The sequence below is a fragment of the Salvelinus alpinus genome, chromosome 3 (genome assembly GCF_045679555.1).
Source record: "Salvelinus alpinus chromosome 3, SLU_Salpinus.1, whole genome shotgun sequence".
Classification (NCBI taxonomy): Eukaryota; Metazoa; Chordata; class Actinopteri; order Salmoniformes; family Salmonidae; genus Salvelinus; species Salvelinus alpinus.
In genome coordinates, this window is record NC_092088.1 from 63,150,995 (window position 1) to 63,223,083 (window position 72,089).

A 72,089-nucleotide genomic window follows, 5' to 3' on the forward strand; every position below is an offset into this window, starting at 1 on the left:
ATACGTTTTGAACGGTCATCCAATTTGGAATTGTAAATCCAGCCTCCAGTTGTTTTGAAAGCATCATAAATCCAGAGAATGCCAGACTTTGATAACAACATTTTCCCACCAAGGACTGCCGCGTCATCTTCCTGTTCAAGTGAGCACTGCACAACAAGGTCCAAAAATGTATTGTATGCTGCTGCATATATTATGTAATATGCCAGGGAGATATGTACACTGTAGATAAGAAAGTAATACTAAGTGTTGAGTTGAAGTCGGGAAGTTTACATACACTTTAGCCAAATACATTTAAACTCAGTTTTTCACAATTCCTGACATTTAATCCTAGTAACAATTCCCTGTTTTAGGTCAGTTAGGATCACCACTTTATTTTAAGAATGTGAAATGTCAGAATAATAGTACGGAGAATGATTGATTTATTTGAGCTTTTATTTATTTCATCACATTCCCAGTGGGTCAGAAGTTTACATACACTTAATTAGTATTTGGTAGCAATGCCTTTAAATTATTTAACTTGGGTCAAACGTTTTGGGTAGCCTTCCACAAGCTTCCCACAATAAGTTGGGTGAATTTTGGCCCATTCCTCCTGACAGAGCTGGTGTAACTGAGTCAGGTTTGTAGGCCTCCTTGCTTGCACACACTTTTTCTGTTCTGCCCACAAATTTTCTAAAGAATTGAGGTCAGGGCTTTGTGTTGGCCACTCCAATACCTTGACTTTGTTGTCCTTAAGCCATATTGCCACAACTTTGGAAGTATGCTTGGGGTCATTGTCCATTTGGAAGACCCATTTGCGATCAAGCTTTAACTTCCTGACTGATGTCTTGAGATGTTGCTTCAATATATCCACATAATTTTCCTGCCTCATGACGCCATCTATTTTGTGAAGTGCACCAGACCCTCCTGCAGCAAAGCACTCCCACAACATGATGCTGCCACCCCCGTGCTTCACGGTTGGGAAGGTGTTCTTTGGCTCCCCCTTTTTCCTCCAAACATAACGATGGTCATTATGGTCAAGCAGTTCTATTTTTGTTTCATCAGACCAGAGGACATTTCTCCAGAAAGTACAATCTTTGTCCCCATGTGCATTTGCAAACCGTAGTCTAGCTTTTTTATGGAGGTTTTGGAGCAGTGGTAAGCGGCCTTTCAGGTTATGTCGATATAGGACTCGTTTTACTGCGTATATAGATACTTTTGTACCTGTTTCCTCCAGCATCTTCATGAGGTCCTTTGCTGTTGTTCTGGGATTGATTTGCACTTTTTGCACCAAAGTATGCTCCTCTCTCTAGGAGACAGAACGCGTCTCCTTCCTGAGCGGGTTGATGGCTGCGTGCTCCCATAGTGTTTGTACTTGCGTACTATTGTTTGTACAGATGAACGTGGTACCTTTTTAGGCGTTTGGAAATTGCTCCCAAGGATGAACCAGACTTGTGGAGGTCTATAAGTTTGGCTGATTTCTTTTGATTTTCCCATGATGTCAAGCGAAGAGGCACTGAGTTTGAAGGTAGGCCTTGAAATACATCCACAGGTACACTGCCATTTGACTCAAATGATGTCAATTAGCCTATAAGAAGCTTATAAAGCCATGACATAATTTTCTGGAATTTTCCAAGCTGTTTAAAGGCAGTCAATTTAGTGTATGTAAACTTCTGACCCACTGGAATTGTGATTATTTCACTTAATCTGTCTAAACAATTGTTGGAATAATTACTTGTGTCATGCACAAAGTAAATGTCCTAACCGACTTGCCAAAACTATAGTTTGTTAACAAGAAATGTTTGGAGTGGGTAAAAAACTAGTTTTAATGACTCCAACTTAAGTGTATGTAAACTTCCGACTTCAACTGTATGTTGTGTAGTAAGATGTTAGTAGCCCATGTGCCTCACCCTAATAATTTGGTCTATTTACCCCTCTTCATTTTGCCTACCATTCTGAATGTTCTACTGTAGCCTATAACCTGTTTTAGAGAAATGAATATTGTAAGAGCTTTCATTTTCTGCTTATATGCCCCCTTTATTTATCCTACGGTTCTGACTTGGGGTACAGAGAGAACACTGTTAGAATGGCCCATGTTCTGAATCCTGTCGCTGTACATTTCAAAAATGCTAAACAAATAGTTATATTGACTAACGTTACTTCCGTCCTAGCACGCTCATTAATGTCTTAATTGAAATTAAGGATTGCCTCTTATCCGCTTATCGTCCCCTTATGCCATAGTTTGTACACCTCAATTGTCATTAGAAACCTCATTTGTTTAAGCAAGTCAGCCATATCAGCTATGTATTTTTAAAAGGCAGTAAATGAAACTGAATGAACTGTTTCGCTGCCAGACAAGGCTCCGCTGATAGCCAGGTGTAGCAGCGGTAAGATGTTGGGATTGCTGTTGGGACAGCTTTATGTAGGCCCTAACAGTTTGTGGGTACCGTTTGTCACCGTTAAAGTGCAATTAATGTATTGTTTAGTGTTGCGTTGTGTAGTGGCTTTTCTGGCATGCATCCCACCTCTTTTTTTTTTTGCCCCACCAAGATTTACATGCTAAAATCGCCACTGGTAAGAATACATTAAGAAGTAGAGATGCTGTTCTCACGAGAAAGGATAACGGTATTGGATCAATTTTGGACTGTGTACATGTACTCTTGCATGTGTGAACTAAAATATTGTTCTTTGATGGCTAAATAACAAATCATTCATTCTCTCTTCCTCCCCACCCTCATTGGTTGCACTGTTGCTATGTAGTGGAAATAGTTTTCATATCTTCACATCCCTATGTAAAGAAAAAGGAACTTGACCATGCCAGCTAGAGATGAGTGAAGAATACAGTAAAAAGTGCTGCCAACTAGAGATCGACCGATAATCGGTCGGGACGGTATTTTGGGGTGATATTAGCACTTTTCTATCGGCTATCGGTCCTTGACTATCTCTCCTGTACTCTGTGCTGCAACATCTTTCAGAATTCTATCATCCTGTTATGAAGCCATAACTTCTGGTGTGTGCGTGTCTTAGTTTGTTTTTTTTAAAGCATTTTTTATCCTTGCTTGCCATTTCATACTTTTCCACGTGGTGGTGCAGTTGTTACATAAAACCGACAATGTGTCCTCAACCGATATACAGACAGACCCCAATACAGAGGCATCTCGAGGGCTGCGTTTAGACAGGCAGCCCAATTCGGATATACTTCTTTCTCAGTAATTGGTCTTTTGACCAATCAGCTCTGAAAAAGATCTGATTTGAAAAGATCTGATGTGATTGTTCAAAATATCAATTAGTGGGAAAAAATTATCAGAATTAGGCTGCCTGTCTAAACGCAGTCATAGACTCATAAGCAAATGGGCAAAGTCCACACATGGAACACTACTGCAGGTGGAATGAATGAAGGCCAAATTCACATTATTCACTGAACTTTATCACGGTGTGGTTTTGATTTTAGCAGTGTATAACACTGACTCAAATTCCTGTAATTAATTTGGAATTAAATTTGGAATCAGCCAGTGACTAGACACACAATTAGACTGAGCAATATCAACTTTTAATACCAGTTAAAGACAGATGATTTCACAATGTTGAAAATAGGTATAAAATAAATACTGTGTATGGCATTGGTGGTGCAGCATGTTGATGCAGCAATGTTGAGGTGACATTTTTGTGGTAACTGAAGCCCCATCTCCCTTCTAACCATTGCTATTACAATAGCATATTTAAAGCACATTCAACAACATTGGTCAAATCCAGGGGCACAAAGTTATATCCACAGAAACTTCCAGTCAGGCACACATACATTTTACATATGGGTGGTCCCAGGAATCAAACACACAATCCTGGCATTGCAAGCACCATGCTCTACCAATTGAGCCATACAGAACCACATATCATGACAGAGCCCAGACAGATAGTTTCAATAACAGCACTAAGGAAATCTTAAGTGAAGGGCCCAACTTGAGAGTCTCCTTAACAGAAGATGGTTTCTTAGTGCTGCTATTGGCAGTGTCAGATTGGGCTCCATCAGCATCTTAAGTGGTCCAGCGCCTGTGTTTAATACAATAAGAGGCAATAGATCAGCTAGCAATGCAGCAGCCAGGGGAATACAGAGAGCCCACACGGAAGGGATCTGTTCTGTAACCCAAGGAAGAGCACTGAACGTGCAAAAACAACCAAACACAGCAGGACATAAACAGGTTATCGTCTAATTTTCAGTCGGTATAATGTGAACTTTCTCTCTTGTTTTGCTTATGCTGTGTAAAATAACTCCTGTCATCCCACAGGAGAGGGAATGAAGTAGTGTGTTATTAGTGATCTAGGATTTCTCTCCTTGTGCGTTTGTGTGTGTTCTGATGGTACTGTGTTATTAGTGATCTAAGGTTTCCCGCTAGCCTCCTGTAAAACATCTCTCCCAGGACATGTTAGAGTGTGTTAGAGAGACATTAGGGTCAAACAAGAAGGATGACCCTTCTCCTCCTCCTTCCTTGGCTTTCATTTAAGGAGTGCCTCTGGACAACACACAATCAACCCTAACCCGATCAGGACCAGGGCCTTTGCTCTTGTAAGCAGAAATTAACACTTCATTCACCTTGGTCGGCAGAAATTCAAAACGGCAATGCCTTGAAGATCCTCCCAGGGAGTAGAGGAGATAATAGTGTTAAAACAGCTCCAAACTGAAACACGATTAGCTTGTTTTCTGGACAGATTATCTAGTTGATGGCAGAGAGAAGTCTGGTGGATGAGATGATGTGTGGCCTGTAGCCATTGATCTAAGCGATCTCTGAGAGAGAAGCATTCCTAACTGTTGGGTCATCAGGATTCGTATAAGCAGGCTTTAGTCAATTCACAAGGTGTCATGACACGGAGTGAACATGGGGGCGACCTTCACTCTCATTCACACCAGAGTATGTGAGTGGAGCGGAGTGAGGAGTGGAGCGAGCACAATTTGAGTGCAGAGCGAGTTTCACAAAGGCTAAAAATCTGATCTCTTAAAAGTTTTGTTCATTTTTGTTCTATTATCTATATAATAGTCCCTGTGCCCAAGGAAGCGAAGGTAGCACTCACGTCTATAGCCATGAAGTGCTTTGAAAGGCTGGTCGTGGCTCACATCAACACCATCATCCCGGAAACCCGAGACCCACTCCAATTCGCATACTGCCCTTACAGATCCAAAGATGATGCAATCTCAATCACACTCCACACTGCCCTTTCCCACCTAGACAAAAGGAACACCTATGTGAGAATGCTGTTCATTGACTACAGCTCAGCGTTCAACACCATAGTGCCCACAAAGCTCATCACTAAGCTAAGGACCATGGGACTAAAAACCTCCCTCTGCAACTGGATCCTGGACTTCCTGATGGGCCGCCCCCAGGTGGTAAGGGTAGGCAACAACACATCTGCCACGCTGATCCTCAACACCGGGGCCCCTCAGTGGTGCGTGCTTAGTCCCCTCCTGTAATCCCTGTTCACCCACAACTGAGTAGCCAAACACGACTCAACACCATCATTAAGTTTGCTCAGGTAGGCCTGATCACCGACAATGATGAGACAGCCTATAAGGAGGAGGTCAGAGACCGGGCAGTGTGGTGCAAGGACAACAACCTCTCCCTCAATGTGAGCAAGACAAAGGAGCTGATTGTGGACTGCAGGAAAAGGCGGGCCGAACAGGCCCCCATTAACATCGCCGAGGCTGTAGTGGAGCGGGTCAAGAGTTTCAAGTTCTTTGGTGTCCAAATCACCAATGAACTATCATGGTCATAACACACCAAGACAGTCGTGTTACACATTTTTCCCCTCAGGAGACTGAAAATATTTGGCATGGGTCCCCAGATCCTCAAAGTTCTACAGCTGCACCATCGAGAGCATCCTGACCGGTTGCATCACCGCCTGGCATGGCAACTGCTCGGCATCTGACCGTAAGGCGCTATAGAGGGTAGTGCGAACAGCCCAGTACATCACTGGCGCCAAGCTTCCTACCATCCTGGACCTATATTCTAGGCGGTGTCAAACAAAAAATTGTCAAAGACTCCAGTCACCCAAGTCATAGACTGTTCTCTCTGCTACCGCACGGAAAGCGGTACCGGAGCGCCAAGTCTAGGACCAAAAGGCTCCTTAACAACTTCCACCCCCAAGCCATAAGACTGCTGAACAATTAATCAAATGGCCACCCGGACAATTTACATTGACACGTCCCCCCCCCTTTGTTTTTACACTGCTGCTACTCACTGTTTATTATCTATGCATAGTCACTTTACCCCTACTTCCATGTACAACATAACTCGACTAACCTGTACCCCTGAACATTGACTCGGTACCGGTACCTCTTGTATATTGCCTCGTTATTGTTATTTTTTGTCTTACTTTTTTTTAATTTTTTTTACTATTTTTGCTTCAGTTTATTTAGTAAATATTTTCTTAACTCTTTCTTGAACTGCATTGTTGGTTAAGGGCTTGTAAGTAAGCATTTCACGGTAAGGTCTACACCTGTTGTACTTGGAGCATTTGACAAATACAATTTGATTTGATCATAGATTTTTGCCCAATATGCCTGACATATTATCTCTTTCAATTAGTTTTCCCGTTTTGATAGGCCTAAAGGTTTTTAGGCAAAATAAGCCTATCTATGGAAAAAATCAATGATAGCCTATTGTATAAACTCCCGACGTCCTCAGACATGGATGGACATCGAATACTGACCTGTATCAAGGGTGACCTGGCTGAAATAATAAATGTTCTTTCCTTCGCCTGACCTATTTAGCGTTTATATGCTGTTTAATACTACATGTAGGTTATTTGAAGTGATGTGCTTGTTACAGTCACCTTTTCATATTGTTTATTAAAATACTTTTTCAATTCAAATCATATGGTTTGGTTTCAATACTTCAATACAAAACCAAATGGTAGGTCCAGGTAGTCAAAAAATAGATGGGTGTTGGCTAAATTGAGATTTTAATTAATGGAGCTAATTTGGAGTGGCAGTTTTTTTTCCTGAGAGTGAAGAGTGGTTTTTAGTGGAACTGTTGGAAAGGACATGGTGCCGGGAGCAGCAAGCATCACTCAGTGAGTGATGAGCGGGATTTCAGACGGCTCAGCTCCACTCACATACTCTGATTCACCTTGCCTCCATATTTTTTTATTTTAGTGACCTACCCTTTTCTAATCTCGATGTGGCATGTGGCCCACTAGATAACCAATTGAAAAGAAATGAAAGTAATACTCATCACTATGCAATTAAGAGGGTCTTCACACTGACTAGACTTTTCACAAAAATACCCTCGGCTACACATTATTACTGCAATGTAAACTTGCGAACTTCTCAAGTCTCGACCACTACCTCTGGAGGTAGCGCGTGCCACTAGCCCGACAGTTACCCCCCTCTAAGCAGCGCAGTGTATTATCTTGTTGAGCCAACACTGTTACAGTAAAAAATGTATTAGCTGAGCAATTTCACAGCTAAAATGTCTTCTTTATTATACTAGTTTTATAGAATTTTTACCAGAAATTTGAGTGTCAGTCTTGTTGTGAAGGGTCATGGCAGCCCTACAGGACTCCAATTGCTTCCAATTACCATAGGCCACGCCAAGCGGTTAAGAGCGTTGGGCCAGTAAACAAAAGGTTGCAGGTTTGAATCCCCAAGCTGGCAAGGTGGAAAAGTCTGCCGTTCTGCCCTTGAGCAAGGCAGTTAACCCCCAAAAACAACTGCCCCCTGGGTGCTGATGAAGTGGACATTGATTAAGGCAGCCCCCCACACCTCTGATTCAGAGGGGTTGGGTTAAATGCGGAAGACACATTTTTGTTGAATTAATTCAGTTGTGCAACTGACTAGGCATCCCCTTTCCATTCACACCTATTCCCACTCCCTTAATCACCTCTCTTGCCTTTTTCAAACCTCTGTTTCCCCATACAAGCAGCATGCTTCTCTCTGAGCACTAGTTCACTACTTTGTCACGTCTTCACCTTTATGTTGATGTGTTTCTAATGTTTTCCCTTTTGTATCTCCCTTCCAGACCACCACATCTTTCATATCACACCTAGAGGCCTTACTAGCCCAACTCCTAACCTCCATATTCAACTCCATCCAAACCTTCGCCCCATGTGCCTCTGTATTGTATAATACAGTGCCTTGCAAAAGTATTCATCCCCCTTGGAGTTTTTCCTATTTTGTTGCACTACAACCTGTAATTTAAATGGATTTTTATTTGGATTTCATGAAATGGATATACCTAAAATAGTCCAAATTGGCGAAGTGAAACAAAAAAATTACTTGTTTCAAAAAATTCTAAAAAATAAAAAACTGAAAAGTGGTGCGTGCATATGTATTCACCCTTTTGCTAAGAAGCCCCTAAATAAGATCTGGTGCAACCAATTACCTTCAGAAGTCACATAATTAGTTAAATAAAGTTCACCTCTGTGCAATCCAAGTGTCACATGATCTGTCAAATGATCTCAGTATATATACACCTGTTCTGAAAGGCCCCAGAGTCTGCAACACCACTAAGCAAGGGGCACCACCAAGCAAGTGGCACCATGAAGAACAAGGAGATCTCCAAACAGGTCAGGGAAAAAGTTGTGGAGAATTACAGATCGGGGTTGGGTTATAAAAAAATATCAGAAACTTTGAACATCCCACAGAGCACCATTAAATCCATTATTAAAAAATGGAAAGAATATAGCATCACAACAAACCTGCTAAGAGAGGACCGCCCACCAAAACTCACAGACCAGGCAAGGAGGGCATTAATCAGAGCGGCAACAAAGAGACCAAAGATAACCCTGAAGGAGCTGCAAAAGTCCACAGCGGAGATTGGCGTATCTGTCCATAGGACCACTTTTTAAGCCGTAAGCGCCACAGAGCTGGGCTTTAGGGAAGAGTGGCCAGAAAAAAAGCTATTGCTCAAAGAAAAATCAAGCAAACACGTTTGGTGGTTGCCAAAAGGCATGTGGGAGACTCCTCAAGCATATGGAAGAAGGTACTCTGGTCAGATGAGACTAAAATGTAGCTTTTTAGCCATCAAGGAAAATTATATGTCTGGCGCAAACCCAACACCTCTCATCACCCCGAGAACACATCCCTACAGTGAAGCATGGTGGTGGCAGCATCATGCTGTGGGGATGTTTTTCATCGGCAGGGACTGGGAAACTGGTCAGAATTGAAGGAATGATGGATGGCGCAAAATACAGGGAAATTCTTGAGGGAAACCTGTTTCAGTCTTCCAGAGATTTGTGACTGGGACGGAGGTTCGCCTTCCAGCAGGACAATGACCCTAAGCATACTGCTAAAGCAACACTTGAGTGGTTTAAGGGGAAACATTTAAATGTCTTGGAATGGCCTAGTCAAAGCCCAGACCTCAATCCAATTGAGAATCTGTGGTATGACTTAAAGATTGCTGTACACCAGCGGAACCCATTCAACCTGAAGGAGCTGGAGCAGTTTTGCCTTGAAGAATGGGCAAAAATCCCAGTGGCTAGATGGCCAAGCTTATAGAGACATACCCCAAGATACTTGCAGCTGTAATTGCTGCAAATGGTGGCTCTACAAAGTATTGACTTTGGGAGGGTGAATAGTTATGTACCTTCAAGTTCAATTTTTTGGGTCTTATTTCTTGTTTGTTTCACAAGAAAAAATATCTTCAAATTGGTAGGCATGTTGTGTAAATCAAATGATACCAACCCCCCAAAAATATATTTTAATTCCAGGTTGTAAGGCAACAAAATAGGAAAAATGCCAAGGGGATTTAATGCCACTGGCATTAAACATGGCTAAAAGATTACATTAGCTCTGTTGGAGTCACTTTTATAGATAACTTTGACACCTTTTGGAAACAGAAGATGCTCTACAGGAATGACAGAGTCCATCCAAATCATCTTGGATCCTGGACTCTGCCCACACATTTCAAGTCTGCGTTGAGACAATGACTTATCAATGACCCAAGCCCAGCTCAGTTAATCCTTACCATTGTGTGGCTGAGTTGTCATAATGCTGCAGAAAATGTACATTATCCTTGGAACGCTGCCAGACACAATGTAAGTAACCTAATTTATGTTCCTCTAACTGCCCTGAATACCTCTGTTGATCCTACAGATTTTGTATGCAGTAATCATGTGCCTATGAACCAGAGTTATAATGTTAGCACTGAGATGGTGTGCACTAGTAGGAAGTTCACTGTGTGCAGCTCACTCTGCACTATCAGCTCAAAAATAAATAACATGAGCATATCTACTTCTGATAAGCTTCAATGTAAACCAATAAAAACAATCAAGCATTCCAGAAAAGTGCAAAAATAGCCCACGTTAAACATATGTTGCATATGAAACAAGGTTCATGAAATAAATAACTTGCTAGTAACAGATAACTTGCTAGACATTCATATTCTGACTATCTCTGAAACTCACTTAGATAATACCTTTGATGATACAGTGGTATCAATACATGGTTATAACCAGAAAAGACAGAAATGTCAATGGGGCGGTGTTGCGGTCTATATTCAGAACCACATTCCTGTAAAGCTTAGAAAGGATGTCATGTTAAATACTCTTGAAGTAATATGGCTACAGGTTAATCTGCCTCACCTAAAGCCTATTCTGGTGGGAAGCTGCTATAAACCACCAAGTGCTAACAGTCAGTATATGGATAATATGTGTGAAATGATTGATAATGTATGAGATATCAACAGAGAGGAATATTTTCTGAGTGATTTAAATATTCAAACTGTAACCAGTGCCTGCAACCTGGTTCAGGTTATAAGTCAACCTACAGTACCAAGGTAGTTATAAACAGCACAGGAATGAAGGCAGTTACTTCCAAGGCAGTTACAGTCAATGAACTAATCACTGATCATAATCTTGATGTGATTGGCCTGACTGAAACATGAATTCACTGTGTTAAATGAGGCCTCATCTCCTGGTTACACTAGTGACCATATCCCCCGCGCATCCCGCAGAGGAGGAAATGTTGCTAACATTTACGATGGCAAATTTCAATTTCCAAACAAAAAACAACGTTTTCGTCTTTTGAGCTTCTAGTCATGAAATCTATGCAGCCTACTCAATCACTTTTTATAGCTACTGTTTTACAGGCCTCCTGGGCCATATACAGCATTCCTCACTGAGTTCCCTGAATTCCTATCAGACCTTGTAGTTATGGCAGATAATATTACCATTTTTGGTGACTTTAATATTCAAATGGAAAAGTCCACAGACCCACTCCAAAAGGCTTTCAGAGCCATCATCGACTCAATGGGTTTTGTCCAACATGTCTCCGGACCTACTCACTGCCACAGTCATACTCTGGACCTAGTTTTGTCCCGTGGAATAAATGTTGTGGATCTTAATGTTTTTCCTCTTAATCCTGAACTATCGGACCACCATTTTATTACGTTTGCAATCGCAACAAATAATCTGCTCAGACCCCAACCAAGGATCATCAAAAGACATGCTATAAATTCCTAGACAACCCAAACATTCCTAGATGCCCTTCCAGACTCCCTCCACCTACCCAAGGATGTCAGAGTACAACAATCAGTTAACCACCTAACTGAGGAACTCAATTTAACCTTGCGTAATACCCTAGATTCAGTCGCACACCTAAAAAAAAACAACATTTGTCATAAGAAACTAGTTCCCTTGTATACAGAAAATACCCGAGCTCCGAAGCAAGCTTCCAGAAAATTGGAACAGAAATGGCGCTACACCAAACTGGAAGTCTTCCGACTAGATTGGAAAGACAGTACCGTGCAGTATCGAAGAGCCCTCACTGCTGCTCGATCATCCTTTTTTCCCAACTTAATTGAGGGAAATAAGAACAATCCTGCATTTATTTTTGATACTGTCACAAAGCTAACTAAAAAGCAGCATTCCAAAAGAGAGGATGGCTTTCACTTCAGCAGTGATAAATTCATGCACTTCTTTGAGGAAAAGATCATGATCATTGGAAAGCAAATTACGGATTCCTCTTTAAATCTGCGTATTCCTCCAAAGCTCAGTTGTCCTGAGTCTGCACAACTCTGCCAGGACCTAGGATCAAGGGAGACACTCAAGTTAAAAAAAATACTATATCTCTTGACACATTAAATGAAAATAATCATGGCCTCTAAACCTAAAAGCTGCATACTGGACCCTATTCCAACTAAACTACTGAAAGAGCTGCTTCCTGTGCTTGGCCCTCCTATGTTGAACATAATAAATGGCTCTCTATCCACCGGATGTGTAACAAACTCACTAAAAGCGGCAGTAATAAAGCCTCTCTTGAAAAAGCCAAACCAGATAACACTGCTACTCCTACTGCTCTCTCCTCGTCTGCCCACGTGTTCTCGCACACCCCGAGAGCTTCTGGTCAGCGGGGTGGTGGCACTGGGATCCTCATCTCTCCCAAGTGGACATTCTCTCTTTCTCCCCTGACCCATCTGTCTATCGCCTCCTTTCAATTCCATGCTGTCACAGTTACCAGCCCTTTCAAGCTTAACATCCTTATCATTTATCGCCCTCCAGGTTCCCTTGGAGAGTTCATCAATGAGCTTGACGCCTTGATAAGTTCCTTTCCTGAGGATGGCTCACCTCTCACAGTTCTGGGTGACTTTAACCTCCCCACGTCTACCTTTGACTCATTCCTCTCTGCCTCCTTCTTTCCACTCCTCTCCTCTTTTGACCTCACCCTCTCACCTTCCCCCCCTACTCACAAGGCAGGCAATACGCTTGACCTCATCTTTACTAGATGCTGTTCTTCCACTAATCTCATTGCAACTCCCCTCCAAGTCTCCGACCACTACCTTGTATCCTTTTCCCTCTCGCTGTCATCCAACACTTCCCACACTGCCCCTACTCGGATGGTATCGCGCCGTCCCAACCTTCGCTCTCTCTCCCCCGCTACTCTCTCCTCTTCCATCCTATCATCTCTTCCCTCTGCTCAAACCTTCTCCAACCTATCTCCTGATTCTGCCTCCTCAACCCTCCTCTCCTCCCTTTCTGCATCCTTTGACTCTCTATGTCCCCTATCCTCCAGGCCGGCTCGGTCCTCCCCTCCTGCTCCGTGGCTCGACGACTCATTGCGAGCTCACAGAACAGGGCTCCGGGCAGCCGAGTGGAAATGGAGGAAAACTCGCCTCCCTGCGGACCTGGCATCCTTTCACTCCCTCCTCTCTACATTCTCCTCTTCTGTCTCTGCTGCTAAAGCCACTTTCTACCACTCTAAATTCCAAGCATCTGCCTCTAACCCTAGGAAGGTCTTTGCCACCTTCTCCTCCCTCCTGAATCCCCCCCCCCCCCCTCCTCCCTCTCTGCAGATGACTTCGTCAACCATTTTGAAAAGAAGGTCGACGACATCCGATCCTCGTTTGCTAAGTCAAACGACACCACTGGTTCTGCTCACACTGCCCTACCCTGTGCTTTGACCTCTTTTTCCCCTCTCTCTCCAGATGAAATCTCGCGTCTTGTGACGGCCGGCCGCCCAACAACCTGCCCGCTTGACCCTATCCCCTCCTCTCTTCTCCAGACCATTTCCGGAGACCTTCTCCCTTACCTCACCTCGCTCATCAACTCATCCTTGACCGCTGGCTACGTCCCTTCCGTCTTCAAGAGAGCGAGAGTTGCACCCCTTCTGAAAAAACCTACACTCGATCCCTCCGATGTCAACAACTACAGACCAGTATCCCTTCTTTCTTTTCTCTCCAAATCTCTTGAACGTGCCATCCTTGGCCAGCTCTCCTGCTATCTCTCTCAGAATGACCTTCTTGATCCAAATCAGTCAGATTTCAAGACTAGTCATTCAACTGAGACTGCTCTTCTCTGTGTCACGGAGGCGCTCCGCACTGCTAAAGCTAACTCTCTCTCCTCTGCTCTCATCCTTCTAGACCTATCGGCTGCCTTTGATACTGTGAACCATCAGATCCTCCTCTCCACCCTCTCCGAGTTGGGCATCTCCGGCGCGGCCCACGCTTGGATTGCGTCCTACCTGACAGGTCGCTCCTACCAGGTGGCGTGGCGAGAATCTGTCTCCGCACCACGTGCTCTCACCACTGGTGTCCCCCAGGGCTCTGTTCTAGGCCCTCTCCTATTCTCGCTATACACCAAGTCACTTGGCTCTGTCATATCCTCACATGGTCTCTCCTATCATTGCTATGCAGACGACACACAATTCATCTTCTCCTTTCCCCCTTCTGATAACCAGGTGGCGAATCGCATCTCTGCATGTCTGGCAGACATATCAGTGTGGATGACGGATCACCACCTCAAGCTGAACCTCGGCAAGACGGAGCTGCTCTTCCTCCCGGGGAAGGACTGCCCGTTCCATGATCTCGCCATCACGGTTGACAACTCCATTGTGTCCTCCTCCCAGAGTGCTAAGAACCTTGGCGTGATCCTGGACAACACCCTGTCGTTCTCAACTAACATCAAGGCGGTGACCCATTCCTGTAGGTTCATGCTCTACAACATTCGCAGAGTACGACCCTGCCTCACACAGGAAGCGGCGCAGGTCCTAATCCAGGCACTTGTCATCTCCCGTCTGGATTACTGCAACTCGCTGTTGGCTGGGCTCCCTGCCTGTGCCATTAAACCCCTACAACTCATCCAGAACGCCGCAGCCCGTCTGGTGTTCAACCTTCCCAAGTTCTCTCACGTCACCCCGCTCCTCCGCTCTCTCCACTGGCTTCCAGTTGAAGCTCGCATCCGCTACAAGACCATGGTGCTTGCCTACGGAGCTGTGAGGGGAACGGCACCTCCGTACCTTCAGGCTCTGATCAGGCCCTACACCCAAACAAGGGCACTGCGTTCATCCACCTCTGGCCTGCTCGCCTCCCTACCTCTGAGGAAGTACAGTTCCCGCTCAGCCCAGTCAAAACTGTTCGCTGCTCTGGCACCCCAATGGTGGAACAAACTCCCTCATGACGCCAGGTCAGCGGAGTCAATCACCACCTTCCGGAGACACCTGAAACCCCACCTCTTTAAGGAATACCTAGGATAGGATAAAGTAATCCTTCTAACCTCCCCCCCCCCCTTAAAAGAGCTAGATGCACTATTGTAAAGTGGTTGTTCCACTGGATATCATAAGGTGAATGCACCAATTTGTAAGTCGCTCTGGATAAGAGCGTCTGCTAAATGACTTAAATGTAAATGTAAATGTTAACCCAGAAAATATAAAAAAACTATGAGCCTAAATCGAATCTCCCATTCCGCTCAAAACAAATGTAGAAGGTGTTGTGCAGCAACTCACTGCCTTCCTGAAGACAAACAATGTATACGAAACGCTTCAGTCTGGTTTTAGACCCCATCATAGCACTGAGACTGCACTTGTGAAGGTGGTAAATGACCCTTTAATGGCGTCAGACCGAGGCTCTTCATCTGTCCTCGTGCTCCTAGATCTTCGTGCTGCTTTTGATACCATCGATCACCACATTCTTTTGGAGAGATTGGAAACTCATTGGTCTACACAGACAAGTTCTGGCCTCGTTTAGATCTTATCTGTCGGAAAGATATCAGTTTGTCTCTGTAGATGGTTTGTCCTCTGAGAAATCAACTGTAAATTTCAGTCTTCCTCAAGGCTCCGTTTTAGGACCACTATTGTTTTCTCTATATATTTTACCTCTAAGTGAAAACATTATGTTTCTGAATGACAACTTTCCCTGCTATGCGGAAGAAACACAGCTGTACATTTCGATGAAACATGGTGAAGCTCCAAAATTGCCCTACCTGGAAGCCTGTGTTTCAGACATAAGGAAGTGGATGGCGGCAAATGTTCTACTTTTAAACTCGGACAAAACAGAGATGCTAGTTCTAGGTCCCAAGAAACAAAGAGATCTTCTGTTGGATCTGACAATTCATCTTGATGGTTGTACAGTCGTCTCAAATAAAACTGTGAAGGACCTCAGCGTTTCTCTGGACCCTTCTCTCTCTTTTGACAAACATATATCAAGACTGTTTCAAGGACAGCTTTTTTCCATCTACATAACATTGCAAAAATCTGAAACTTTGTGTCCAAAAATTATGCAGAAAAATGTATCCATGCTTTTGTCACTTCTAAGTTAGACTACTGCAACCCTCTACTTCCCGGCTACCCGGATAAAGCAATAAATAATCTTCAGTTAGTGCTAAACACGGCTGCTAGAATCTTGACTAGAACCAAAGAATGTGATCATATTACTCCAATGCTAGCCTCTACACTGGCTTCCTTAAGGCAAGGGCTGATTTCAAGGTTTTACTGCTAACCTACAAAGCATTACATGGGCTTGCTCCTACCTATCTTTACGATTTGGTCCTGCCGTACATACGTACGCTACGGTCACAAGACACAGGCCTCCTTACTGTCCCTAGAACTTCTAAGCAAACAGCTGGAGGCAGGGCTTTCTCCTATAGAGCTCAATTTTTATGGAATGGTCTGCCTATCCATGTGAGAGACGCAGACTCGGTCTCAACCGTTAAGTCTTTATTGAAGACTCATCTCTTCAGTAGGTCCTATGATTGAGTGTAGTCTGGCCCAGGAGTGTGAAGGTGAACGGAAAGGCACTGGAGCAACGAACCACCTTGCGGTCTCTGCCTGGCCGTTTCCCATCTCTCCACTGGGATTCTCTGCCTCAAACCCTATTACAGGGGCTGAGACACTGGCGTACTGGTGCTCTTCCATGCCATCCCTAGGAGGGGTGCGTCACTTGAGTGGGTTGAGTCACTGACTTGATCTTCTTGTCCGGGTTGGCGCCCCCCCTTGGGTTGTGCCGTGGGGGAGATCTTCGTGGGCTATACCCTGCCTTGTCTCAGGATGGTAAGTTGATGGTTGGAGATATCCCTCTAGTCGTGTGGGGGCTGTGTTTTGGCAAAGTGGGTGGGGTTATATCCTGCCTGTTTGGCCCTGTCCGGGGGTATCGTTGAACGGGGCCACAGTGTCTCCCGACCCGTCCGGTCTCAGCCTCCAGTATTTATGCTGCAATAGTTTGTGTCGGGGGCTAGGGTCAGTCTGTTATATCTGGAGTATTTATCCTGTCTTATCAAGTGTTCTGTGTGAATTTAAGTATGCTCTCTCTCTTCTTTCTGTCTGTCTGTCTTTTTCTCTCTCGGAGGAGGACCTAAGCCCTAAGACCATGCCTCAGGGACTACCTGGCCTGATGACTTCTTGCTGTTCCCAGTCCACCTGGTCGTGCTGTTGCTCCAGTTTCAACTGTTCTACCTGCGGTTATGAAAACTTGACCTGTTCACCGGACGTGCTACCTGTCCCAGACCTGCTGTTTTCAACTTTCTAGAGACAGCAGGAGCGGTAGAGATACTCTGAATGATCGGCTATGAAAAGCCAACTGACATTTACTCCTGAGGTGCTGACCTGTTGCACCCTCTACAACCACGATGATTATTATTATTTGACCTTGCTGGTCATCTATGAACATTTGAACATCTTGGCCATGTTCTGTTATAATCTCCACCCGGCACAGCCAGAAGAGGACTGGCCACCCCTCATAGCCTGGTTCCTCTCTTGGTTTCTTCCTAGGTTCTGGCCTTTCTAGGGAGTTTTTCCTAGCCACCGTGCTTCTACACCTACATTGCTTGCTGTTTGGGGTTTTAGGCTGGGTTTCTGTACAGCACTTTGTGACATCAGCTGATGTAAGAAGGGCTTCATAAGTACATTTGATTGATTGAATGAACTCATCAACATGTATTGATCACATCTTTACTAATTCTGCAGAAAACCTGGGCCTAATATAGTGTATAAGAAGTCATAAAATAAGTTTTGTAGTGATTCCTATGTTGATGATGTAAATCATATTTTCTGGTATGTGGTGTGTAATGAGGAGGCATCAGGGCACACAATTAATGTGTTGTGAAATCTGTTGTGAATGTTTTGTAATGTTAAAAAAATTGTACAACTGCCTTAATTTTGCTGGACCCCAGGAAGAGTAGCTGCTACCTTGGCAGCATCTAATGGGCATCCATAATAAATACAAATAGGGAAGGACCTTCAACAAGCATGGCACTTACACAAATGACTGATGATTGGCTGAGAGAAATTGATGAGAAAATGTTTGTTGGAGCTGTTTTGTTAGACTTCAGTGTGGCTTTTGACATTATCGATCATAGTCTACTGCTGGAAAAAGGTATGTGTAATGGCTTTACACCCCCTGCTATATTGTGGATAAAGAGTTACCTGTCTAACAGAACACAGACGGTGTTCTTTAATGGAAGCCTCTCAAACATAATCCAGGTAGAATCAAGAATTCCCCAGGGCAGCTGTCTAGGCCCCTTACTTGTTTCAATCTTTGCTAATGACACGCCACTGGCTATGTACTGTATGCGGATGACTCAACACTATACACGTCAGCTACTACAGAGAGTGAAATCACTCCAACACTTAAACAAAGAGCTGCAGTTAGTTTCAGAATGGGTGGCAAGGAATAATTTAGTCCTAAATATTTCAAACACTAAAAGCATTGTATTTGGGACAAATCATTCACTGAACCCTAAACCTCAACTAAATATTGTATTGAATAATGTGGAAATTGAGCAAGTTGAGGAGACTAAACTGCTTGGAGTAACCCTGGATTGTAAATTGTCACGGTCAAAACATGTTGATACAACAGTAGCTAAGATGGGGAGAAGTCTGTCCATAATAAAGCGCTGCTCTGCCTTCTTAACAGTACTATCAACAAAGCAGGTCCTACAGGCCATAGTTTTCTCACACCTGGACTACTGTTCAGTTGTGGGGTCAGGTGCCACAAAGAGGGACTTAGGAAAATTACAATTGTCTCAGAACAGGGCAGCACGGCTGGCCCTTAAATGTACACAGAGAGCTGACATGAATAATATGCACGTCAATCTCTCATGCCTCAAGTTGGAGGAGAGATAGACTTCATCACCACTTGTTTTTGTAAGAAGTGTTGACACGCTGAATGCACAGAGCTGTGCGTTTAAACTGTGATCACACAGCTCGGACACCCATGCATAACCCACAAGACATACCATCAGATGTCTCTTCACAATCCCCAAGTCCAGAACAGACTATGGGAGGCACACAGTACTACATAGAGCCCTCACTACATGGAACTCTATTCCACATCAGGTAACTGATGCAAGCAGTAGAATCAGATTTTAAAAAACAAATAAAAATACACCCTATGAAACAGCGGGGACTGTGAAGAGACACACGCATAGGTACAGACACAGGCATACGCACACACGCTAGCACACGCACTTTACACACACGTACTGTACATTGTAATATTTTTGTATGGTGGTATTATACATTTTATATTGTAGATATGTAGTGGTGTAATAATGTTATATGACTGTTCTGTTTTATCTTTTGTTTTATGTGTGATGTAAGTGCATTAATGTGTTTGGACCCCAGGAAGAGTATCTGCTGCTTCGGCAGCAGCTAATGGGGATCCTCAATAAATCCAAATATAAAATCCTCATTGCATTCTGATCAATGTGCCATGATGGCAGCAAAAGTTCTGAACCTAACATAGCTCTTGTCCTTTCAAGCCTGTTACATTCTGAAATTGTCAGCGTAAATTTAAATCTCAACAGTTTTTTTTTTTGCTTGGCTGCATCGAGCCACTGACATCAGCGAATTATCAATGTTTTCAGTCTCAATTAGCATTTTACCTCATAATGACTTCTATGATATTAATCATATGAATCCTGGTTTGTTCTAAGAACTTTAATTTGCTAGTGTAGGCCTAAATGCTCCTTTCTAGCAATGGTTCAGCTAAACGCCAGCATATTGTGAGGATGCAGGACTTGTGTTTATCTAGCTAATGTTACCTAGCAGTGTAGCCTATTTTATATTATGTACAGTATGATAACGTTACATTAAATTCATATAGTGGCTTGCGAAAGTATTCCTCCCCTTTCGCATTTTTCCTATTTTGTTGCTTTAGAACCTGGAATTAAAATTGATTTTTGGGGGGTTTGTATCATTTGATTTACACAACATGCCTACCACTTATTTTTATAAAAAATATTTTTTCTTGTGAAACAAACAAGAAATAACACCCACCAAAATCAATACATTGTAGAGCCACCTTTTGCAGCAATTACAGCTATAAGTCTATTTTTTTATTTCACTTCACCAATTTGGACAAAATAGGAAAAACTCCAAGGGGATGAATACTTTTGCAAGGCACTGTATTTGTAACAGAGGGGTAAATGTTCATTGATATGCTAACGTTACTTGATCATGAAGCATGCTAGCTAGCTGGAGTTAGATGTGGATTGTCAGCTAATTTAATATGTACGGACGAGAAAATAAACCCTTTAATTATCTGCCCATGCTTGTGAATTGTTGCATTATTCAAGAGTAATATGGTTTGGTTGCATTCAATAGTGTAATAAGTTTTAGAAGAAAAGTTGCTCTGATTGTTAAATAGTTTGTGCTTACAGGCTAGTGTGGCTACTGTGATATTTACGGTCAATTTGAGCTGCGGACCAAGACTGTTGCGTTGCCAGCCACAACAAAAGGTAAGACAAGGCTGTAATTTGAATTGAAATGTAGAAATCTCTGGCCTTATTCCCAATACGAGATATGAAGGAATCTGAGGAGTGGGGTGTCGAAAGCGATTTCTACATTTCAATTCACATTACATCTTTGCCTTACCTTTTGTTGTGCCTGGTAACGCAACATTCTTAATCCGCAGCTCAAACTGGCCATAAATATTACAATAGCCACTAGCCAATAAGCACAAACTATTCAACAATGAAACGTTTCTTCTAAAACATATTACACTATTAAATAATGCCACCAAACCATATTACTCTTGAATAATGCAACAATTCAGAAGCATGTACAGTGCCTTCAGAAAGTATTCACACCCCTAGACTTTTTCCACATTTTGTCGTTTGTCACTGGCCTATAATGTCAAAGTGGAAGGATGTTTTTAGAATTTTTTACAAATCAGGTTCAAATGTAAATCTGAAATGTCTTGAGTCAAGTATTCAACCCCTTTGTTATGGCAAACCTAAATAAGTTAAGGAGTAAACATTTGCTTAGCAAGTCAGAGATGACTACCTCATCTCTGTACCCCACACATACAATTATCTGTAAGGTCCCTCGGTTGAGCAGTGAATTTAAAACGCAGATTCAACTACAAAGACCAGGTTTTTTTTCCAATGCCTTGCAAAGAAGGGCACCTATTGGTAGATGGAAAAAAACAGACATTGAATATCCCTTTGAGCATTGTGAAGTTATTAATTACACTTTTGATAGTGTATCAATACACCCAGTCACTACAAAGATAGAGGCATCTGTTTACGAAATCTAGTTGATAGGTAATCGACTAGCTGGGCTGTTCCCCGGACCCCGTATGTAGGGACTTTTACAATGTTTCAACATAGCTATTGAACTTGACATTTGTGTCTGTCAACATCCAGTCAACATCCTCTCTTCTCAGGCTCTACATGTGAACGCCTGGTACTGATGCAGTGCACTGTACCAAATTACCTGCAAATCGTGGAGCATGTCCAGCATGGGCCCCTGTCCAAAGAACAACTACTCAGCAGATATGACGATGTATTCAACGGGTCTGTTGAATCAGTACCTGGGGAGGTACACGTTGAATTGGATGAGAGCGTCACTGCATTCCAGTGTGCTCCTCGCAATGTGCCCATTGCAATGAAGGCCCAGCTGTGAAGGCCCAACGGGACAAGTATGAGGCTGATGGCCACATGACATCTGTGACTGAACCGACTGACTGGATCAAAAATATGGTCATAGTGAAAAAGCCAGAGAAGATGAGGGTCTGCATCGACCCAAAGCATCTGAACCAAGCACTGAAATACTCCCACAACATCATACCGACACTGGAGGATGTCATCTACAAGCTTCCCAAGACCAGGATTTTCCCATTGATGGACACCCGAAATGCATTCCTGCAATGCAAGCTGGACGAAGAAAGCAGCTTCATGACTACCTTCTGGACACCCTGGGGTCGGAAACGCTGGCTCAAACTCCCGTTTGGTGTGTCTGAGGCGCCTGAGGTATACCAACGCCAGCAGCATGAGTTACTCGCTAGACTTAAGGGCATTGAACCTATAGCTGATGTCCTGATCGTAGGCTGTGGTGACACAGACAAAGAAGCAGAACGTGACCACGATGTCAAGCTCCTAGCACTGATGGAGCACTGCCGATGAGTTCAAGATGAAAGATGCCCACTTCTATGGCCACATTCTCTTGGCCAAAGGCCTAAAGCCGGACCCAGATCAGAGTGATCCTCGACATGCCAAATCCGTCTGATGCAAAAGGAGTGCAGCGTCTCATCGGCTTTGCAAACTATCTTGCAAAGTTCATGCCACACCTATCAGCAGTCTATGAGCCTCTGCGCTGGCTGCTGGAAAAAAGACACACCATGGCACTGGCTACCCAAACACGAGGCAGTGGTGCAGGAGATGAATTCTATGGCTTCATCCATGCCAGTGTTGCACTACTACAACGTTACGAATCCTGTCACAATCCAGAGCGACTTCAGCCAAAGTGGACTTGGATGCTGCCTTACGCAGGAAGGCCAGCCCGTTGCGTTTGCCTCGAGAGCGCTCACCCCCACCGAACAAACCTATGCACAAATTGAGAAAGAGTGCCTCAGCATCGTCTTCTCCTGCCAGCACTTCCATCACTACTTATATTGTCGAGAGCTGGTCACCGCTGAAACTGACCACAAACCACTCATTGCCATATTCAGTAAACCTCGCCTCAACGTGCCCAATAGGCTTCAAAGTGTGCTCCTGACTCTACAAAACTACAGCCTGAAGGTCGTCTACAAGCCAGGACCAGAAATGTACATCAGCAACACACTAAGCAGGGCAACAGCACAATGTACAGGCAGAAGCACTGCCTATCAGCGGCATGCCATCTGTTCGCTACAGCAGGAACCACAAGATGTTCAACAGATCAATCAGGTGGACTATTTAAAAGTCACAGATCACCGCCTAGCTTAGATCAGGCAACACACTGACAAGGACAAACACCTACAGTCACTGAAGTCCATGGTTCTCAGGCTGGCCGTACCTGAAAGAGGAGACACCTTTCACATTGAGAGAATACTGGACCTTTCAAGATGAGATCAGTGAACAAAATGACATCTTGTTCAGAGGTCAGAAGGTCATGATCCCCAAATCACTACGTCCAGAGATGCTTACCCGCATACACTCCAGTCACGTTGGATGTGATGCATGCTACCGCCAGGCACGCAAAACATTATACTGACCAAACATGCAAGCAGAAATTAAAGACTTTGTCAGCAGCTGTACCACATGCAACAAGTACACTCATGAACAGCAAAAGAAAACCATGATGTCGCACAAACTTCTCACAAGGGCCTGGCAAATCGTCAGCATGGATTAATGCAGCCACAGACAAAAGGACTAACTTCTCATCATTGAACACTACTCTGAGTTTTGGGAAATTGAACTGCTCCCTGACTTGTCTGCAGAGACGGTCATAAAGCGCTGCAAGGTGCAGTTTGCAAGGTGCAGTTTGCAAGGCAAGGCCACCCTGACAAGGTCATCACGGACAATTGCCCACAATTCACTGCACAGTTCAAGTGTTTCGCCTCAGAATGGGAGTTTGGCCACATGAACTCCTCTTCAAGGCACCCAAAGGCAAATGGCAAGGTAGAGTCAGTTGTCAAGATTGCAAAAAAACTGTTACGCAAGGCTTACGCAACAACCCCTGGAAAGCCATCTTACAGTGGAGGAACACACCCACCGAAAACACACCCACCGAAAACAGCAGCCCAGCGCAACGCCTTCTGTCCAGACGTCTGAAGACCACCATCCCTGTAGCTAACAAGCTACTTGAGCCCTGCGTCATGGTTGGCGTCACTGAAGTATATTGTACAGTCCAGGTGTGCATAGCTCTTAGAGACTTACCCAGAAAGGCTCCCAGCTGATTGATAAACAAAAGGTTAATCATGGTCATGAAAATGACTTAGGTAATAAGTATTTTATAGCAGGAGCCTTATTCTAACAAACTAACCTGGGGAGTGTTCAGAGCTTATCCAGAACAGTGACTATAGAAATACCCTGTTAAGCCTAGAAAGGACATTGGTACCTAGGCCAGCTCCCCATGAAAAGAGCATCATGCATTTTCTAATATACAGTTAACAAAATATCTGCAACACGCAGCCTGTTTTTAACCGCCTGAAGAATCTGCTGATGTTGCTGCTGCGATGAACCTGATAACATAGATGCACATCCTTCTCTAGGGGGTATCCATGATATACTTAAAGGGCCAAGGGCCAAAGTAGGCCTATTGTCTCCCTGATGGAAGATCAGTTGCTCATGGGTCATGGCCTGAGACTGGAAGAATGGCAAATATTGTTTGGTTCATTTAGTGGAGTTAAGGAATGTTGTGCACGCAATGTGGGGTACTTCTGACTAGACGAAATCTAAATGTATTAGGCCCTATTCCCACTACGAGAGATGGAGAGTCTGAGAAGCGGAGTGGCGAAAGAGAGCCTCTTTACACTTAGTACACTTTTCGTAAAAATACCTTGGCTACACATACAGTGCATTCAGAAAGCATTCAGACTTTTTCCACATTTTGTTACGTTAAAGCCTTATTCTAAAATGTATTAAATAAATAGTTCCGTCATCAATCTACACACTACCCCATAATGACAAAGCAAAAAACAGGTCATTTTGTTTTGCAAATGTATAAAATAAAATAAACTGAAATATCAAATTTTCATAACTATTCAGACCCTTTACTCAGTACTTTGTTGAAGCACCTTTGGCAGCGATTACAGCCTTGAGTCGTCTTGGGTATGACGCTACAAGCTTGGCACACCTGTATTTGGGGAGTTTCTCCCATTCTTCTCTACAGATCGTCTCAAGCTCTGTCAGGTTGGATGGGGAGTGTCGCTGCATAGCTATTTTCAGGTCTCTCCAAAGATGATTGATTGGGTTCAAGTCCGGGCCATTCAAGGACATTCAGAGACTTGTCCCAAAGCCACTCCTGCATTGTCTTGGCTGTGTGCTTAGAGTTGTTGTCCTGTTGGAAGGTGAACCTTTGCCAAAGTCCCCACAGCGTGATGATGCTGCCACCACCATGCTTCACCGTAGGGATGGTATTGGCCAGGTGATGAGCGGTGTCTGGTTTCCTCTAGATGTGACGCCTGGCATTCAGAACAGAGATTTCAATCTTGGTGTCATCAGATCAGAGAATCTTGTTTCTCATGGTCTGACAGTCCTTTAGGTGCCTTTTGGCAAACTCTGTCGTGTGGCTTTTACTGAGGAGTGGCTTCTGTCTGGCAACTCTACCATAAAGGCCTGATTGGTGGAGTGCTGCAGAGATGGTTGTCCTTCTGGTAGGTTCTCCCGTCTCCACAGAGGAACTCTGGAGCGCTGTCAGAGTGACCATCGGGTTCTTGGTTACCTCCCTGACCAAGACCCTTCTCCCCCTTTTGCTCAGTTTGGCCGGGCGGCCAGCTCTAGGAAGAGTATTGGTGGTTCCAGACTTCTTCCATTTAAAAATGATAGAGGCCACTGTTCTTCGGGACCTTCAATGCTGGTGAAATCTTTTGGTACCCTTCCACAGATCTGTGCCTCGACACAATCCTGTCTCGGAGCTCTACGGACAATTCCTTCATCCTCATGGCCTGGATTTTGCTCTGACATGCATTGTCAACTGTGGGACCTTATATAGACAGGTGTGTGCTTTCCAAATCATGTCCAATCAATTGAATTTACCACAGGTGGACTCCAATCAAGTTGTAGAAACATTTTTATTTATTTATTTTATTATTTATTTAACCTTTATTTAACTCAAGGATGATCAATGGAAACAGGATGCAGCTGAGCTCAATTTCGAGTCTTATAGCAAAGGGTCTGAATACTTGTGTAAGTAAGGTATTTCTGCCAGATAAATTTGCCCCCAAAAACTTTAAACCTGTTTTGCTTTGTCATTATGGGGTATTGTGTGCATATTAAGGAGACATTATTTTTTTTAAATCAGTTCTAGAATAAAGCTCTAACATAACAAAATGTGGAAAAAGTGAAGGGGTCTGAATGGTCTCTGAATGCACTGTATATGTGCTGTACGCAATAGCCTGGGGACGAGGTTACCCAAACATATGTTTAACACGTTTGGACAGCACAGTACAGTACATTACAGTACATTACAGAAAATAGAGTGTAGTTCAGTATAGTAAAGAAAATAATAGTTCAGTACAATCCTGTACAGTAGAGTAGAATATAGTAGAGTTATGTACAGTACACAATAGAGCACACTAGATATGAGTACACTACAATGTAGTGTACCTATTTAGGATACATCACCGTGAAGAGAATGAAATTCATATCATTATTGATGCATTTCTGTGTAGTATAGATCAGGGCTCCATGTTGATATTCCATTACGGCAATTCTGTTACCGGGTGTAAACACACTTCACATATTGTAGTTCAATACCCAAAATAGATTTGGTAATGTCCTAGCTGATGACCCATTATTTTTGCAGATATCTTTCAATCTTAATTCGGAGAGGATATTTAATTACTGTGGAATTTCCCTCATGTGAAATGTGGTAGTAAGCCTTGGTTGGTCTTCAGGGATCAAGCTATAATGAAAAATGTGGACGTTAGTATACTGAACAAAAATATAACCTCAACATGTAAAGTGTTGGTCCCATGTTTCATGAGCTGAAATAAAAGATCACCAAATTTTTCCATACGCACAAAAAGCGTATTTCTGACAAATTATGTTCACAAATTTGTTTACATCCCTGTTAGTGAACATTTCTCCGTTGCCAAGATAATCCATCCACCTGACATGTGTGGCATATCAAGAAGCTGATTAAATAGCATTTTCATTACACAGGTGCACCTTTGTGCTGGGGACAATAAAAAGCCACTCTAAAATGTGCAGTTTTGTCACACAACACAATGCCTCAGATGTCTCAAGTTTTGAGGGTGTGTGCAATTGGCATGCTAACTGCAGAAATGTCCACCAGAGCTGTTGCCAGATAATTTCATGTTCATTTCTCTACCATAAGCCGCCTCCAACTTAATTTTAGAGAATTTGGCAGTACGTCCAACCGGCCTCAAACCGCAGACGACGTGCCAACATCCGACTTCTTCACCTGCGGGATCATCTGAGACCAGCTACCCAGACAGCTGATGAAATTGAGGAGTATTTCTGTATGTAATAAAGCCCGTTGGTGAGGTAAAACTCATTCTGATTGGCTGGGTCTGGCTCCCACCCATGGCTACGCCCCTGCCCAGTCATGTGAAATCCATAGATTAGGGTCTAATGAATTCATTTCAATTAACTGATATCTTATTATGAACTGTAACTCAGTCAAATCGTTGAAATTGTTGCATGTTGCATTTATATAACAGTATATAAATAAACTAAACTACATCCTTGAAAAGAAAGGTAAGTGGAAATACATACAATTACGCTAGCACTATTGAATGAATAATAAGAAACGTTGCCATCTGTTGCATCTCAATAAACCCAAGATATAGTCTTATATCACAAAGGAGACATGGGAAAAGAATAGAGTAAATAAGGTTGCCTTTGGTTGAGTTGACTACCGGTATTATACATTCCATCTGGCCGTATTTGTTTTTGAGCAGAAGTTGCGACCTAGTCATGACCTATTGTCCTTGACAAGCTTTCCCAGGCTAATACCATGGGTAGGCTACTACGCCTCAGAGGGGAGAAAAAAACAACGGCGTCAACCGAGTTATCCAATCATAACATCGTTTTTTTTATTCTGTTCCCGCCTTCTTTAGAGGTTGTTATCCAAGAACACAACTTTTGAAACCTGTCAACTTGTAATATACATTGATTAACAAAATAGCATGTATTAGAAAATATTTGTTATGAGCCATTTCAAATCACACACACATCATTTATATTTGAGAAAAATCTATAATAGGTCGAAATTCTGTCAATGGGCGGTTCCCATTTCCTCCAGCGTCAAACGGTCAGAGTGTGTCCCAAACACTGCGTGGTGTTGTCCGCCCTGGGGACTGAGGCCAGGAGTGGAAACTGTTCGACCGGTAAACATCTGGGACGGGAATGTAAAAAAAACTAACTACAAACGGGAACACGAAATCGCTTTAAACGGAGTGCCATTTGGGCATAAAGACTGTCCATCGTGTTTCCAATGGAAGCGGATGGTTTATTGAGAAGACGTCGGATGACAGCAGAGAGAGCAGGCGGGGACGCCGGGGTTGCTGGAGCCTCAGCCGGCGCAGAGGTCCGATGGCTCGGGGGAAGGATATGGGGAGTGTCGGAGAGCCTCGTTGGGAGTTTGTCTCCCAGGATCGGAGGCGAGGCCGAGATTAAGAGTGTAATTCAGTTCAGTGGCGGCCCCCCTGAAGTAACGTTAGCAGATACTTCAGAACCCGACTATGAAGGTTTGCCGCAGGGCGCTTCGACCAGCACCCACATGGTTGCAGGAGCAGTGGCTGGGATCATGGAGCATTGCCTGATGTTCCCCATCGACTGTGTCAAGGTAACGTGGTAGGCTATGCTGGGCTAGCGTTTAGACGTAAACTAGTTGTAACTAACTGATATTGGAAATTGGGCACATGAGGGTTGGACATTCCTTTGGCTCGTCATGACATGTGGCTTCAACTTGTCAATAAGTTTGGCAGGTCTCAACACAGACGAGGCAAGGTCGAACCGGACAGGCTTGCATTTCAGCTAGGAAACTAATTTAACATGCCAATTAACTCTCATCCACTGCGAATTATTTAGTCGGCATAATTTCGGTAGTCGGTTAATAACTTTGGCGTACAGGATGTAATTGGAGTTAATATGAAAACTTTTAGCGAACAGTGTATGTTGCAGTTGTTAGCATCACCTGCTTAGTTAAAAAGCCATTTCAGCTAACGTTAGCTAACTAACCAAACCAACAAGGTCGGCCTGTGCATCAGCTCGAGCCTGGGGGTCAATGTTGATTAGCTAGTAGCAAGCGAGCTAGCCCCTACTAGATAATAGGTTAGGCTTATCAGTTTGACAATGAATGTTAGCTAGCTACTTTATTCCGTATTTTCATGGGCAAATTTTGGAAGCTATTTTGATACTTCTAAAATGAAACGAGAAGTTGTGTTATTTGCTTTGAGGAAGGAGCCAGTTGGCACGAAGCAGCACGTGTGCCCCTCCTGTACATACAAGTCAAGGCATAACGTTACCAATGTACAGCGCATTGATAGCCGGGACAGCGCTATTTACATACTAGTACATACTACTATTAACTACTTCCCTGTATTTCGGAACGTTCACCCTATTCAAGAAGAGAACCCATAGGTGGGTGAAACTATCTTCTGTCAAAATAGTCTACACTTTGCAGCACCAAAAACATAGCCGAGCTTTTAACTAGGCAGAGAATGCATTAACGCTGGTGTGGTCTTCTAAGGCAATGTTAACTGCTGCCTGGCTAGCAGGATTTAGGTGGGGTGGAACTGTTCATTGTTTACGGAAAATACAGGACTAGATGTTCTGGGATTAAGAGTACAATGCTACTATGTTGTGCTAATTCTGGCTGACAAGTTTGCTCTACCACTGCACACATTTAAGAAAAGTTATGTTATCATAAGACTATAAATTAGTTTAGGATTATGTACTTAGCTGGGATGACTCGGGTGTTATGTAAACAAGAGATGATAAATTACATTGGTCTGTGCAGTTTTGACAAGCCCACTCAATGATTTAGATATACTCTGTAAAGGGCTGTAGCCCATGAGCCATGCCAATGTCTGGTTTCTTCCCATCTTGTGGTCCCTGTTGAGCAGGGGTCTCCAACCCTGTTCCTGGAGAGCTACCCTCGTGTATTGTTTCGCTCCAACCCCAGTTGTAACTAACCTGTTTCACCTTATCAACCAGCTAATTATTAGAATCGGGTGTGCTTGAAGAGCCCTGCTGTAGAGATAGTCATGAGTTGGTCCTTGATTGAAATGATTGTTTACTGCTATGCAGAGACAGATCAACAGCGTGAGAGTGGTATGGTAGGTAGGGAGAGGAGTCAACTGTTTGTGGCAGGTGGGAGAGCAGGGCTCTCTCAGAACAAAGCAGAGATTCATCTTCTTTCCCAGCTGTAGTTCCCACCTCTGCTCCAAGTGCTGTGCAAACAACTTGGGCTGTGTCTCAATAGTCAGAAGTGGCTTCCTCTCCCTGTCTCCTCTCTTTTCAATGACATGAAAGGACAGTTGAAACAAAGGATGTTCCCAGTGTGCATCCAGTCATCATGTTCCTTTCACATATACTGTGTTTTCAGATCCGTACAAACGGTGGAGAGGAAGCAAGGATGTATCTTTAGAGTTTTGAGGTGCAGCCCAGACAGTGAAATTGTCTGCCTGCTGGGGAAGGGCAGCCTGAGCTAGATGCTACACAGACTTACAGATCTATAAATCATGTCACCTGTCAAACAACATGGCATTAACTGGCCCTACTTTTAAACACATTACCAGATCTGTACAGATGGAGGAGACCTAGCTCAAGCTGACAGCTGACCCCAGTGGACTAGCACTGACACAAACACAGTTAAAAATCCTTGTAAAATAGCTTGCAGGGGTTGTGACAGATTGCACAGTAGAGATAATGTCGTAACTTGTTGTTTACACTCAATCCAAAGGTTGAGATTAGACATGCTCTTTCCGGGCAAGCTCTCTGCAATACAAAACCATACCAAAGGCTACATTTTTTTATTTAAATGTTATATAACTAGGCAAGTCAGTTAAGAATAAATTCTTATTTACATTGACAGCCTACCAAAAGGCCTCCTGCTGGGATTAAAAATATTGGCCAAAACGCACATCACGACAATAGAGACTCTACATAAAGAGAGACATAAGACAACATAGAATGGTAGCAACACAACATGACAACCACATGGTAGAAACATAACATTGTAGCAGACAACAGCACAAAGGGCAAGAAGGTAGAGACAACAATACATCACGCGAAGCAGCCACAACTGTCAGTAAGAGTCCATATACAGTACCAGTCAAATGTTTGGACACTCATTCAAGGGTTTTCTTTATTTGTACTATTTTCTACATTGTAGAATAATAGTGAAGACAACACTATGAAATAACATATGGAATCATGTAGTAACCAAAAAAGTATTAAACAAATCATATCTTTGAGATTCTTCAAAGTATCCACACTTTGCCTTGATGACAGCTTAAAATTAAATGTTATTGGTCACATACACATGGTTAGCAAATGTTATTGGTCACATACACATGGTTAGCAAATGTTATTGTGAGTGTAGCAAAATGCTTGTGCTTCTAGTTCCGACAGTGCGGCAATATCTAACAAGTAATCTAACAATTCCACAACTGCCTTAATACACACAAATCTAAGTAAAGGGATGGATTAAGAATATGTACGTATAAATATATGGATGAGCAATGACTGACCGGCATAGGCAAAATACAATAGATGGTATAAAATACAGTATATACATATGGGATGACTAATGCAAGATATGTAAACATTATTATTAAAGTGTAATTAAAAAAGTGACAAGTGATCCATTTGTTAGTGGCCAATGATTTCAAGTCTGTATGTAGGCAGCAGCATCTCTGTGTTAGTGATGGCTGTTAATCAATCAAATGTATTTATGAAGGCCTTCTTACATCAACTGATGTCACAAAGTGCTGTACAGAAACCCAGCCTAAAACCCCAAACGGCAAGCAATGCAGGTGTAGAAGCACGGTGGCTAGGAAAAACTCCCTAGAAAGGCCAGAACCTAGGAAGAAACCTAGAGAGGAACCAGGCTATGAGGGGTGGCCAGTCCTCTTCTGGCTGTGCCGGGTGGAGATTATAACAGAACATGGCCAAGATGTTCAAATGTTCATAGATGACCAGCAGGGTCAAATAATAATAATCACAGTGGTTGTAGAGGGTGCAAAAGGTCAGCATCTCAGGAGTTTTAAACAACAGTTCTGGTAGCACGTCCGGTGAACGGGTCAGGGTTCCATAGCCGCAGGTAGAACAGTTGAAACTGAAGCAGCAGCACGACCAGGTGGACTGGGGACAGCAAGGAGTCATCAGGCCAGGTAATCCTGAGGCATGGTCCTAGTCCTCTGAGAGAGGGAAAGAAAGAGAGACATAGAGAATTAGAGAGAGCATACTCAAATTCAAACAGGACACTGGATAAGGCAAGAGAAATACTCCAGATATAGCAGACTGACCCTAGCCCCCCGAGGCACAAACTGTTGCATCATAAATACTGGCGGCTGAGAACGGAGGTGTCGGAGACACTGGCCCTGTCCGACGATACCCCCGGACGGGGCCAAACAGGCAGGATATAACCCCACCCACTTTTCCAAAGCACAGCCCCCACACGACTAGAGGGATATCTCCAACCATCAACTTACCATCCTGAGACAAGGCAGGGTATAGCCCATGAAGATCTCCCCCACGGCACAACCCAAGGGGGGGGCACCAACCCGGACAAGAAGATCACGTCAGTGACTCAACCCACTCAAGTGACGCACCCCTCCTAGGGATGGCATGGAAGAGCACCAGTACGCCAGTGACTCAGCCCCTGTAATAGGGTTTGAGGCAGAGAATCCCAGTGTAGAGATGGGAAACGGCCAGGCAGAGACCGCAAGGTGGTTCGTTGCTCCAGTGCCTTTCCGTTCACCTTCACACTCCTGGGCCAGACTACACTCAATCATAGGACCTACTGAAGAGATGAGTCTTCAATAAAGACTTAAAGGTTGAGACCGAGTCTGCGTCTCTCACATGGATAGGCAGACCATTCCATAAAAATTTAGCTCTATAGGAGAAAGCCCTGCCTCCAGCTGTTTGCTTAGAAGTTCTAGGGACAGTAAGGAGGCCTGTGTCTTGTGACCGTAGCGTACGTGTATGTATGTACGGCAGGACCAAATCGTAAAGATAGGTAGGAGCAAGCCCATGTAATGCTTTGTAGGTTAGCAGTAAAACCATGAAATCAGCCCTTGCCTTAAGGAAGCCAGTGTAGAGGCTAGCATTGGAGTAATATGATCACATTCTTTGGTTCTAGTCAAGATTCTAGCAGCCGTGTTTAGCACTAACTGAAGATTATTTATTGCTTTAGCCGGAAAGTAGAGGGTTGCAGTAGTCTAACTTAGAAGTGACAAAAGCATGGATACATTTTTCTGCATAATTTTTGGACACAAAGTTTCAGATTTTTGCGCTGTTATGCAGATGGAAAAAAGCTGTCCTTAAAACAGTCTTGATATATGTTTGTTAAAAGAGAGAGAAGGGTCCAGAGAAACGCTGAGGTCCTTCACAGTTTTATTTGAGACGACTGTACAACCATCAAGATGAATTGTCAGATCCAACAGAAGATCTCTTTGTTTCTTGGGACCTAGAACTAGCATCTCTGTTTTGTTCGAGTTTAAAAGTAGAACATTTGCCACCATCCACTTCCTTATGTCTGAAACACAGGCTTCCAGGTAGGGCAATTTTGGGGATTCACCATGTTTCATCGAAATGTACAGCTGTGTTTTGTCCGCACAGCAGGGAAAGTTATCATTCAGAAACATAATGTTTTCACTTAGAAGTAAAATATATAGAAAAAACAATAGTGGTCCTAAAACGGAGCCTTGAGGAAGATTGAAATTTACAGTTGATTTCTCAGAGGACAAACCATCTACAGAGACAAACTGATATCTTTCCGACAGATAAGATCTAAACGAGGCCAGAACTTGTCTGTGTAGACCAATTTGAGTTTCCAATCTCCAAAAGAATGTGGTGATCGATTGTATCAAAAGCATCACGAAGGTCTAGGAGCTTAGGACAGATGCAGAGCCTCGGTCTGACGCCATTAAAGGGTAATTTACCACCTTCACAAGTGCAGTCTGTGCTATGATGGGGTCTTAAACCAGACTGAAGCGTTTCGTATACATTGTTTGTCTTCAGGAAGGCAGTGATTTGCTGCACAACACGTTCTACATTTGTTTTGAGCGGAATGGGAGATTCGATATAGGCCCATCATTTTTAATATTTTCTGGGTTAAGGTTTGGCTTTTTCAAGAGGCTTTATTACTGCCACTTTTAGTGAGTTTGGTACACATCCGGTGGATAGAGAGCCGTTTATTATGTTCAACATAGGAGGGCCAAGCACAGGAAGCAGCTCTTTCAGTAGTTTAGTTGGAATAGGGTCCAGTATGCAGCTTGAAGGTTTAGAGGCTATGATTATTTTCATCAATGTGTCAAGAGATATAGTATTTTTTTTAAACTTGAGTGTCTCCCTTGATCCTAGGTCCTGGCAGAGTTGTGCAGACTCAAGACAACTGAGCTTTGGAGGAATACGCAGATTTAAAGAGGAGTCCATAATTTGCTTTCCAATGATCATGATCTTTTCCTCAAAGAAGTTCATGAATTTATCACTGCTGAAGTGAAAGCCATCCTCTCTTTTGGAATGCTGCTTTTTAGTTAGCTTTGTGACAGTATAAAAAATAAATGTAGGATTGTTCTTATTTTCCTCAATTAAGTTGGAAAAATAGGATGATCGAGCAGCAGTGAGGGCTCTTCGATACTGCATGGTAATGTCTTTCCAATCTAGTCGGAAGACTTCCAGTTTGGTGTAGCGCCATTTCAGTTCCAATTTTCTGGAAGCTTGCTTCGGAGCTCGGGTATTTTTTGTATACAAGGGAAGTAGTTTCTTATGACAAATGTTTTTTTTTTTAGGTGTGCGACTGAATCTAGGGTATTACGCAAGGTTAAATTGAGTTCCTCAGTTAGGTGGTTAACTGATTGTTGTACTCTGACGTCCTTGGGTAGGTGGAGGGAGTCTGGAAGGGCATCTAGGAATGTTTGGGTTGTCTGAGAATTTATAGCACGTCTTTTGATGATCCTTGGTTGGGGTCTGAGCAGATTATTTGTTGCGATTGCAAACGTAATAAAATGGTGGTCCGATAGTTCAGGATTATGAGGAAAAACATTCAGATCCACAAAATGTATTCCACGGGACAAAACTAGGTCCAGAGTATGACTGTGGCAGTGAGTAGGTCCGGAGACATGCTGGACAAAACCCACTGAGTCGATGATGGCTCTGAAAGCCTTTTGGAGTGGGTCTGTGGACTTTTCCATGTGAATATTAAAGTCACCCAAAAATTTTAATATTATCTGCCATGACTGCAAGGTCTGATAGGAATTCAGGGAACTCAATGAGGAATGCTGTTTATGGCCCAGGAGGCCTGTAAACAGTAGCTATAAAAAGTGATTGAGTAGGCTGCATAGATTTCATGACTAGAAGCTCAAAAGACGAAAACACTGTTTTTTTTGTAAATTAAAATTTGCCATCGTAAATGTTAGCAACACCTCCGCCTTTGCGGGATGCGTGTGGAATATGGTCACTAGTGTAACCAGGAGGTGAGGCCTCATTTAACACAGTAAATTCATCAGGCTTAAGCCATGTTTCAGTCAGGCCAATCACATCAAGATTATGATCAGTGATTAGTTAATTGACTATAACTGCCTTGGAAGTGAGTGATCTAACATTAAGTAGCCCTATTTTGAGATGTGGGATATCACTATCTCTTTCAATAATGACAGGAATGGAGGAGGTCTTTATTCCAGTGAGATTTGCTAAGGTGAACACCGCCATGTTTAGTTTTGCCCAACCTAGGTCGAGGCCCAGACACGGTCTCAATGGGGATAGCTGAGCTGACTACACTGACTGTGCTAGTGGCAGACTCTACTAAGCTGCCTGGCTGGCTAACAGCATGCTGCCTGGCTGGCTAACAGCATGCTGCCTGGCTGGCTAACAGCATGCTGCCTGGCTGGCTAACAGCATGCTGCCTGGCTGGCTAACAGCATGCTGCCTGCCTGGCTAACAGCCTGCTGCCTGGCCTGCACCCTATCTCATTGTGGAGCTAGAGGAGTCTCTATGTTCGTAGATAAGATGAGAGCACTCCTCCAGCTAGGATGGAGTCCGTCACTCCTCAGCAGGCCAGGCTTGGTCCTGTTTGTAGGTGAGTCCCAGAAAGAGGGCCAATTATCTACAAATTCTATCTTTTGGCAGGGGCAGAAAACTGCTTTCAACCAGCGATTGAGTTGTGAGACTTACGGGGAGTAATGAGCTCTACAGCTAACTGGGAGGGGGCCAGAGACAATTACTTGATGCCGACACATCTTTCTAGCTGATTCACACGCTGAAGCTATGTTGCGCTGATGGCCTTGAGATAGAAGTTATTTTTCAGTCTCTCAGTCCCAGCTTTGATGCACCTGTACTGACCTCGCCTTCTGGATGGTAGCAGGGTGAACAGGCAGTCGCTCGGGTGGTTGTTGTCCTTGATGATCTTTTTGGCCTTCCTGTGACATCGGGTGCTATAGGTGTCCTGGATAGCAGGTAGTATGCCCCCGGTGATGCGTTTTGCACACTCTTGGCATTCTCTCAACCAGCTTCATGAGGTAGTCACCTGGAATACATTTCAATTAACAGGTGTGCCTTGTTAAAAGTTAATTTGTGTCATTTCTTTCCTCCTTAATGCATTTGAGCCAATCAGTTGTGTTGTGACAAGGTAGTGGTGGTATACAGACAATAGCCCTATTTGGTAAAAGACCAAGTCCATATTATGGCAAGAACAGCTCAAATAAGCAAAGAGAAACAACAGTCCATCATTACTTCAAGACATGAAAGTCAGTCAATCTGGAAAATTTCAAGAACGTTCTTCAAGTGCAGTCGCAAAAAGCATCAAGCGCTATGATGAAACTGGCCTCATGAGGACCGCCACAGGAAAGGAAGATCCAGAGTTACCTCTGCTGCAGAGAATATGTTCATTAGAGTTTCCAGCCTCAGAAATTGAAGCCCAAATAAACTCAGCAAAACAAGAAACGTCCTCTCACTGTCAACTGCTTTTATTTATAACAAACTTAACGTGTAAATATTTGTATGGACATAACACGATTCAACAACTGAGACATAAACTGAACAAGTTCCACAGACATGTGACTAACAGAAATTGTATCTGTCCCTGAACAAAGGGGGGGTCAAAATCAAAAGTAACAGTCAGTATCTGGTGTGGCCACGAGCTGCATTAAGTACTGCAGTGCATCTCCTCCTCGTGGACTGCACCATATTTGCCAGTTATTGCTGTGAGATGTTACCCCACTCTTCCACCAAGGCACCCGCAAGTTCCCGGACATTTTTGGGGGGAATTGGTCTCACTGCACCGTCCGATCCAACAGGTCCCAGACGTGCTCAGTGAGATTGAGATCCGGGCTCTTCGTTGGCCATGGGAGAACACTGACATTCCTGTCTTGTGGGAAATCACACACAGAACGAGCAGTATGGCTGGTGGAATTGTCATGCTGGAGGGTGATGTCAAATGAGCCTGCAGGAAGGTTACCACATGAGGGAGGAGGATGTCTTCCCTGTAACGCACAGCGTTGAGATTGCCTGTAATGACAACAAGTTCAGTACGATGATGCTGTGACACACCGCCCCAGACCATGACGGACCCTCCACCTCCAAATCGATTCCTCTCCAGAGTACAGGCCTTGGTGTAAAGCTAATTTATTTGACGATAAACGCAAATCCGACCATCACCTCTGGTGAGACCAAACCGCGACTCGTCAGTGAAGAGCACTATTTGCCTGTCCTGTCTGGTCCAGCGACGGTGGGTTTGTGCCCATAGGCGACGTTGTTGCCGGTGATGTCTGGTGAGGACCTGCCTTACAACAGGCCTACAAGCCCTCAGTCCAGCCTCTGTCCGCAATAGGCTGACAGTCTGACCACTGATGGAGCGATTGTGTGTTCCTGGTGTATCTCAGGCAGTTGTTGTTGCCATCCTGTACCTGTCCCGCAGGTGTGATGTTCGGATGTACCGATCCTGTGCAGGTGTTGTTACACGTGGTCTGCCACTGCGAGGACGATCAGCTGTCTGTCCTGTCTCCCTGTAGCGCTGTCTAAGGTGTCTCACAGTACGGACAATACATTTTATTTCCCTGGCCACATCTGCAGTCCTCAGGCATGCTGCAGAAGACATAAGGTAAGTTCACGCAGATGAGCAGTGACCCTGGGCATCTTTCTTTTGGTGTTTTTCAGAGTCAGTAGAAAGGCCTCTTTAGTGTCCTAAGTTTTCATAACTGGGTCCTTAATTGCCTACTGTAAGCTGTTGGTGTCTTAACGACCGTTCCACCGGTGCATGTTCATTAATCGTTTATGGTTCATTGAACAAGCATGGGAAACAGTGTTTAAACCCTTTACAATGAAGATCTGTGAAGTTCATTCGTAAAAATCCAATTATCTTTGAAAGACAGGGTCCTGAAAAAGGAACATTTCTTTTTTTGCTGAGTTTAAATGCATCACAGAGTTCAAGTAACAGACACATCTCAACACCAACTGTTCAGAGGAGACTGTGTGAATCAGGCCTTCGTGGTCGAATTGCTGCTAAGAAACCACAACTAAATATCACCAATAAGAAAAGACTTGCTTGGCCCAAGAAACACGAGCAATGGACATTAGATCGGTGTATATCTGTCCTTTGGTCTGATGATTCCAAATTTGAGATTTTTGGTTCCAACCGCTGTGTCTTTGTGAGACGCAGAGTAGGGGAATGGATGATCTCCGCATGTGTAGTTCCCACCATGAAGCATGGTGGAGGTGCTTTGCTGGTGACACTGTCAGTGATTTATTTAGAATTCAAGGCACACTTAACCAGCATGCACTCTGCAGCGATACACCATCCCATCTGGTTTGCACTTAGTCCCACTATCATTTGTTTTTCAGCAAGACAATGACCCAACACATCTCCAGGCTGTGTGAGGGCTATTTAACCAAGAAGGAGAGTGATGGAGTGCTGTATCAGATGACCTGGCCTTCACAATCACCTGACCTCAACCCAACTGAGATGGTTTGGGATGAGTTGGACAGCAGAGTGAAGGAAAAGTAGCCAGCAAGTACTCAGCATATGTGGGAACTCCTTCAGTACTGTTGGAAAAGCATTCCAGGTGAAGCTGGTTGAGTAAATGCCAAAAGTGTGCAAAGCTCTCAAGGCAAAGGGTGGCTGCTTTTGAAGAATCAAACATTTTAAATATTTTGATTTAACACTTTTTTTGTCAGGGCTGTGTTATTGCATAGTGTTGATGTCTTCACTGCTATTCTACAATGTATAAAATGGTAAAAATAATGAAAAACCCTTGAATGAGTAACTGTGTCCAAACTTTTGACTGTTACTGTGTATACCTGTGTCAGGGCCGAGGGAACTGTTTTCATTTAATTTCACTTTTATTCACAGATTAGTCATATTGTGACGTTTACATCAAATATATTGCAGGAAAGACCTTTTCAAGATGGCAGCAATCTGCGAAGATACATGTAAATCTCTTACAGGGCTAGAATTCCACAGCCTATAACGGTGGCCCGAGGCCCTGTACATTTCCTTGAAAGCGTGCACACACCAGTGCAGAAAACAATCTGCATGTGAGAGCCCAGGGCCTCCTTTGCTTGTGGTGATGTGGTCATTCTTAGAAGACCCTCTGCCTCTCACAGCACTAGATGTACTGTGAGAGGATGAATCCTGACACTGGCCCAACGATAAGGATTGTGTGTGGAGTCAGGTTGTTTGAGTGTTGCTGGTGGGACAGATGCTTACAGGAAGTCAGCTTTTGTCCCTCTCTGACCCTGGGTCTCGTTATTCAACACTTCCTTCTATTCAACTGGGCGTGGGCATGACTACTCAACATTTTCAAAATATTTAGCGGGTGGAAGGTATAAGCACTGACTTATTACTTACTGTGTTTTGATTGGTTAGCAGTGTATTCATCCCATCTCTGCTCAGATTTCATTGGTTGTTAACATGGTAGTTCTCAAATTTTAAGTTAAATGTTATGGTTGCAGTAAGGTTAGGTATGGCGGGAAGTTTATGGTTAGGTTATGAATAGGGTAACCAGTAGGTGTGTGACCTCTAACCTCTCTTCCCTGTGTAGACGCGTATGCAGAGCCTACAGCCTGAGCCTGCTGCCCGTTACCGGAATGTGATGGATGCTCTTCGGCGAATCATAACCACCGAGGGTGTATGGCGACCAATGAGAGGGCTGAATGCCACAGCTGTGGGGGCGGGTCCGGCGCACGCCCTCTACTTCGCCTGCTACGAGAAACTGAAGAAAAGTCTGGGTGACATCATCCACCCCGGGGCTAACAGCCATCTGGCCAACGGTATACCAGGAAAACACACACACACACATTCAAATCACACACTAGCACATGCACACACCAATCCTATACTTCTCTGCAACCACTCTTTGGATTACTTGTTGACTTCCTGGAAAGATAACTATATGACATTGTTTTTTCTAGTAAATGCTAGCAGTTCATTTGGTTTTTCCAATATTCTATTTTTAGCAACTCAAGCAAGTAGTGAAGATTCAATGAAACTATTTTGCTGTATTTTTACAGCTATGTTGCTGTAGTCCTGTAGAGATAATCTCTAACACACTGCAGAGAGAGAGGGATAGAAGACCCCCTTCTCCCCTGGACACTAAGTGGATGTTGCTCGGACTAACCTAGATGAACCTTGCTCTCAGACACTGAGTTATGTGTGTGGGTGAGTCAGCCTGCCAGTTCTAACAGCTGGAGCAGAGTGGCGGGAGAGTGGTGGTGCCACACCCTTAATACCCCCATCCCCTGGACAGTAGAGGGGACAAATGCCTGCGCTATACTTCAGGCTCTCTCATACCCAGTACAGTAAGCAGGCCCTAAGAACCTGGTTCCTCTCTAGGTTTCTTCCTAGGCTCCTGCCCTCTAGGGAGTTTTTCCTAGCCACTCTGCTTCTCCATTGCTCTTTGGGGTTTTAGGCTGGGTATCTGTATAGCACTTTGTGACAACTACTGATGTAAAAAGGGCTTTATAAAAGACATTTGATTTGACTGAATCTAACTTGTTGGGCCACCTGCCAGTGTGATAAACATCACCAGCCACTCAGGTGGTGGATCAGCTGTTGGCCGGGGCTAATTCCGTCCCAGCAGGGCAGTAGGAGGGATATCTTTCTGGCCATGGAGCTGATCTGACATTGTCTGTATGCTCTCTGAGGTCAGAGTTCTGCAGAGTCAGCCAGGTCCACAAATAGACCAGGGCCTCTGACTGACTACATACCATGCTACGGTGTCCAGGTCCACGCTACAGACATGCGTCAGAAAAAGGTTTTTAATCTGAGCACTGCTGCGTGAGGAGAGAGGCTGGCACTATTGCTGCAGCTGAGGAGGGGGCCGTGTGTGAGCGATGGGAGCGAGCCACAGAGGTATAAAAGAAGTGGGGACCATCCGTTGTTTTCAACATAATCTGCTCGCGTTTGCATGCAGCGATTTATGGACCGTCTATATCCGGGTTGCATCCGGTTTACATGGCCCAACTTCACATGCGCACTTTCACTCAGTGTGCACAGGGAGCAGCGACGACGTCATCCAAATACATGTCAGACATTGGATGAAGATAAAATGTTAATCTTCGGCTGTGAGTGATTTTTTTTTGGGGGGGGGGGGGGCTTCATCAACAATTATTTGTCTGACTATAGCTGGCTAGGCTAATTAAGGCCACATGCTGCGCTTTCTCCCCAACCCCATTCAGATAAAACAACAGCCTACTTGTTGGTTGCTTGTTGTAGTCTACTCATTCTCACTTTAAATTCTGTAATTTTTTTCCAATTTGCATTTGGTGTACTCTCATTGCATTGCATAAGCTTTGATTGGCCAACATAAACAAGCTACACACGTGAAGGGTGCATGTCATAAAAACAACATTGAAAAGTTAATTTTATTATATTGAACAAAATATAAACGCAACATGCAACAATTATAAGTTCATACAAGGAAATTGGTCAATTTAAATAAATTAGGCCCTAATCTATGGATTTCACGTGACTGGGAATACGGATATGCATCTATTGGTCACAGATGTCTTAAAAAAAAGATGGGAATATGAATCAGAAAACCTGTCAGTATCTGGTGTGACCACCATTTTGACTCATGCAGCGCAACACATCTCCTTCACACAGAGTTTATCAGGCTGTTGATTGTGGCCTGTGGAATGTTGTCCCACTCCTCTTCAATGGCTGTGCGAAGTTGCTGGATATTGGTGGGTACTGGAACATGCTGTTGTACACGTCGTTCCAGAGCATCCCAAACATGCTCAATTAGTAATATGTCTAGTGAGTATGCAAGCCATGGAAGAACTGGGGCATTTTCAGCTTCCAGGAATTGTGTACAGATCCTTGTGTCATTATCATGCTAAAACATGAGGTGATGGCGGAGGATGAATGGCATGACAATGAGCCTCCGGATCTCATCACGGTAGTCAAATTACCATCGATAAAATGCAATTGTCTTCGTTGTCCATAGCTTATGCCTGCACAAACAGTTGAAGTCGGAAGTTTACATACACTTAGGTTGGGGTCATTAAAACTTGTTTTTCAACCACCCCACAAATTTCTTGTTAACAAACTATAGTTTTGGCAAGTCGGTTAGGACATCTACCTTGTGCATGACACAAGTAATTTTCCCAACAATTGTTTAGACTAATTATTTCACTTATAACTCACTGTATCACAATTCCAGTGGTCCAGAAGTTTACACACACTAAGTTGACTGTGCCTTTTTAAACAGCTTGGAAAATTCCAGAATATTATGTCATAACTTTAGAAGCTTCTGACAGTCTGGTTCATCCTTGGGGGCAATTTCCAAATGGCTAAAAGTGCCACGTTGATCTGTAAAAACAATAGTACGCAAGTATAAACACCATGGGACCACGCAGCCGTCATACCGCTCAGGAAGGAGACTTGTTCTGTCTCCTAGAGATTAACATATATTGGTGCAAAAAGTGCAAATCAATCCCAGAACAACAGCAAAGGACCATGTGAAGATGCTGGAGGAAACAGGTACAAAAGGATCTATATCTACAGTAAAACTAGTCCTATATCGACATAACCTGAAAGGCTGCCCAGCATGGAAGAAGCCACTGCTCCAAAACCGCCATAAAAAAGCCAGACTACGGTTTGCAACTGCACATAAGGACAAAGATCGTACTTTTTGGAGAAATCTCCTCTGGTCTGATGAAATAAAAATAGAACTGTTTGCCATAATGACCATTGTTATGTTTGGAGGACAAAGGGGGAGGCTTGCAAGCCGAAGAACACCATCAAAACGGTGAGGCACGTGGGTGGCAGCTTCATGTTGTGGGGGTGCTTTGCTGCAGGAGGGTCTGGTGCACTTCACAAAATAGATGGCTTCATGGGGATGGAAAATTATGTGGATATATTGAAGCAACATCTCAAGACATCAGTCAGGAAGTTTAAGCTTGGTTGCAAATGGGTCTTCCAAATGGACAATGACCCCAAGCATACTTCCAAAGTTGTGGCAAAATGGCTTAAGGACAACAAAGTCAAGGTATTAGAGTGGCCATCACAAAGCCCTGACCTCAATCCTATAGAAAATTTGTGGGCAGAACTGAAAAAGCGTGGGCGAGCAAGGAGGCCTACAAACCTGACTCGGTTACACCAGCTCTGTCAGTAGGAATGGGCCAAAATTCACCCAACTTATTGTGGGAAGCTTGTGGAAGGCTACCTGAAACGTTTGACCCAAGATAAACAATTTAAAGGATATGCTATCAAATACTAATTGAGTGTATGTAAACTTCTGACCCACTGGGAATGTGATGAAATAAATAAAAGCTGAAATCATTCTCTCTACTATTATTCAGGCATTTCACATTCTTAAAATAAAGTGGTGATCCTAACTGACCTAAGACAGGGAATTTTTACTAGGATTAAATGTCAGGAATTGTGAAACTGAGTTTGAATGTAAGGTGTATGTAAACTTCCAACTTCATCTGTACCTATCTCATCGATCAGAAGACTGCCGCTTACTGGAAGTTTTTTTTTTATGCACCATTCTTGGTAAACCCTAGACACTGCCGTGCGTGAAATGCCCAGGTGGTCAGTCATTTCTGATATACTAGATCCGGCGTGCCTGGCACCGACGATCATTCCACCAAAACTCAATCGCTTCGGTCACTCGTTTTGCCTATGCTAACGTTCAATCGAACAGTAACTGAATGCCTCTGCCTGTCTGCCTGCTTGTTTTATAAGCCATGGCCATGTGACTCATTGTCTGTAGGAGCGACCCATTTTCATGAAAGTGGTGGTGTACCTAAAACTGTCCGGTGAGTGTATATCCTTGTATGTAACAATGCCAAATTGGATTTTTTAATTTAATTGAGAAAAAGCTTTTTCATTGTTAAAATAGTTCTATAATTTTTTCGCTGAATGAATAATGAATAATCACAAGTATTCGAATACTAACGTCCGTTCCGACATTTGAATATTCAAATAACCTTGCACATCCCTAATTTGCACGACAAGAACATTTTTAATTTTGCTCAGACAAAGCTAGTACTAGAGATACTTGCTCTTTTTATCCCTGTATCTGTTCTCTGCTCTTTCTTTCTCTTCCCTTCTTCCCGGGTCAGCTGTCTGTCTCTTCTCTTCCCTCCTCCCTGGTTTCCAGGTCAGGGGAGAGGCAGGGTAAGACCTGCCCAGTAGAGGAAGGGATGTTTGACTCTGGTCCAGCAGGAGTGGTGATGGCCTGTTTTACCGCTAGGGAGAGCTAGAGCATTTTCTGTCATCTGGCCTCTCCTCACCCCTCTCTCCTCGTCTCTCCCTCTCCTCTACTCTTTCCTTCTCTGCAATCTTTCTCCTTTTATATCTCTGGTCTTTTCTGTCTCTCTCTCTCTGTGTGTTTAACCATTGAGTGTGTATGTGTTACAGGTGCGGCGGGGTGTGTGGCCACATTGCTTCATGACGCAGCCATGAACCCATCTGAAGGTAAATCTATCCATCTATAAATATCTTTCCCTCTCTTAAACCTGCTTTCTCGATCTCACACATGGCATGTATTCAGGTGACTGAGATGTTCTTTGCTGCAGATAAATGGCTGTAGCAGAGCTCCCTCTGCAGCTGTAGCTCCAGCCTGTTTACTCTGCACTGCTCGCTAGGGAGGGGAGGGCAAGGTGGAGTGGGAGACAGAGAGAAAGAGGGTAGGGTGGTGGGGAGGAGCAGTGCCAAGAATGAAATCGGAATAGAGACTGGGATAGGATTGAGGGAGCGAGCAGGGTTGAGAGGGGGGGGGAGAAAGATGCTCCCTTGGGTCCTGTCAACTTTGTATTGAACTCCACCACCATCTGTAGACTACAGCGGACTTTGATGGGTATCCTTCCACTGAAATGCCTGGACAGGTGATCCTCAGGCAGCTGTGGAGGCGAGGGACATAGGTGCTAGTCTCAGATTCCAAGGTAACGCCTGGGTCGCTGCTTTGAACTTCAGCAGTCTAAATAAAAATCTCTGTTAATGTCTTAATTAATCTGAACATCCTAATGCCCTCCTCAGCCTTGGAGTATGTTATGACTGCATTAAAAAAAAATATATATATATCTGGTCAATAATTTGTCTTTCTTTTTTATCCTCCGGGCTATGTTCTTGGTCCCTAATGATGGAAACACACCTGGCAATCCTCCCTTGCATCCCTCCAATCCTCCCCTCTACTCCTCCTCTTTACTCACCTATCCATCCCTTCCTTCCTCTCTGCCTCACTATCCCTTCTTTTTTCCTTTATACTGCCGCTCTCTTTCCCCCATTCCTCTACTGCCTGCATTCTCTTTCTTATGCTCTGTTCTGGCTATTCCTATCTGTTTTTCTCCCTCCCTGTCCAGTGGTGAAGCAGCGTTTGCAGATGTATAACTCTCCGTACCGAGGCGTGATGGACTGTGTGCGTGCCGTGTGGCAGAGAGAGGGCGCCGCAGCCTTTTACCGCTCCTACACCACCCAGCTCACCATGAACGTGCCTTTCCAGGTGCTCCACTTCATGACCTACGAGTCCCTCCAGGAGCTCCTCAACCCCCACAGACAGTACAACCTCTCCTCACACATGGTGTCTGGAGCCCTGGCCGGGGCCATTGCTGCTGCAGCCACCACCCCTCTGGATGTCTGCAAGACCCTGCTCAACACCCAGGAGTCCCTGGTGGGGCTCCCCGCTGCAGGCCAGGGTGGAGGTCAGGGGACACACAGACACATCACAGGCCTGGCCCATGCCTTCCGGACAGTGTACAGGCTGGGCGGCCTGCCTGGGTTCTTTAAAGGAGTCCAGGCCAGGGTGATCTATCAGATGCCCTCCACAGCCATCAGCTGGTCTGTCTATGAGTTCTTCAAGTACGGAATCACCAAGCACCAGCACGAGAAGAGGATAGCGCAGCGGAAGGAGGGAGGGAGAGAAGTAGAGAAGGAAAAATAAAGAAAATCCTCTTCATTCAGCCATCTCTCTTTGCCATCTCTTCCGTTTTCTCTCTATCAACCCCCTTCCTTTGCCCTTCGGAGCAAGCAGGTGTTCAGAGCAAGGGAGAATTGAGAGGAACAGTGGAGAGGAAGAATCGATACGCACATAAACCAACCAATACCCTCTTTACCCCGTTCAGACAGCCAATAAGAAAGAGACTTTCAGATGTGGTTCAACTAATAACATCCCTGCTAAACTGTTTGCAACTGAAAATTTACAATTTCCTATGAAAGTGAATATGTCATGTATTGACACTACTTTATCAACGCACATAAATGCTAACCAGAACAATTGTTGATTCTGTTTTGCTAGTCTCCAGTGAGTTTTGTTAAATATTTTGCTAATGAGTTTCCAATCCCTTTCATAAGAATTGTTGTGATGAATTTGACAACCGCTGTCCTAACTGTCCGTGTTAAAGGTAGACTCAGCAATATAACATCATTCTACACACCTGGGCCAATTCCTGCTGATAGAAATTAACAAAATTCCCTTATTGAGGTGCAGATTGAAAGAGCCATCAGATTTGGATTCGGTTTTTGTTGATATGTGTAAGCAGGAAGTGTCCCAGCTTTGTATGATGTTATATTGCGGAGTACCTGTAAAGTTAATTGTTGCGTTAACTGTATGTGGATGAGAATGTTGTTCACTGTAAACCCCACCAGGGGCCACTGTGCTCCTCTCAATAATGCTGGAGTAATAGAATATGATGAGGTGTGAGTGACAGTCTGCCTTTAGGGGGCGTTAGTGTTGCTTTGTAAACCCAGGCAATAGTTTATAGGCTTCAGGTACAAGTTGGCCTTAACCCCAGATCTAGAATCAGTTTGTCGTTTCTCAATTCTTATGTTAACTGTTGAGGGTATGAAAGAATATCTAATCCTAGACCAATGGTTAGGAGCAACTTCTACCTTTTTGCTTCAGAACTGGTAGAGACACAAAGGGAGTCCTCTCAAGGTTTGAAATCAGGAATTGCTCTCAAAATGGTTGCATACTATATATGTGAATTTAAATGAGACATTTTTTTTAATCGGATCAGATTTTATGTAAAATGCTGAAATAGACTTAATTTATTGCTGCCAGTATTTTGTAAAGTACGTTAACTCTCAATAGTTCCTCAGAATAGAGCTATTTTTGTATTGATTCTGGAACACAAAGAACTAACCTTTAGTTGGCTGACACCACTGTTCTAGATCCAAAGCGACATGATTGGCTTCTAGAAATAATTGCCATTTCATTGGCCAATAAACTCCATCCTGTCTTCTGATGTAAGGAGATGTTGTTTTCCCAGTTCTCACGTATTTTTGTATTTTTGTTTTGAGTAGCTCAAATTCTTGGATGGGATAACCTACACACACACTTCAATTTTCTGTCGGTTTAGAGTCACACCCTTGTTTTACCTAGACTGGCTGCCTGACTGTCCCAGTATTAACAAGTACACAAAGGTTTAGACAGGACAGGTTGGCTAAAGCAGAGACCAACAGGCATACACAAAGGATATGGATTCCCATGCATTAACAGCCAAATTCAAACTTCAGAACCATGTTTACATGATGGAATTTCATGAGAATCTCCTATTGGCATGGTTTACATAAAATATTGATGTTTACACACAGTCTTCATGTTTAGGGACGATTATGGAATGTTGGGTAACGATTAATTGTCATGGAAATAGCCACGGTTGTCATTTTTGTTGAAAGAAGTTTTGAGCTTGTAATCTTTAAACGTTGACTATGACCATGAATACAACACACTTCTGCAAAGTTTACACACTTATGTTTGTAAATTTAAGGTTCTCCTCCCGACCGTGCCGTGCTGCTCTTAAAATTATTACCAACATTACCCATTTCTTGTAAAACTGCTATTGGGTAACCACTGAACACAAACATATAAACGTGTGGCCCCATGTTTCATGAGCTGAAATAAAAAATTCCAGAAATGTTCTCATGTTGTGCACAAATTTGTTTACTTCCCTGTTAGTGAGCTTTTCTCCTTTGCCAAGATAATCCATCCACCTGACAGGTGTGACATAACAATAAGCTAATTACACAGCATGATCATTACCCATGTGTACCTTGTGCTGGGGACAATAAAAGGCCACTTTAAAATGTGCAGTTTTGTCACAACGCAATGCCACAGATGACTCAAGTTTTGAGGGAGCGTGCAATTGTCATGCTGACTTGCAGGGAATGTCCACCAGAGCTGTTGTCAGACAATTTAATATTAATTTCTCTACCATAAGCTGCATTCAGTGTCGTTTTAGAGAATTTGGCAGTACGTCCAACTGGCCTCACAACCCCAGACCACGTGTCACCATGCCAGCCAAGGACCTCCACAACAAGCGTCTTCACCTGCGGGATTGCCTGAGGGGGGGGACCAGTGCTGAGGAGCATTTCTGTATGTAATAAAGCCCTTTTATGGGGAAAACTAATCTGTTTGGCTGGGCCTGGCTCTGGAGTGGGTGGCCTATGCCCTACAAGGCCCACCCATGTCTGCACCCCTGCCCAGTTGTGAAATCCAGAGAATAGGGCCTAATTTATTTATTTAAATTGACTGATTTCCTTATATGAACTGTAACTCAGTAAAATCTTTGAAATTGTACTGTAGATACTGTATATCTACTTGAATATAAAGTTGAATCCTCCCTTCTCCTAAAATGAATTTATTAGGACAATACTTTATTTTAGTTCACGGTTACTGTTCATAATTGTCAGTTACATGATTATACAACAATTGTGCCAGCCCTACTCATGTTAGGGTTTGGCCCTGACTAACTAAAGGGTCAAGAAGGAAAGAGCTCATGTTGTAGAACTTCCAATGGTCCATTTAAAGGTTTCTGAACATGCCAAGTTTGTTTAATTAATAAGCTGTTCTAAAGACTAAAGGTTGAAGTTACCTTTAGACACATACACTACATGACCAAAAGTATGTGGACACCTGCTCGTCGAACATCTCATTCCAAAACCATGGGCATTAATATGGAGTTGGTCCCCCCTTTGCTGCTATAACAGCCTCCAATCTTCTGGAAAGGCTTTCCACTGGATGTTGGAACATTGCTACGGGGACTTGCTTCCATTCAGCCACAAGAGCATTGGTGAGGTCAGGCACTGATGTTGGGTGATTAGCCCTGTCTCGCTGTCGGAGTTCCAATTCATCCCAAAGGCATTCGATGGGGTTGAGGTCAGGGCTCTGTGCTTGCCAGTCAAGTTATTCCACACCAATCTCAAAAAACAATTTCTGTATGGACCTCGCTTTGTGCATGGGGGCATTGTCATGCTGAAACAGGAAAGGGCCTTCCCCAAACTGTTGCCACAAAGTTGGAAGCACAGAGTAATTTAGAACGTCATTGTATGCTGTAGCATTAAGATTTCCCTTCACTGAAAAACAGCCCCAGACCAATATTCTTCCTCCACCAAACTTCACAGTTGGCACTATGCATTGGGGCAGGTAGCGTTCTCCTGGCATCCGCAAAATCCAGATTTGTCCGTCAGACTTCCAGATGATGAAGCGTGATTCATCACTCCAGAGAACGTGTTTCCACTGCTCCAGAGCCCAATGGTAGCAAGCTTTACACCATTTAAGCCGACGCTTGGCAATGCGCATGGTGATCTTAGGCTTGTGTGCGGCTGCTCGGCCACGAAAACCCATTTCATGAAGCTCCCGACTAATAGTTATTGTGCTGACATTGCTTCCAGAGGCAGTTTGGAACTCAGTAGTGAGTGTTGCAACCGAGGACAGACGATTTTTACACGCTTCAGCACTCGGCGGTCTCGTTCTGTGAGCTTGTGTGGCCTACCGCTTTGCGGATGAGCCGCTGTTGCTCCTAGACGTTTCTACTTCACAATAACAGCACTTACAGTTGACCAGGGCAGCTCTAGCAGGGCAGAAATTTGACAAACTGACTTGTTGGAAAGGTGGCATCCTATGATGGTGCCACGTTGAAAGTCACTGAGCTCTTCAGTACAGGCCATTCTACTGCCAATGTTTGTCTATGGAGATTGCATGGCTGTATGCGCAATTATATACACCTGTCAGCAATGGGTGTGGCTGAAATAGCCAAATCCATGAATTTGAAGGGGTGTCCACATACCTCTGTATATATGTAGTGTAGCTCTATGATTAGCTTCCTCCCCAAAAATTCATGGGTGTAACATCGTCTACTCTGTTGTATATTATCAATCACATAAATGTATTGATTGATTGGTTTATTGATTGATTGATTAGGGACCTTGACACTGAGGGCGTGGATGATGAATGGAGCTGATCAGTCTTAAAGATCTCTGACTATAACCTGTAATCCTGTCAGATCAATAAACAGAGCAGTGGACTCCGCAGATGCTGGTACACTGTTTGCATTGTCTGTTTTCATACACACACACACCTTTCCTCTCTTATCAAAACAGAAATCAAAAGTTTAAACAGCAGTTTGTTAAAACTCATTTTTCAACCACTCCACAAATTTCTTGTTAACGAACTATATCGGTTAGGACATCTACTTTGTGCATGACACAAGTAATGTTTCCAAAAATTGTTTACAGACAGATTATTTCACATATAATTCACTGTATCACAATTCCAGTGGGTCAGAAGTTTACATACACTAAGTTGACTTTTAAACAGCTCAGAAAATTCCAGAAAATGATGTCATGGCTTTAGAAGCTTCTGATAGGCTAGTTGACATAATTTGAGTCAATTGGAGGTGTACCTGTGGATGTATTTCAAGGCTTATCTTCAAACTCAGTGCCTCTTTACTTGACATTATGGGAAAATCAAAAGAAATCAGCCAAGACCTCCACAAGTCTGATTCATCCTTGGGAGCAATTTCCAAACTCCTGAAGGTACCACGTTCATCTGTACAAACAATAGTACGCAAGTATAAACACCATGGGACCACGCAGCCGTCATACCACTCAGGAAGGAGACGCGCTCTGTCTCCTAGAGATGAACGTACTTTGGTGCAAAAAGTGCAAATCAATCCCAGAACAACAGCAAAGGACCTTGTGAAGATGCTGGAGGAAACAGGTACAAAAGTATCTATATCCACAGTAAAACGAGTCCTATATCGACATAACCTGCTTGCAAGCCGAAGAACACCATCCCAACCGTGAAGCACGGGTGGCAGCTTCATGTTGTGGGGGTGCTTTGCTGCAGGAGGGACTGGTGAACTTCCCAATAGGTGGCATCAAGAGGATGGAAAATGATGTGGATATATTGAAGCAACATCTCAAGACATCAGTCAAGAAGTTAAAGCTTGGTCGCAAATGGGTCTTCCAAATGGACAATGACCCCAAGCATACTTCCGAAGTTGTGGCAAAATGGCTTAAGGACAACAAAGTCAAGGTATTGGAGTGACCATCACAAATCCCTGACCTCAATCCTATAGAAGATTTGTGGGCAGAACTGAAAATGCGTGTGTGAGCAAGGAGGCCTACAAACCTGACTCGGTTACACCAGCTCTGTCAGGAGGAATGGGACAAAATTCACCCAACTTATTGTGGGAAGCTTGTGGAAGGCTACCCAAAACGTTTGACCCAAGTTAAACAATTTAAAGACAATGCTACCAAATACTAATTGAGTGTACGTAAACTTCTGACCCACTGGGAATGTGATGAAAGAAATAAAAGCTGAAATAAATCATTTTCTCAACTATTATTCTGACATTTCACATTCTTAAAATAAAGTGGTGATCCTAACTGACCTAAGACAGGGAATTTTTACTAGGATTAAATGTCAGGATTTGTGAACAGCTGAGTTTAAATGTATTTGGCTAAGGTGTATGTAAACTTCCAACGTCAACTGTATCTCCGTTGTCATTGTAAACCACATGGCAGGGGAATGTACTTCCTGGATAGCCTGCTGATAATAAATTAAAGCCATTAGCATTTAAATGTTAGAAAGTGATCTCTCCCAGTACTTCCCCTTGTTAGGTCCTTTAGTGCGTGTGTTGTCTTAATCATTTGAACAGAGCTAGGAGAAGTAGCCTAAAGCATGGTGTCCTCTGGTTAGCTAAGACAGTGATGTTTTGGGCAAGCAGCTTTAGAAAGAATCGGCTTTCAAAGGTTCAGGTGTAGAGTGATGTCTCACTGACTCATCTCACTCACTCACACACACACAACACTGTCTCTTGTCAGCCAGACACCTGTTCAAACAGCAAGTTATAATGAACCGTCTGTGTGTGTGTGTCTATCTGTTTCTCACTGTGTGTGTTTGGCCCTGCATATATCTTCCTGTCTGTGGTGTAGCTGGCTCACCCATGCCTCTGGTGATGCTCCTCATGAGAGCCTGACTGGGTGTGTGTGGGGGGGATACAGTCTCTCTGACACCATTTCCCAGCCTATCCTAATATAAACTATTTAGTCTGGAGCTAAGCCATGTTGGTCTGTGGGTGTGCGTGTCTTTGTAACTAGTTTGAAAACAAATGAACGTTTTGCCTCTCTTATCTGACATGACTGTATTTGGTATGTAAACTATGAACACAAAGACTACTGGACAGCAGTAGTAATGATGAACACAAAGACTACTGGACAGCAGTAGTAATGATGAACACAAAGACTACTAGACAATAGTAGTAATGATGAACACAAAGACTACTGGACAGCAGTAGTAATGATGAACACAAAGACTACTGGACAGCAGTAGTAATGATGAACACAAAGACTACTAGACAATAGTAGTAATGATGAACACAAAGACTACTGGACAGCAGTAGTAATGATGAACACAAAGACTACTGGACAGCAGTAGTAATGATGAACACAAAGACTACTAGACAGCAGTAATAATGATGAACACAAAGACTACTGGACAGCAGTAATAATGATGAACACAAAGACTACTGGACAGCAGTAGTAATGATGAACACAAAGACTACTGGACAGCAGTAGTAATGATGAACACAAAGACTACTGGACAATAGTAGTAATGATGAACACAAAGACTACTAGACAGCAGTAGTAATGATGAACACAAAGACTACTGGACAGCAGTAGTAATGATGAACACAAAGACTACTGGACAGCAGTAGTAATGATGAACACAAAGACTACTGGACAATAGTAGTAATGATGAACACAAAGACTACTAGACAGCAGTAGTAATGATGAACACAAAGACTACTGGACAATAGTAGTAATGATGAACACAAAGACTACTAGACAGCAGTAGTAATGATGAACACAAAGACTACTAGACAATAGTAGTAATGATGAACACAAAGACTACTAGACAATAGTAGTAATGATGAACACAAAGACTACTAGACAATAGTAGTAATGATGAACACAAAGACTACTAGACAATAGTAGTAATGATGAACACAAAGACTACTAGACAGCAGTAGTAATGATGAACACAAAGACTACTGGACAGCAGTAGTAATGATGAACACAAAGACTACTACACAATAGTAATAATGATGAACACAAAGACTACTGGACAGCAGTAATAATGATGAACACAAAGACTACTGGACAGCAGTAATAATGATGAACACAAAGACTACTAGACAATAGTAGTAATGATGAACACAAAGACTACTGGACAGCAGTAGTAATGATGAACACAAAGACTACTAGACAATAGTAGTAATGATGAACACAAAGACTACTAGACAGCAGTAGTAATGATGAACACAAAGACTACTATACAGCAGTAGTAATGATGAACACAAAGACTACTGGACAGCAGTAGTAATGATGAACACAAAGACTACTAGACAATAGTAGTAATGATGAACACAAAGACTACTAGACAGCAGTAGTAATGATGATCACAAAGACTACTGGACAGCAGTAGTAATGATGAACACAAAGACTACTAGACAATAGTAATAATGATGAACACAAAGACTACTGGACAGCAGTAATAATGATGAACACAAAGAATACTAGACAGCAGTAGTAATGATGATCACAAAAACTACTGGACAGCAGTAGTAATGATGAACACAAAGACTACTAGACAATAGTAGTAATGATGAACACAAAGACTACTGGACAGCAGTAATAATGATGAACACAAAGACTACTGGACAGCAGTAATAATGATGAACACAAAGACTACTGGACAGCAGTAGTAATGATGAACACAAAGACTACTAGACAGCAGTAGTAATGATGAACACAAAGACTACTGGACAATAGTAGTAATGATGAACACAAAGACTACTAGACAATAGTAGTAATGATGAACACAAAGACTACTGGACAGCAGTAATAATGATGAACACAAAGACTACTGGACAATAGTAGTAATGATGAACACAAAGACTACTGGACAATAGTAGTAATAATGATGAACACAAAGACTACTAGACAATAGTAGTAATGATGAACACAAAGACTACTGGACAATAGTAGTAATGATGAACACAAAGACTACTAGACAATAGTAATAATGATGAACACAAAGACTACTGGACAGTAGTAGTAATGATGAACACAAAGACTACTGGACAATAGTAGTAATAATGATGAACACAAAGACTACTAGACAATAGTAGTAATGATGAACACAAAGACTACTGGACAATAGTAGTAATGATGAACACAAAGACTACTAGACAATAGTAATAATGATGAACACAAAGACTACTGGACAATAGTTGTAATGATGAACACAAAGACTACTGGACAATAGTAGTAATAATGATGAACACAAAGACTACTAGACAATAGTAGTAATGATGAACACAAAGACTACTGGACAATAGTAGTAATGATGAACACAAAGACTACTAGACAGCAGTAATAATGATGAACACAAAGACTACTAGACAGCAGTAGTAATGATGAACACAAAGACTACTAGACAATAGTAGTAATGATGAACACAAAGACTACTGGACAGCAGTAATAATGATGAACACAAAGACTACTAGACAGCAGTAGTAATGATGAACACAAAGACTACTAGACAATAGTAGTAATGATGAACACAAAGACTACTGGACAGCAGTAATAATGATGAACACAAAGACTACTGGACAATAGTAGTAATGATGAACACAAAGACTACTAGACAGCAGTAATAATGATGAACACAAAGACTACTGGACAATAGTAGTAATGATGAACACAAAGACTACTGGACAGCAGTAATAATGATGAACACAAAGACTACTGGACAATAGTAGTAATGATGAACACAAAGACTACTAGACAGCAGTAATAATGATGAACACAAAGACTACTGGACAATAGTAGTAATGATGAACACAAAGACTACTGGACAATAGTAGTAATGATGAACACAAAGACTACTGGACAGCAGTAATAATGATGAACACAAAGACTACTGGACAATAGTAGTAATGATGAACACAAAGACTACTAGACAGCAGTAATAATGATGAACACAAAGACTACTGGACAATAGTAGTAATGATGAACACAAAGACTACTGGACAATAGTAGTAATGATGAACACAAAGACTACTGGACAGCAATAATAATGATGAACACAAAGACTACTGGACAGCAGTAATAATGATGAACACAAAGACTACTGGACAGCAGTAATAATGATGAACACAAAGACTACTGGACAGCAGTAGTAATGATGAACACAAAGACTACTAGACAGCAGTAGTAATGATGAACACAAAGACTACTGGACAATAGTAGTAATGATGAACACAAAGACTACTAGACAATAGTAGTAATGATGAACACAAAGACTACTGGACAGCAGTAATAATGATGAACACAAAGACTACTGGACAATAGTAGTAATGATGAACACAAAGACTACTGGACAATAGTAGTAATAATGATGAACACAAAGACTACTAGACAATAGTAGTAATGATGAACACAAAGACTACTGGACAATAGTAGTAATGATGAACACAAAGACTACTAGACAATAGTAATAATGATGAACACAAAGACTACTGGACAGTAGTAGTAATGATGAACACAAAGACTACTGGACAATAGTAGTAATAATGATGAACACAAAGACTACTAGACAATAGTAGTAATGATGAACACAAAGACTACTGGACAATAGTAGTAATGATGAACACAAAGACTACTAGACAATAGTAATAATGATGAACACAAAGACTACTGGACAATAGTTGTAATGATGAACACAAAGACTACTGGACAATAGTAGTAATAATGATGAACACAAAGACTACTAGACAATAGTAGTAATGATGAACACAAAGACTACTGGACAATAGTAGTAATGATGAACACAAAGACTACTAGACAGCAGTAATAATGATGAACACAAAGACTACTAGACAGCAGTAGTAATGATGAACACAAAGACTACTAGACAATAGTAGTAATGATGAACACAAAGACTACTGGACAGCAGTAATAATGATGAACACAAAGACTACTGGACAATAGTAGTAATGATGAACACAAAGACTACTAGACAGCAGTAATAATGATGAACACAAAGACTACTGGACAATAGTAGTAATGATGAACACAAAGACTACTGGACAGCAGTAGTAATGATGAACACAAAGACTACTGGACAGCAGTAGTAATGATGAACACAAAGACTACTAGACAATAGTAGTAATGATGAACACAAAGACTACTGGACAGCAGTAGTAATGATGAACACAAAGACTACTGGACAGCAGTAGTAATGATGAACACAAAGACTACTAGACAGCAGTAATAATGATGAACACAAAGACTACTGGACAGCAGTAATAATGATGAACACAAAGACTACTGGACAGCAGTAGTAATGATGAACACAAAGACTACTGGACAGCAGTAGTAATGATGAACACAAAGACTACTGGACAATAGTAGTAATGATGAACACAAAGACTACTAGACAGCAGTAGTAATGATGAACACAAAGACTACTGGACAGCAGTAGTAATGATGAACACAAAGACTACTGGACAGCAGTAGTAATGATGAACACAAAGACTACTGGACAATAGTAGTAATGATGAACACAAAGACTACTAGACAGCAGTAGTAATGATGAACACAAAGACTACTGGACAATAGTAGTAATGATGAACACAAAGACTACTAGACAGCAGTAGTAATGATGAACACAAAGACTACTAGACAATAGTAGTAATGATGAACACAAAGACTACTAGACAATAGTAGTAATGATGAACACAAAGACTACTAGACAATAGTAGTAATGATGAACACAAAGACTACTAGACAATAGTAGTAATGATGAACACAAAGACTACTAGACAGCAGTAGTAATGATGAACACAAAGACTACTGGACAGCAGTAGTAATGATGAACACAAAGACTACTACACAATAGTAATAATGATGAACACAAAGACTACTGGACAGCAGTAATAATGATGAACACAAAGACTACTGGACAGCAGTAATAATGATGAACACAAAGACTACTAGACAATAGTAGTAATGATGAACACAAAGACTACTGGACAGCAGTAGTAATGATGAACACAAAGACTACTAGACAATAGTAGTAATGATGAACACAAAGACTACTAGACAGCAGTAGTAATGATGAACACAAAGACTACTATACAGCAGTAGTAATGATGAACACAAAGACTACTGGACAGCAGTAGTAATGATGAACACAAAGACTACTAGACAATAGTAGTAATGATGAACACAAAGACTACTAGACAGCAGTAGTAATGATGATCACAAAGACTACTGGACAGCAGTAGTAATGATGAACACAAAGACTACTAGACAATAGTAATAATGATGAACACAAAGACTACTGGACAGCAGTAATAATGATGAACACAAAGAATACTAGACAGCAGTAGTAATGATGATCACAAAAACTACTGGACAGCAGTAGTAATGATGAACACAAAGACTACTAGACAATAGTAGTAATGATGAACACAAAGACTACTGGACAGCAGTAATAATGATGAACACAAAGACTACTGGACAGCAGTAATAATGATGAACACAAAGACTACTGGACAGCAGTAGTAATGATGAACACAAAGACTACTAGACAGCAGTAGTAATGATGAACACAAAGACTACTGGACAATAGTAGTAATGATGAACACAAAGACTACTAGACAATAGTAGTAATGATGAACACAAAGACTACTGGACAGCAGTAATAATGATGAACACAAAGACTACTGGACAATAGTAGTAATGATGAACACAAAGACTACTGGACAATAGTAGTAATAATGATGAACACAAAGACTACTAGACAATAGTAGTAATGATGAACACAAAGACTACTGGACAATAGTAGTAATGATGAACACAAAGACTACTAGACAATAGTAATAATGATGAACACAAAGACTACTGGACAGTAGTAGTAATGATGAACACAAAGACTACTGGACAATAGTAGTAATAATGATGAACACAAAGACTACTAGACAATAGTAGTAATGATGAACACAAAGACTACTGGACAATAGTAGTAATGATGAACACAAAGACTACTAGACAATAGTAATAATGATGAACACAAAGACTACTGGACAATAGTTGTAATGATGAACACAAAGACTACTGGACAATAGTAGTAATAATGATGAACACAAAGACTACTAGACAATAGTAGTAATGATGAACACAAAGACTACTGGACAATAGTAGTAATGATGAACACAAAGACTACTAGACAGCAGTAATAATGATGAACACAAAGACTACTAGACAGCAGTAGTAATGATGAACACAAAGACTACTAGACAATAGTAGTAATGATGAACACAAAGACTACTGGACAGCAGTAATAATGATGAACACAAAGACTACTAGACAGCAGTAGTAATGATGAACACAAAGACTACTAGACAATAGTAGTAATGATGAACACAAAGACTACTGGACAGCAGTAATAATGATGAACACAAAGACTACTGGACAATAGTAGTAATGATGAACACAAAGACTACTAGACAGCAGTAATAATGATGAACACAAAGACTACTGGACAATAGTAGTAATGATGAACACAAAGACTACTGGACAGCAGTAATAATGATGAACACAAAGACTACTGGACAATAGTAGTAATGATGAACACAAAGACTACTAGACAGCAGTAATAATGATGAACACAAAGACTACTGGACAATAGTAGTAATGATGAACACAAAGACTACTGGACAATAGTAGTAATGATGAACACAAAGACTACTAGACAGCAGTAGTAATGATGAACACAAAGACTACTATACAGCAGTAGTAATGATGAACACAAAGACTACTGGACAGCAGTAGTAATGATGAACACAAAGACTACTAGACAATAGTAGTAATGATGAACACAAAGACTACTAGACAGCAGTAGTAATGATGATCACAAAGACTACTGGACAGCAGTAGTAATGATGAACACAAAGACTACTAGACAATAGTAATAATGATGAACACAAAGACTACTGGACAGCAGTAATAATGATGAACACAAAGAATACTAGACAGCAGTAGTAATGATGATCACAAAAACTACTGGACAGCAGTAGTAATGATGAACACAAAGACTACTAGACAATAGTAGTAATGATGAACACAAAGACTACTGGACAGCAGTAATAATGATGAACACAAAGACTACTGGACAGCAGTAATAATGATGAACACAAAGACTACTGGACAGCAGTAGTAATGATGAACACAAAGACTACTAGACAGCAGTAGTAATGATGAACACAAAGACTACTGGACAATAGTAGTAATGATGAACACAAAGACTACTAGACAATAGTAGTAATGATGAACACAAAGACTACTGGACAGCAGTAATAATGATGAACACAAAGACTACTGGACAATAGTAGTAATGATGAACACAAAGACTACTGGACAATAGTAGTAATAATGATGAACACAAAGACTACTAGACAATAGTAGTAATGATGAACACAAAGACTACTGGACAATAGTAGTAATGATGAACACAAAGACTACTAGACAATAGTAATAATGATGAACACAAAGACTACTGGACAGTAGTAGTAATGATGAACACAAAGACTACTGGACAATAGTAGTAATAATGATGAACACAAAGACTACTAGACAATAGTAGTAATGATGAACACAAAGACTACTGGACAATAGTAGTAATGATGAACACAAAGACTACTAGACAATAGTAATAATGATGAACACAAAGACTACTGGACAATAGTTGTAATGATGAACACAAAGACTACTGGACAATAGTAGTAATAATGATGAACACAAAGACTACTAGACAATAGTAGTAATGATGAACACAAAGACTACTGGACAATAGTAGTAATGATGAACACAAAGACTACTAGACAGCAGTAATAATGATGAACACAAAGACTACTAGACAGCAGTAGTAATGATGAACACAAAGACTACTAGACAATAGTAGTAATGATGAACACAAAGACTACTGGACAGCAGTAATAATGATGAACACAAAGACTACTAGACAGCAGTAGTAATGATGAACACAAAGACTACTAGACAATAGTAGTAATGATGAACACAAAGACTACTGGACAGCAGTAATAATGATGAACACAAAGACTACTGGACAATAGTAGTAATGATGAACACAAAGACTACTAGACAGCAGTAATAATGATGAACACAAAGACTACTGGACAATAGTAGTAATGATGAACACAAAGACTACTGGACAGCAGTAATAATGATGAACACAAAGACTACTGGACAATAGTAGTAATGATGAACACAAAGACTACTAGACAGCAGTAATAATGATGAACACAAAGACTACTGGACAATAGTAGTAATGATGAACACAAAGACTACTGGACAATAGTAGTAATGATGAACACAAAGACTACTGGACAGCAGTATTAATGATGAACACAAAGACTACTGGACAATAGTAGTAATGATGAACACAAAGACTACTAGACAGCAGTAATAATGATGAACACAAAGACTACTGGACAATAGTAGTAATGATGAACACAAAGACTACTGGACAATAGTAGTAATGATGAACACAAAGACTACTGGACAGCAATAATAATGATGAACACAAAGACTACTGGACAGCAGTAATAATGATGAACACAAAGACTACTGGACAGCAGTAATAATGATGAACACAAAGACTACTGGACAGCAGTAGTAATGATGAACACAAAGACTACTAGACAGCAGTAGTAATGATGAACACAAAGACTACTGGACAATAGTAGTAATGATGAACACAAAGACTACTAGACAATAGTAGTAATGATGAACACAAAGACTACTGGACAGCAGTAATAATGATGAACACAAAGACTACTGGACAATAGTAGTAATGATGAACACAAAGACTACTGGACAATAGTAGTAATAATGATGAACACAAAGACTACTAGACAATAGTAGTAATGATGAACACAAAGACTACTGGACAATAGTAGTAATGATGAACACAAAGACTACTAGACAATAGTAATAATGATGAACACAAAGACTACTGGACAGTAGTAGTAATGATGAACACAAAGACTACTGGACAATAGTAGTAATAATGATGAACACAAAGACTACTAGACAATAGTAGTAATGATGAACACAAAGACTACTGGACAATAGTAGTAATGATGAACACAAAGACTACTAGACAATAGTAATAATGATGAACACAAAGACTACTGGACAATAGTTGTAATGATGAACACAAAGACTACTGGACAATAGTAGTAATAATGATGAACACAAAGACTACTAGACAATAGTAGTAATGATGAACACAAAGACTACTGGACAATAGTAGTAATGATGAACACAAAGACTACTAGACAGCAGTAATAATGATGAACACAAAGACTACTAGACAGCAGTAGTAATGATGAACACAAAGACTACTAGACAATAGTAGTAATGATGAACACAAAGACTACTGGACAGCAGTAATAATGATGAACACAAAGACTACTGGACAATAGTAGTAATGATGAACACAAAGACTACTAGACAGCAGTAATAATGATGAACACAAAGACTACTGGACAATAGTAGTAATGATGAACACAAAGACTACTGGACAATAGTAGTAATGATGAACACAAAGACTACTGGACAGCAATAATAATGATGAACACAAAGACTACTGGACAATAGTAGTAATGATGAACACAAAGACTACTGGACAGCAGTAATAATGATGAACACAAAGACTACTGGACAATAGTAGTAATGATGAACACAAAGACTACTGGACAGCAGTAATAATGATGAACACAAAGACTACTGGACAATAGTAGTAATGATGAACACAAAGACTACTAGACAATAGTAGTAATGATGAACACAAAGACTACTAGACAATAGTAGTAATGATGAACACAAAGACTACTAGACAATAGTAGTAATGATGAACACAAAGACTACTGGACAATAGTAGTAATGATGAACACAAAGACTACTGGACAGCAGTAGTAATGATGAACACAAAGACTACTAGACAATAGTAGTAATGATGAACACAGAGACTACTGGACAATAGTAGTAATGATGAACACAAAGACTACTGGACAGCAGTAATAATGATGAACACAAAGACTACTGGACAGCAGTAGTAATGATGAACACAAAAACTACTGGACAGCAGTAGTAATGATGAACACAAAGACTACTGGACAATAGTAGTAATGATGAACACAAAGACTACTAGACAGCAGTAGTAATGATGAACACAAAGACTACTACACAATAGTAGTAATGATGAACACAAAGACTACTAGACAATAGTAGTAATGATGAACACAAAGACTACTGGACACCAGTAATAATGATGAACACAAAGACTACTAGACAGGAGTAGTAATGATGAACACAAAGACTACTAGACAGCAGTAATAATGATGAACACAAAGACTACTGGACAGCAGTAGTAATGATGAACACAAAGACTACTGGACAGCAGTAGTAATGATGAACACAAAGACTTCTGGACAACAGTAATAATGATGAACACAAAGACTACTAGACAGCAGTAATAATGATGAACACAAAGACTACTGGACAGCAGTAGTAATGATGAACACAAAGACTACTGGACAGCAGTAGTAATGATGAACACAAAGACTACTGGACAGCAGTAATAATGATGAACACAAAGACTACTGGACAGCAGTAGTAATGATGAACACAAAGACTACTGGACAGCAGTAGTAATGATGAACACAAAGACTACTGGACAGCAGTAATAATGATGAACACAAAGACTACTGGACAATAGTAGTAATAATGATGAACACAAAGACTACTAGACAATAGTAGTAATGATGAACACAAAGACTACTAGACAATAGTAATAATGATGAACACAAAGACTACTGGACAGCAGTAATAATGATGAACACAAAGACTACTAGACAGCAGTAATAATGATGAACACAAAGACTACTAGACAGCAGTAGTAATGATGAACACAAAGACTACTAGACAATAGTAGTAATGATGAACACAAAGACTACTGGACAGCAGTAATAATGATGAACACAAAGACTACTGGACAATAGTAGTAATGATGAACACAAAGACTACTAGACAGCAGTAATAATGATGAACACAAAGACTACTGGACAATAGTAGTAATGATGAACACAAAGACTACTGGACAATAGTAGTAATGATGAACACAAAGACTACTGGACAGCAGTAATAATGATGAACACAAAGACTACTGGACAATAGTAGTAATGATGAACACAAAGACTACTGGACAGCAGTAATAATGATGAACACAAAGACTACTGGACAATAGTAGTAATGATGAACACAAAGACTACTGGACAGCAGTAATAATGATGAACACAAAGACTACTGGACAATAGTAGTAATGATGAACACAAAGACTACTAGACAATAGTAGTAATGATGAACACAAAGACTACTAGACAATAGTAGTAATGATGAACACAAAGACTACTGGACAATAGTAGTAATGATGAACACAAAGACTACTAGACAGCAGTAATAATGATGAACACAAAGACTACTAGACAATAGTAGTAATGATGAACACAAAGACTACTGGACAATAGTAGTAATGATGAACACAAAGACTACTGGACAGCAGTAATAATGATGAACACAAAGACTACTGGACAGCAGTAATAATGATGAACACAAAGACTACTGGACAGCAGTAGTAATGATGAACACAAAGACTACTGGACAGCAGTAGTAATGATGAACACAAAGACTACTGGACAATAGTAGTAATGATGAACACAAAGACTACTGGACAGCAGTAGTAATGATGAACACAAAGACTACTGGACAGCAGTAGTAATGATGAACACAAAGACTACTGGACAATAGTAGTAATGATGAACACAAAGACTACTAGACAGCAGTAGTAATGATGAACACAAAGACTACTACACAATAGTAGTAATGATGAACACAAAGACTACTAGACAATAGTTGTAATGATGAACACAAAGACTACTGGACAATAGTAGTAATAATGATGAACACAAAGACTACTGGACAGCAGTAGTAATGATGAACACAAAGACTACTGGACAGCAGTAGTAATGATGAACACAAAGACTACTGGACAGCAGTAATAATGATGAACAAAAAGACTACTAGACAGCAGTAATAATGATGAACACAAAGACTACTGGACAGCAGTAGTAATGATGAACACAAAGACTACTGGACAGCAGTAGTAATGATGAACACAAAGACTACTGGACAGCAGTAATAATGATGAACACAAAGACTACTGGACAGCAGTAGTAATGATGAACACAAAGACTACTGGACAGCAGTAATAATGATGAACACAAAGACTACTAGACAATAGTAGTAATGATGAACACAAAGACTACTGGACAGCAGTAATAATGATGAACACAAAGACTACTGGACAATAGTAGTAATGATGAACACAAAGACTACTAGACAGCAGTAGTAATGATGAACACAAAGACTACTGGACAATAGTAGTAATGATGAACACAAAGACTACTAGACAGCAGTAGTAATGATGAACACAAAGACTACTGGACAATAGTAGTAATGATGAACACAAAGACTACTGGACAGCAGTAGTAATGATGAACACAAAGACTACTGGACAATAGTAGTAATGATGAACACAAAGACTACTAGACAGCAGTAGTAATGATGAACACAAAGACTACTGGACAATAGTAGTAATGATGAACACAAAGACTACTAGACAATAGTAGTAATGATGAACACAAAGACTACTGGACAGCAGTAGTAATGATGAACACAAAGACTACTAGACAGCAGTAGTAATGATGAACACAAAGACTACTGGACAATAGTAGTAATGATGAACACAAAGACTACTAGACAATAGTAGTAATGATGAACACAAAGACTACTGGACAGCAGTAATAATGATGAACACAAAGACTACTGGACAATAGTAGTAATGATGAACACAAAGACTACTGGACAATAGTAGTAATAATGATGAACACAAAGACTACTAGACAATAGTAGTAATGATGAACACAAAGACTACTGGACAATAGTAGTAATGATGAACACAAAGACTACTAGACAATAGTAATAATGATGAACACAAAGACTACTGGACAGTAGTAGTAATGATGAACACAAAGACTACTGGACAATAGTAGTAATAATGATGAACACAAAGACTACTAGACAATAGTAGTAATGATGAACACAAAGACTACTGGACAATAGTAGTAATGATGAACACAAAGACTACTAGACAATAGTAATAATGATGAACACAAAGACTACTGGACAATAGTAGTAATGATGAACAGAAAGACTACTGGACAATAGTAGTAATAATGATGAACACAAAGACTACTAGACAATAGTAGTAATGATGAACACAAAGACTACTGGACAATAGTAGTAATGATGAACACAAAGACTACTAGACAATAGTAATAATGATGAACACAAAGACTACTGGACAGCAGTAATAATGATGAACACAAAGACTACTAGACAGCAGTAATAATGATGAACACAAAGACTACTAGACAGCAGTAGTAATGATGAACACAAAGACTACTGGACAATAGTTGTAATGATGAACACAAAGACTACTGGACAGCAGTAATAATGATGAACACAAAGACTACTGGACAATAGTAGTAATGATGAACACAAAGACTACTAGACAGCAGTAATAATGATGAACACAAAGACTACTGGACAATAGTAGTAATGATGAACACAAAGACTACTGGACAATAGTAGTAATGATGAACACAAAGACTACTGGACAGCAGTAATAATGATGAACACAAAGACTACTGGACAATAGTAGTAATGATGAACACAAAGACTACTGGACAGCAGTAATAATGATGAACACAAAGACTACTGGACAATAGTAGTAATGATGAACACAAAGACTACTGGACAGCAGTAATAATGATGAACACAAAGACTACTGGACAATAGTAGTAATGATGAACACAAAGACTACTAGACAATAGTAGTAATGATGAACACAAAGACTACTAGACAATAGTAGTAATGATGAACACAAAGACTACTGGACAATAGTAGTAATGATGAACACAAAGACTACTAGACAGCAGTAATAATGATGAACACAAAGACTACTAGACAATAGTAGTAATGATGAACACAAAGACTACTGGACAATAGTAGTAATGATGAACACAAAGACTACTGGACAGCAGTAATAATGATGAACACAAAGACTACTGGACAGCAGTAATAATGATGAACACAAAGACTACTGGACAGCAGTAGTAATGATGAACACAAAGACTACTGGACAGCAGTAGTAATGATGAACACAAAGACTACTGGACAATAGTAGTAATGATGAACACAAAGACTACTGGACAGCAGTAGTAATGATGAACACAAAGACTACTGGACAGCAGTAGTAATGATGAACACAAAGACTACTGGACAATAGTAGTAATGATGAACACAAAGACTACTAGACAGCAGTAGTAATGATGAACACAAAGACTACTACACAATAGTAGTAATGATGAACACAAAGACTACTAGACAATAGTTGTAATGATGAACACAAAGACTACTGGACAATAGTAGTAATAATGATGAACACAAAGACTACTGGACAGCAGTAGTAATGATGAACACAAAGACTACTGGACAGCAGTAGTAATGATGAACACAAAGACTACTGGACAGCAGTAATAATGATGAACAAAAAGACTACTAGACAGCAGTAATAATGATGAACACAAAGACTACTGGACAGCAGTAGTAATGATGAACACAAAGACTACTGGACAGCAGTAGTAATGATGAACACAAAGACTACTGGACAGCAGTAATAATGATGAACACAAAGACTACTGGACAGCAGTAGTAATGATGAACACAAAGACTACTGGACAGCAGTAATAATGATGAACACAAAGACTACTAGACAATAGTAGTAATGATGAACACAAAGACTACTGGACAGCAGTAATAATGATGAACACAAAGACTACTGGACAATAGTAGTAATGATGAACACAAAGACTACTAGACAGCAGTAATAATGATGAACACAAAGACTACTGGACAGCAGTAGTAATGATGAACACAAAGACTACTGGACAATAGTAGTAATGATGAACACAAAGACTACTAGACAGCAGTAGTAATGATGAACACAAAGACTACTGGACAATAGTAGTAATGATGAACACAAAGACTACTAGACAATAGTAGTAATGATGAACACAAAGACTACTGGACAGCAGTAGTAATGATGAACACAAAGACTACTAGACAGCAGTAGTAATGATGAACACAAAGACTACTGGACAATAGTAGTAATGATGAACACAAAGACTACTAGACAATAGTAGTAATGATGAACACAAAGACTACTGGACAGCAGTAATAATGATGAACACAAAGACTACTGGACAATAGTAGTAATGATGAACACAAAGACTACTGGACAATAGTAGTAATAATGATGAACACAAAGACTACTAGACAATAGTAGTAATGATGAACACAAAGACTACTGGACAATAGTAGTAATGATGAACACAAAGACTACTAGACAATAGTAATAATGATGAACACAAAGACTACTGGACAGTAGTAGTAATGATGAACACAAAGACTACTGGACAATAGTAGTAATAATGATGAACACAAAGACTACTAGACAATAGTAGTAATGATGAACACAAAGACTACTGGACAATAGTAGTAATGATGAACACAAAGACTACTAGACAATAGTAATAATGATGAACACAAAGACTACTGGACAATAGTTGTAATGATGAACACAAAGACTACTGGACAATAGTAGTAATAATGATGAACACAAAGACTACTAGACAATAGTAGTAATGATGAACACAAAGACTACTGGACAATAGTAGTAATGATGAACACAAAGACTACTAGACAGCAGTAATAATGATGAACACAAAGACTACTAGACAGCAGTAGTAATGATGAACACAAAGACTACTAGACAATAGTAGTAATGATGAACACAAAGACTACTGGACAGCAGTAATAATGATGAACACAAAGACTACTGGACAATAGTAGTAATGATGAACACAAAGACTACTAGACAGCAGTAATAATGATGAACACAAAGACTACTGGACAATAGTAGTAATGATGAACACAAAGACTACTGGACAATAGTAGTAATGATGAACACAAAGACTACTGGACAGCAATAATAATGATGAACACAAAGACTACTGGACAATAGTAGTAATGATGAACACAAAGACTACTGGACAGCAGTAATAATGATGAACACAAAGACTACTGGACAATAGTAGTAATGATGAACACAAAGACTACTGGACAGCAGTAATAATGATGAACACAAAGACTACTGGACAATAGTAGTAATGATGAACACAAAGACTACTAGACAATAGTAGTAATGATGAACACAAAGACTACTAGACAATAGTAGTAATGATGAACACAAAGACTACTAGACAATAGTAGTAATGATGAACACAAAGACTACTGGACAATAGTAGTAATGATGAACACAAAGACTACTGGACAGCAGTAGTAATGATGAACACAAAGACTACTAGACAATAGTAGTAATGATGAACACAGAGACTACTGGACAATAGTAGTAATGATGAACACAAAGACTACTGGACAGCAGTAATAATGATGAACACAAAGACTACTGGACAGCAGTAGTAATGATGAACACAAAAACTACTGGACAGCAGTAGTAATGATGAACACAAAGACTACTGGACAATAGTAGTAATGATGAACACAAAGACTACTAGACAGCAGTAGTAATGATGAACACAAAGACTACTACACAATAGTAGTAATGATGAACACAAAGACTACTAGACAATAGTAGTAATGATGAACACAAAGACTACTGGACAGCAGTAATAATGATGAACACAAAGACTACTAGACAGGAGTAGTAATGATGAACACAAAGACTACTAGACAGCAGTAATAATGATGAACACAAAGACTACTGGACAGCAGTAGTAATGATGAACACAAAGACTACTGGACAGCAGTAGTAATGATGAACACAAAGACTACTGGACAACAGTAATAATGATGAACACAAAGACTACTAGACAGCAGTAATAATGATGAACACAAAGACTACTGGACAGCAGTAGTAATGATGAACACAAAGACTACTGGACAGCAGTAGTAATGATGAACACAAAGACTACTGGACAGCAGTAATAATGATGAACACAAAGACTACTGGACAGCAGTAGTAATGATGAACACAAAGACTACTGGACAGCAGTAGTAATGATGAACACAAAGACTACTGGACAGCAGTAATAATGATGAACACAAAGACTACTGGACAATAGTAGTAATGATGAACACAAAGACTACTGGACAATAGTAGTAATAATGATGAACACAAAGACTACTAGACAATAGTAGTAATGATGAACACAAAGACTACTGGACAATAGTAGTAATGATGAACACAAAGACTACTAGACAATAGTAATAATGATGAACACAAAGACTACTGGACAATAGTAGTAATGATGAACAGAAAGACTACTGGACAATAGTAGTAATAATGATGAACACAAAGACTACTAGACAATAGTAGTAATGATGAACACAAAGACTACTGGACAATAGTAGTAATGATGAACACAAAGACTACTAGACAATAGTAATAATGATGAACACAAAGACTACTGGACAGCAGTAATAATGATGAACACAAAGACTACTAGACAGCAGTAATAATGATGAACACAAAGACTACTAGACAGCAGTAGTAATGATGAACACAAAGACTACTAGACAATAGTAGTAATGATGAACACAAAGACTACTGGACAGCAGTAATAATGATGAACACAAAGACTACTGGACAATAGTAGTAATGATGAACACAAAGACTACTAGACAGCAGTAATAATGATGAACACAAAGACTACTGGACAATAGTAGTAATGATGAACACAAAGACTACTGGACAATAGTAGTAATGATGAACACAAAGACTACTGGACAGCAGTAATAATGATGAACACAAAGACTACTGGACAATAGTAGTAATGATGAACACAAAGACTACTGGACAGCAGTAATAATGATGAACACAAAGACTACTGGACAATAGTAGTAATGATGAACACAAAGACTACTGGACAGCAGTAATAATGATGAACACAAAGACTACTGGACAATAGTAGTAATGATGAACACAAAGACTACTAGACAATAGTAGTAATGATGAACACAAAGACTACTAGACAATAGTAGTAATGATGAACACAAAGACTACTGGACAATAGTAGTAATGATGAACACAAAGACTACTAGACAGCAGTAATAATGATGAACACAAAGACTACTAGACAATAGTAGTAATGATGAACACAAAGACTACTGGACAATAGTAGTAATGATGAACACAAAGACTACTGGACAGCAGTAATAATGATGAACACAAAGACTACTGGACAGCAGTAATAATGATGAACACAAAGACTACTGGACAGCAGTAGTAATGATGAACACAAAGACTACTGGACAGCAGTAGTAATGATGAACACAAAGACTACTGGACAATAGTAGTAATGATGAACACAAAGACTACTGGACAGCAGTAGTAATGATGAACACAAAGACTACTGGACAGCAGTAGTAATGATGAACACAAAGACTACTGGACAATAGTAGTAATGATGAACACAAAGACTACTAGACAGCAGTAGTAATGATGAACACAAAGACTACTACACAATAGTAGTAATGATGAACACAAAGACTACTAGACAGGAGTAGTAATGATGAACACAAAGACTACTAGACAGCAGTAATAATGATGAACACAAAGACTACTGGACAGCAGTAGTAATGATGAACACAAAGACTACTGGACAGCAGTAGTAATGATGAACACAAAGACTACTGGACAGCAGTAATAATGATGAACAAAAAGACTACTAGACAGCAGTAATAATGATGAACACAAAGACTACTGGACAGCAGTAGTAATGATGAACACAAAGACTACTGGACAGCAGTAGTAATGATGAACACAAAGACTACTGGACAGCAGTAATAATGATGAACACAAAGACTACTGGACAGCAGTAGTAATGATGAACACAAAGACTACTGGACAGCAGTAATAATGATGAACACAAAGACTACTAGACAATAGTAGTAATGATGAACACAAAGACTACTGGACAGCAGTAATAATGATGAACACAAAGACTACTGGACAGCAGTAGTAATGATGAACACAAAGACTACTAGACAGCAGTAATAATGATGAACACAAAGACTACTGGACAGCAGTAGTAATGATGAACACAAAGACTACTGGACAATAGTAGTAATGATGAACACAAAGACTACTAGACAGCAGTAGTAATGATGAACACAAAGACTACTGGACAATAGTAGTAATGATGAACAC

At 41.3% G+C, this 72,089-nt stretch overlaps 1 protein-coding gene across 1 annotated transcript; it reads left to right on the forward strand.

Annotated features, from left to right (window-relative positions):
* The first annotated feature begins 27,643 nt into the window (after positions 1–27,643).
* Positions 27,644–48,157, forward strand: LOC139571099 (mitoferrin-2-like). The gene is made up of 4 exons (XM_071393648.1): positions 27,644–28,411; positions 39,831–40,059; positions 44,660–44,716; positions 45,601–48,157. Exons 1-4 carry the CDS (start codon positions 28,061–28,063, stop codon positions 46,176–46,178), a joined length of 1,215 nt encoding a protein of 404 aa, XP_071249749.1. The 5' UTR covers positions 27,644–28,060; the 3' UTR covers positions 46,179–48,157.
* Positions 48,158–72,089: the final 23,932 nt, after the last annotated feature.

Excerpts from the sequence above, each read along its gene's own strand:
- LOC139571099 (XM_071393648.1), top strand. The coding sequence starts at position 28,061 with ATGGAAGCGGATGGTTTATTGAGAAGACGTCGGATGACAGCAGAGAGA. Across the intron at positions 28,412-39,830 it reads TCCCCATCGACTGTGTCAAG|ACGCGTATGCAGAGCCTACA; the intron begins GTAACGTGGTAG and ends TTCCCTGTGTAG. Across the intron at positions 40,060-44,659 it reads TAACAGCCATCTGGCCAACG|GTGCGGCGGGGTGTGTGGCC; the intron begins GTATACCAGGAA and ends TATGTGTTACAG.